Genomic DNA, 72,089 nt, shown 5'->3' with positions numbered 1-72,089 from the left:
TCCCCTAAAAGATTTGTCCAAATCAAGAACATGGCTGCAACAATTTAGTTCCAGAAATCTCCACATTTATAAATATGAGTTCACTTCTTATCTGACCCAGAATTCCCCACAGTCTGAGAACTATCGCTGTGCAAAACTTGGTTTCCAAATTATGTTCTGCAATTCAATCTGTTTATTGTTGAAATCAAATAACAACATAATGCCCAGAATTTCCATCAATGTCACTTGTGTGCCATTTACAAACAGTTGCTGTTCCAATGTTCTAACATAGCTTGCACCTAGCAGCAAGCCCAACATTTTGTGGTGCCTTCTTCAGTTATTATTATGCCGGAATTCTTAGAGAAATGCTGCACTGCAGATAAAATAAACATGGTAAATTGTGCTGATATTTTAGCACTTTCCTCTGTAAGCAAATGTATGAACCCAATGAGTTAAGATGATGTTGCAGAGAGAATATGGGCAAATAAAGTAATATCTGAGTAGGGTTGTATGCGTTCTTCCATGGCTCATGCTTAAATATGTGTTCTTGGCTAGATCTTACCACCCATGTCCTCATAGATCTCATGTGATCACTGTTGAGGGGGCAAATTCACTAAAGGGTGAATTTTCACCAGCGAAAGCTCTGCCACACTTTGCGCCACTTTACCAGATGAAATCTCGTTACCACTACGCTAATTCACTAAAATGTGAAGTTGCTTCTGGGCAGCCGAATGCTGGCGAAGTTTCACTAGCATTAATTCGTCAGCACGAGCATGTCACAGCGAACTTTCGCTTATGTTAGTTTAGGTCAATTTGAGGCGGGTACATACAGGTCGTATAGATGGAAATATTAGAGATGCTGATGCAAATGCTTGAAGTGGCCACTTATTACAAATGTCCAAAGAAGCAAAATAAAGACAAAAGTTATCATCTAATGGCCTAGACACGAGCCCACCCTAAAACAAATGTGGCATGCCCCTCAAATGGTTTGGAAAGAAATGTTAACAAAAAATCTTTAATAGTTAGGACCTTTGAAGGCAATCCTGCTTTAAAAAATGACAAAAACGCCATTGTTTTTTACAACTTTCATGACTTTCCAGGATACAGGATATGATGTCACTGACATAAGATTGAGGAGGATGTAGCTTCATCTTATCAGTTTGCCTGGTCTAAGGTGGCGAAGGAAACTCTGGCGAAAAAGGTAACATTCAGTAAAATTCGCACTTGTGAACTTGCGATCGTTCGCCTGAGCGAAAATTCGCTTGGCGATAGGGAGCGAAACTGTGCTAGCGACGGTCTCTTTCGCTAGCCAATTGTCGTCTACACCTGTTAGTAAATTGGCAATGTCCCTGTGGATAAGATTTCTGGCAAATTTTCGCTAGCGATGGCCACTTCAACCTTTAGTAAATCTGCCCCAAGGAGTCCTTACACTCTTCCAGTTCAAAGACACAGAATAGAAATGTTCCTTGTCGTCACTAACTTGCTGAGTGTGTAGAATTTGCAACCCGTTGATGTGTATCTGCCCTCTCTTCCTCTATCCATGTGATAAGTGCACAGTTGCACACATGGGTCACAGAACAAAAGGAAACAAAGTCTAATAAACAAGCCTGAGAAAATTTCCCCAGAAATGTCCAAAGACACACTCATCGCACACTTACTGGAACACTCAATATATAAAGAAGTTAAAACTTATACCAGGTCGTGATGCCATAATGGATTTTATAAATACAAAAGCAACTACGAAGATGTATCTCCCAATCCTGCTGAAGGGTAGATACCACAGAAAAAGCACAGAGCTGGAATTTTCTTATTAATTGGGAATCCGTGTTAAAACTTGGCAGAAGAATGGTAGGGCCAGCTGCCAGAATGCTAAGCTAAAATTGGCTCCCTGCAGTTGTCTCCTCTACCAATCCAATCATAATGCTGAGAATGAAGGAATTCATAACATAAATACCTTGTATTAAACATATGTTTCAGTGTACTGCTCATGGGTTAGTGAGGTCAGCACACAGTGTCCAGTTTTCAGATATTATTGAAATTTAAGCTGCTTCGTCTTTTTGCTCTGGGGTGTAAAGTCTTCTTTAGCCAAAACTCAGTGGTGATTAACTAGAAGCCCTCCAGTTAACTAACAGTCGGCATCTGCTTTAAAGAAGAAGAAAAGTCAACAATCACTGGGGATGGTGCCATAAGTTATCCCCAAGTGACTGTAATCACTTACCAATACCTCCCAACATTTTAAAAAAACGAGAAGAGAGACAAAAATGTGTGCCGCTCCCATTTATGGCCACACCCCCTAATTACCATGTCCCTTTTACAAAATTTGGCAGGTTATGAAAGTTTGAACACATTTCTGTGAGTTTTAGTACAATGTTTTATGTGTTATAACAGTTTTGCAGACGAAAGTGAATTGCCCTTTAAGCTGCTAGTTTCAGTTCTCCCAAGAGACCTGCTTATCTTAAATAGTTACAATAGTTTCTTTGCTTATCTTTAATTGTTACAAAAGAATACAAGTGAAGCTGCTGATTGTTCTGGGCTCTCTGCCAAAAAGCCTCTTATTTTATTTAAGTTTCAGAAACGTATCTTTTTCTGGCTGTTCAGTGCAGGAGATCAAAGAGAAAGTCGGAACATTTCAGTGAAAAAACCCGGGACTGCGGGCTGAGCAGTCAAAGTCAGGACTGTCCCGTAGAAAAAGGGACAATTGGGAGGTATGCTTACCTCAGTGCTTTAAAACATCTGTGGTAACGAGGGTCGGAATTTTTCTGGCCTACGCGGTGGAAGGCCGATTATGAAAGCCAGTGCTGACCCCTCCCTGTTTTTAAACCACACCAACTTTAAACTACATAGGGTATGTAGAGTAGGGCACACATGGAGCATAGGGAAGGCAGAGTATGGCACACACAGGGAGCATAGGGAAGGCAGGGAGCATACTGCAGGCAGAGTATGGCTCACACTCAGAGCATAGGGCAGGTAAAATATGGCACACAAAGGGAGCATAGGGCAGGCAGAGTATGGTACACACAAGAGCATAGGGCAAGCAGTGTATGGCACACACAGGGAGTATAGGGCAGGCAGTGTATGGCACACACAGGGAGCATAGGGCAGGCAGAGTATGGCACACACACGGAGCATAGGGTATGTAGAGTATGGCACACACGGAGCATAGGAAAGGCAGAGTATGGCACACACAGGGAGCATAGGGTAGGCAGAGTATGGCACACACACGGAAGTGTTCATTTAATATTATATAATTCACCTCTTGTATTGGTTATTGGCTGCTTTGTATTTAAATCTGTATGTTTAATGTATATTCCCATTTATTGTAGAGAACTGTGGATTATGTTGGAGCTTTGTAAATGTGTGATGTTAATAATAATAATAATAATAATTCTCAAAATTGACTTATATAGAAAAAATGTATAAATACGCAAAACTTCTGCAGCTGGTAGTACCACAACTTCCCTAATACAAAACATTCACTACTGTATACAGTATCAGTTATTTCATGTTATTATTATTATTATTAATAATAATAATAATATAGATGCTTTTTTGTAGACTCCCAGCATCATCCTGCCCCTTCACAAAATACTGTATATGATGCTTCTATTTAGAACTCTGGGCTCAATGCTTGATTTTAGGTCTCAGATCTGAGATTTCCTGTGTGCATTATTATTATTATGATTTCCTGACTATGTTGATTGCTGCCTGCCCACTCTGTTTAACCTTTCTGATACTAAATTGTAGGACTTTTGATCTGACAGTCCCCCAATGCTAGAACCTACTTACTCCCTATTACCTGATCCCAAGGTGGCATTTTGTAGCCACAAAAAGTAGCTGCTACTAGTAGCTTTGTGTGTCTTCATCCTTACAGCCATGTAGCTACATAAAACTTATCAGAAGAAGCCTTCTCATACATACTCCATTTGCTAATTATTTGGTTGGTGCAAAAGGTGTAGCATGTGGAAACAGAGTGCAAAAGGCATGGATCAGGAGTCAACATATTCATTCCAGAGCGCTGTACAACAGGAGTTACTTTTACAGACTGCAGGGAAATACTGACAAATCCAAGAGGTAACGAGGTACCTGGCCATTAAAGCTAAATGTCTAAAGGTGAAGGGGTTATGAGACTAAAGAAGTGAAAAGGGGGTAAATTCAGAAGTCAGGAACATGAAAATGAATATAGCACATAGCAGGTGGCAGCAGGTTATAGTGTTTTATTTACTGACGGAGTGAGAGTTAAAGCTAGATGTGGTTAAGCTTCTCCATATTAAAACTGAATTGTTTATATATTGAGAAATGTTTGATTGAATATGGGATGGAATTCCAGAGAAGAGTATGTATGTGATGAACTAATGTGTGAGGTGTTACAGAGTAGATGGGTAGCAGAACATAATGAGTGGTTAGTGCATATTTGGAGACTGCGTGTCCTGGGGCCACCTGGGGGCCACCATCTCAGGGCCCCCTTCCCCAGTACATCCCCCAACTACTGATGCAAGCCCTTCCAGCACCCCAAATGTATTCCTCCTCTCCCGTCCCAGGCAGGATGCGCTTTTGGGCTGGTAGGGCCTGCGGGGACCGGGGCCCACAGTATTTTCTCCTGGTGTTCTGGATACAGAATGGGGCAGAGTTGTGAGCTGCTATGAACATTATGATCAATAAGGTGCATTTTATCCTGAATTGTTTAGGAAGCCAGTGAATTGACTGACAGTTTGGGATGGCAGAAGAAAATCAGTTGGTGCTCTATATCCTCCTCTGATGAAGCACCCAATGGTGCGAAACGCATCAGGAGGGTGTGGCTTGCATGGGGTATGGAGACAATGATGAGACACTGCCATGTGGTATGTAAGAAATGAATGTATTTAACACTGTTTTGAAATGATTTTGGTGAATTTGCACTAATAAATGCCTGAAGTGAGTTAACATGCATTTCTGCTTTGATATCATTGCCTAATGCTAATGGACCTAAGCATGATACTCACTAGATAGCATATAACCATACCATTTATTTATTTGATACAATGATGCTCTATCTGAGCCTGGCAGAAGCACAATAGTCAATAAGAGTCATAAAGAGACAATTAATACATTAGTGCTTGGAATTCTCAAAGAGGCCCATATATGTTACTGATTGGAAATATTATATAAAGGAGACCTGTTTGACGTTTGGAATTGGAGTCTTATTCTTGTAGATGCTATTTATATATTGCCACAAATATGTTATGCTGTTGTCTATCACTTTGACATTATTTCAAGGAAACAAAGTGATATTTCCACTGTTGTTTATTTCCACTGCTACTTTTTAACTGAATGATCACAGATTTGCCCACCACAAAAGGTGATGACGGGCTGCAGACTATTACAGACAATAGCATGTCTCAGCTAAAGCTGGATGTAGTTGAACTTTAGCTTTCAATAGCAGAGGAAGAACTATGGGAAAGCAACAGAGCTGCAAAACTGAAGGTACAAGCAGTAGTAGAGAGAATATAGAAGGGGCAGTGTAATATGAGTGAGCCCTGGTGTGAGATTCTCTAGCAAGTCATTTGAGTTCTAGTCTGACGACAGACAACTCCTGGAGTTTAAGGTTATTATCTAGTACCCTGGGTAACATGGTCTTATTTATTTTGACACAGGTAATAAAAAAGGCAGTTTCAGAATGTCCATTATAAACCTGATGGGCCTTTAGAAAAATGCAGTATACCTTCATGCTTTTACTGGGTGGCTTGACAGCTGCAGTCTGACACCCAGGCACCCACCATGAGGAAGTATTTAAGGGTTCTGTTTATGAAGATGTCGAATGGGCTAGAGTAAGGAGCATTTGGATGTCATTTACAAGGCAAGTCTTCAGCAGTAGACAAGATGGAGTGTTATTAACATGGCAGGATATAGTATTTGAAAGGTTCCTTCCAATTAGGACTGAGGCAATAGGTAGGCATCTGGCACTCACATGTGGGTCATAAAGGCACAGTAGTTAAATCTACGTAGGAGTGAATTGCACAAGGTTCTACTGATGTCTGGTACAATGCATCAGTCACATTACCAATAAGAACACCAACTTATTGAAGCAATTAGTTTCATGGTGTTTTTATTTGTCCCAGGGATTTTATTCACAAGCCTTTAATGTCGACCCTTTCTTGGTTGTAAAAATGTGTTAATGGTTAGTGGCACTTTGGGCACTTTGTATTTAAATTGGAATCCATGTTGAAATTTAAGGAAGATTTATGAAGTAATAATCTGACTCTGGAGTACAGTGAGGGGTTTTCATTGGTTGTGTATTTATACTTTGGGTTCATATTCAGCAAATGAAGCCTTAAATATGGGGGAATTGCTTTGGCGAAGTCATTAGTAAGAATGCACAGAGTTAGGATACAAAAGGTGATTTCAAACCTTAAATCCAAACTGTGGCGGAGCTGTGTATTCTGGTTACAGGGTTCTATTCTGCCTATGGCATAAACCTTTGGCCTGGGCCTCACAGTAGTCTGCTTGGGTACCACTATGTTTTAGATCAGTGATCTCCAACCAGTAGCTTGTGAGCGACATGTTGTTCACCAAGATCTTGGATGTGGCTCCCAGTGGCCTCAAAGCAGGTGCTTATTTTTGAATTCCTGGCTTGGAGGCAAGTTTTAGCCTAAAACCAGATGTACTGCCAAATAGAGCCTCATGTAGGCTGTCAGTCCATATAGGGCTATCAAATAGCCAATCAAAACCCTTATTTGACACCCCAAGGACTTTTTTCACGCTTGTGTTGCTCTCCTACTCTATTTACATTTGAATGTGGCTTACTGGTAAAAAAAAAAGGTTGGGGACCCCTGTTTAAGATGCACATGAACAAGAAGCTATGGGGCACTATGGAGTACTATTGTGTGCTGAGCTGAAGATGTTATTTGTAGTGGTACAGACACAGCTGATAAGAGATCAAAGATGTGAGCACCAAATTGAAAGCTTTAGATGCAACCGAGGTCACTGGCAAAGGTCAGGCTGACTGAATACAAACAAGATCAGAAGACAGGAACAGACTGAATTCGGACAATTCAAATGTGTAGGAAGGAGGATGAAAGGCCTACAAAACTGCAGCATGTAAAATACACAACATTAAAAAGGACAGGAACATCAAGGTACAAATCTGATTTGGCCTATAATGGGAAATCAAGGAGTTATGGAGGGGACTGCTGTGAATGGTATTCTAATAACCAGCCCTTGGTTGTTCATCTTTCAGGTAACTTTTAGTATGATGTAGAGAGTGATAGTCTGAGACAATTTGCAATTGGTTTCCATTTTTTATTATTTGTGGTATTGAGTTATTTAGCTTTTTATTCAGCAGCTCTCCAGTTTCAGCAGTCTGCTTGCTAGGGTCTGAATTATCCTAGCAACCATGAATTGATTTGAATAAGAGACTGGAATATACTGTAATAGGAGATGCCTGAAAAAATGAATAATAAAATGGAGCAACAACAATAAATGTGTAGCTTTACAGAACATTTGATTTCTCCTTATCTAAACTGTTTTTTTGTGTTTCAAAATTGTTATAAAGTATATTTGCACCTGTTAGCTGTTCTGGGCTCTCTGCTAAAAGCCAATTAAGTTAGAAACTTTGTTTCTTTTTCTGGCTGTTCAGTGCAAAGAAAATAGGGACTTTCCAGTACAAATGAGGGACTGCAGGGTTAGCTGTCAAAAGAGGGACTGTCCCTCCGAAAAAGGGACAGTTAGAAGGTATGTAATACCACTTCATACTCCTTTCCATACACACATACAAACTGCAGTGTTTATCCAGGAGTATTCTTATTATGTATTTATATTTTTATAACGTTATTGGTACAGCATATCTTTCACTGGTATCTGTTTTACCCTCTGAATATAAAACTACATGTTGTTAAATAAAATACATGGCTGAACTTGATGAAAATTGTTCTTTGTTTAATCCTTTAAAAAGCACAAATAGGCCAAAATGTTCAAATTTGCTTCCTATATTGAACTTTCAGGATCTCTCTTACAGGAGCCTGTCCCCTGTTGCTTACAATCTAGCTTTGGTGCCTGAGGTGTTGAGAGATGAAGTGACTTGCCTGGAGCCTCAAGGAGTTAACACAGGAGTCAATTGCCTTCATTATTAAACATCCTAACCGGATGACAAGGTCACAGAGTGAATGCTCTCTTGGTAACTAGAATTGACTCCTTGTAGTGTTAAGAGGGAACCTTTTGTTGGAGATGTATGTTCTCTATACTAATTATTGCTCTTCTGAGGGATATGAATGCTCGTCACTTTTCTTTCACATATTGTGACACGTTATATATGTTTTAAAGCAAATAATTGTAAAGGTTCAGTCCATTATCTGAGTGAGGTTGTGTCTCCCTAAACTGCCTATCATGGGCCACATTTACTCAAAGTGGACCTAGATATTTAAATATTCTCCATGTAGTGCTGGCAGCATCTTGAGTAATCCTGGAAGCACAGGACTTGTAAATGGCAAAGGCCAAGTAGGATGACATATTAGAATTATATTCTATGTAGAACTGGGTGGCAATTGCAAGGATTTCTGTGTATATTACAGAAAGTGCAGCCTGGTCTTGCGCCTTAGAATTAGGAAAAAGTCAGATGTGCCATATGTGCAAGGCTTCCAAGGAAATGTCTATCCCTGATAACATTCAGTGTATTATTATATGTAGTGATGAGCACATTTTTTCCCCAGCCATGGATAAGCGGCGAAATTATGCATTTCACCATCTGCAAATTTTTTGTAGTTGAAAAATTAGCAGCGACAATAAACGCCCATTGACTTTAAGGGTAGTCAAATCTCCCCAATACCTTCCCGCCGGCAAGAATACGAAGCTCCCATCGGGATGGCAGACATTTCCAAAGTCACCAGAAGTTGCCTTACGAGAAAACTTCAGGCGACTTCAGTAATCCGAAGCGATTCATGTCATCCCACCAGCGATTCACATTCTTGCCAGCGGGAAGGCATTTCGGGGAGATTAGTCGCCCAAAGATTTGTTGCTGGCCAAATAATTTCCCTGTCTGCCACTACCCTTATGCATTTGGACAAAAAAGTTGTAGAAAAAACTCCCGTTGACTTTAATACATTTGGAGCAAGATAAATTGTCTCACGAAAAATTTTTTTGATGCTCATTGTGTTTCGCAAATTTCTCTAATTCTTTCGCAGCTTTGAGAATTGTTCAGGGACATATTCGCTCATCAGTAATTATATGCCTGTTTACAGAAATAAAAAGCCAAGCCGTGTGAGAGCTGTGAGTATAGTTGGAGCTGTGAGTATAGTTGTACGGGTGCAGACTGTAAGTAGCTGTCGTTGTGGTTCTCTGTCTGCATCATCAGAGTTGTTTCAGGGATGATGGGAAATTTCTGTGGTTGCTGGTGTATTTGCTTATGGGCTTTTTTAAATAAGATTAGCCTTTATATGACTGTATTTTGGGTAAATGCAGAGTGGTGAGCAAGCGTCTTAATATGTGGGAAACACATAGTTTTGTAGTCTGGAATAAATCAGAAGAGTGTGTGATGTACATGAACTTTTATTGGTACAAGTGAGGTGAGGAGTGAGGAATCAAGCTTTCACAGTTGTTGGGACTGTTTGAAGTTCTCCTATTAATTACTCATAACTATTTGCCATTTATTTTGAACATTTTTTGAATTATTAGTGTTCCTATTCTGCTTATTTCCAATCTGAAACTAGTAATGCTACTTGACTGTCGGGGTCAATGATCCCAGAAATTAAAAAATGGATTGTGAGTTCTTATTTTTAATTCCTTTTTATTCTTCTCAAGCCCTCCATTCTGACTTTCAAACTGCTGCCTTAGTTGCCAGGGTAATGAAGAATGCATTCCTAGTGTGGTGGAGAAAAAAAAGTAAATTTTTCAAAAGCCACAAAAAAAAATGGAGAATAACTTCAGATTATTTTAATATAATAAAACTGAAAGGTGAAAGTTATTATTCTCTGTATTGTGCAGTGCATTACAGATATTATTATACATCATTTATATTAGCCCCGGCCCCAGTGGGGATTACAATCTAATCTACCTGTTGAATTTGCAAAAACTATAATCAATTTTATCAGGTTTCAATTAACCTACCAGGACATTTTTGGAGTGGGGGGGGAGCAGAGTACCACGAAGAAACCTGCACAGTCTGACACAGGGAGAACAGAAACTCCTCAGCACAGCAAAGCAGCAATGAAAACCACTGTACCACCATAGATATTTTGTAAGCAAGTGGGTTAGAATTATGGACATGTTTTTTGCTTTTAGTTCTCACTTCAAAAAATGGCTACAACAAAATAACTCTTATTTCATGCATCATGATTTCAGTAGTTCTTTCCTTTAAATTCCTCTATTTTTCAGAGTTTTGGGAATCACAGTCATCTTTATGGCCAGATCTAAGCCTGAGGCCGTATTTAGTGATTCTGGCAGTGCTACAGTTACACGGCTGACTCAATCCCTCCTTTAGAACCAACAGCAGCATCTAAACTACCTGAAATGACCTTATGATAAACAAGAGACAGTCATAGCGGCTGCCAAGGAACAGTACTCCCAGCATTAAATGATTATGCTCCCAGGCAGGACTTTTTCTCACATATATCTCCATAAGCTTTCTGATGTTTTAACAGCATTTTAACAATAGTAATCTCCTATGTCAACGCTCCACATTTGAGTCGCTTAATAATCAAGATTTCACTTATTAAATCTGGCACATTTATTTGCTGCTTAATAAATAAATAGGTGCATTTGCTGTAAATATACCAGGCAAATTGGTGAAAACCCACTGTAAAGTGAAACTGACATGCTCCAGTTTTATTTGCATTTGCTTTAAATGAGAATGAAAGCCATATGTCTATGTTAGGATCACAGTTGTGGCCTCCCTCATTCCTCCCAAATAGCACCCTCCATTAATACTTATCTATTTTGGCCCCATTTGTGCACTTTTGGGGGTTTGTGTCTTTGTGTTGCTCACAATTCTTTTTGCTGTCCCTGAGGAAGGTCATTCCCTAAGTGTCTTCTCTCTCTCTCTCTATATATATATATATATATATATATATATATATATATATATATATATATATATATATATATATATATATATATGTGTGTGTGTATGTGTAAGGGATTCGTTATCCAGAAACCCGTTATCTAGAAAACATATATATATATGCACACACACACGTATTCAAACAGGTTCCAAATTACAGAAAGGCCGTCTCCCATAGACTACATTTTATCCAAATATTCCAAATTTTTAATATTGCTTTCTCTTTTCTCTGTATTAATAAAACAGTACATTGCACTTGATCCAAAAGTAAGATATTGTATTGTAAGATACTATAGTATAATTATTGGAAGCAAAACCAGCCTATTTGGTTTATTTAATGTTTACATGATTTTCTAGTAGATTTAAGGTATGAAGATCCAAATTCCGTTATCCATTATCCGTAAAACCCCAGGCCCCGAGCATTCTGGATAACAGGTCCCATACCTATTTATATATACTGATAGAACAGGCAATATATTTTTAGAGTGAACACAGCCAGGGCCACCATCAGAAATGACATGACCCCGTGCAACAAAAATTTCAGGGCCTCCTAGGCCCCACCTAGGGTTACCACCTCACCCCTTTAAAAACGAACACATATGGAATACACAGCCTGCATGGCTAATTGGTAATTCATTTAGATGCATAATGCATGGCTACTCATAACTCAGTTCAGTCTGCAGCATGCATCTAAATGAATTGCTAATTAGCCATGCAGGCTGTGTATTCCCTATGTGTTCAGTTTTAAAGGGGTGAGGTGGCAACCCTAGCCCCCCACCACCACCACAAGCCCCGCCCTAGAGACCCCACACACACCAAAAGGCCACACAAACATTGGCGCTAAAAACTCATTGGTGGCCCCACTGACAAGTTAAAAAAAAACGTTGGTGGTCAGGGGCCCCATAGAATATTTTTAAAAAACTTTGGTGGCCAGGGGCCAATAGAGTATTAAAATAATACATTGGTGGCCATGGGTTTAATAAAAAAAAACAAAACACATTGGTGTTCAGTGGTAATTACCTAAGGTTCTTCTTCCTTGTCCTCAGCAATGATAGCTTCTACAGTTTTCTTCGGCTCCTTTTGTGGCTTTCGGTCTTTTCACGGCTTTGGCTTTGTTTGTGGCGTCGGATGTTGGATCTTTGGCGCTTCGGATCCTCAGCACTTCGGGCGCTTCTGGACTTTGGGTCCTTCAGCGCTTTAATTCGGCACTGTCAAGGGGGACCCAGCTAATTTGAAAGTGCCAGGCCCCCCTTTAGGCTCAGGCCCGATATGACTGTAGTCCCTGTGCTCCCCTGATGGCAGCCTTGAACACAGCCCAGTATTCTACCTATTTGCTGCTTCTCATAGAGTGACTATAAAATACTCTCCAGGAATTTTCACTGTGCCATTTTTTTTTTAATATAGTCACATATATAGAGTATATACTGTAGTAAGTAACTCAATACAAAATCCAGCCAGACATTCATAACTTGTGGTTGTTGCGACTTGTACTTGACTAATATTCTTACATCTGACAGAAAGTGTTAATTGCCTTCTTCAAAGGAATTGATCTGTCTCATAAATTGTTAGTGCTGACTAATGCTGATTTCTCAGAATGTCAAGCCTGCAAGTGAATACAAATATACTGTTATTTCAGTTCTAAACCTTCTGTAAACAGGGCCATTAGAATATGTATATATAAAATGTAGTGTAGAAATCCCCCTACATCATCTGTTAGCTGATTCAGTGATGAATATATAAAGGAAATGCAACCAAGGTTCAGTGATAGGGCTCACATATTCCAAAGAACTGTCTTAATGGGTGGAGGAAGGGACAACGCCCAATCTAAATAGACTTCTATCTTAGCGTAGCCCTGGGGTACTGTGTAGGATTCAATGATATAAAGGATGAGGCAGAAAAATAAAGTCAAATGCAAGTTAAAATGATTCCTAGGGAGCGGGAGGTTAACGGGCAAAAGACCGCTATGTGTATTTAATGATAATGTACCCTATTGCTTGTGTGTAGATCAGAGGTTTTCAGACCTTTTGGGTTCAAACATGCTTTACTAGCCAACATTTAACAAATTAATACTTACACATGAAAATGTGGGACTTACAATCATCCTTCTGTAGCTACCACATTACCAACAAAAGAACATTCACCTCCACATTTCAGGCATCAGACTGTACCCCTAGGGTTGCCGGTAAAACACCTGCCAAGGCCGGGATTACAAATTTACCGGCAATGTAGCTGCCGGTAAATTTGTAATACCCTTAAAAAGACCCCTCGGCCTGCCACCAATCCCCTGGAAATGTGACTTTTGTTCACCGTCTTGAAATCTCTGTGCTGCGGCCCGCCCCCTTTTACATCATGTCCCGCCCCTTTAGACATCCCACTCCACCCCTTTTTGTTCCCGCCCCCCACCAGCCGGTAAAAAATTTAGGAAAAGGTGGCAACCCTAGGCAGAGCGTGGGGAACAAATGTTTCTAATACATGTTTCCCAACAGAGGAGAACATACAGTAGCGGGCAGGGCCTAACTGGCAATATGGCTGCCCCTGTGGGATCTGTGAGACATGGCGGGAAATCTTTGTGCCTGTGTATAATACATATCTCCTCATCTTGTACACCGGCCAGGCCAGCTGTACCATCTCATAGGGAAAGCTGCATAACACAGGGGAGGCAGAGTGTTATCTTAGGGCAGAGACACACTGTTAGATTTAGGAGATTAGTCGCCAGGTGACAAATCCCCTCTTCTTCGGGGTGACTAATATCCCCGAACTGCCTTTCCGCTGGCTAGAATGAAAATCGCTGGCGGGATGGCACTAGGGTTGCCACCTGGCCAGTAAAAACGATGGTTGATCCCAATGTTATTAATAGGGGAAAAAGATAAATATATATAGGAAGGCCGGTATTTTTTTTTTTGGAAAAGGTGGCAACCCTACCCTCCACAGAAGAATAATGGGCCCCCTAGTAGGGCTAATCCTAGACAAATGTCTAGATACAGGTATGGGACCTGTTATCCAGAATGCTTGGGACCTGGGGGTTTCCTGATAATGGATATTCCTGTAATTTGGATCTTCATATCTTAAGTCTACTAGAAAATCATTTAAACATAAAATAAACCCAATAGGCTGGTTTTGCTTCCAATAAGGATTTATAATATCTTCGTTCGAATCAAGTACAAGGTACTGTTTTATTATTAGCGAAAAAGGAAATCATTCTAAAAATGTGGATTATTTGGATAAAATGGAATCTATGGGAGGCAGGTTTTGCGTAATTCGGAGGTTTCTCTATAATGGGTTTCTGGATAACGGATCCCATAACTGCATTCTCAAAACACTGCTTTAGCTGTGTCTAATGCTGACAGCCACCAGAGCAGGCAATGCCATGGGTAATGAACATTCTGAATTAATCCTAATTCACCACTGCCTACAACGACACAGGCAATTCTCACCACCTAAAAGGCTTCCAGAAAAGTTATTATAAGATTTCTCTTTCTTGATAAATGAAAGATCGTAAAAGAAAAAATAAATAAAAACCCTCTCTCTCTAGCTGTATATTTATTTTATACCCCCAACCTATATGACCCGCTTGTACTTAGTGTCGTGCAAGCCTTTAACGCTACACTGCTTTTGTGACGTTTCTGTGGTTATTGATATTTTCCACTTCCCCAATTCATTCTTTCAGTTCTTCCTTTACATAATTGTAAAGCCATAATCAGTCAGCGCCAGAGAGCGGTGTGGTCTGCAGCAGTGTTACAACAAAGATCCAGATAGTGGTGATTTCTTCATCCGTCCTGCCCTGCATGTTGTTTCTCCCTGACATAAATCTTCCCACGTGAATTAATTGCCCAACTACATGCTGAATTATTCAGAAATGAGCTTGTTTTCTATCCAGTGTCCCAGTTTGTCCGTATTGTTCCTCTTTTGGCTGCAGAAAAGCAGACCTTTTTACTCAATATTTTATAAGCATTGGTTAATGAAAAAATATCCCACTTACTTAAAGGGGTAGTTCATCTTTAAGGGCTCTTACACACAGGCGGTTTTACCTGCGCTCCCCTGCATTGCGATTTCTTCTGTTCACCCTTGTTCGGTGCATACATGCGTCTGTGTGAGTACAGCCCCTTCACAATAATTGAGTGAGTCTACTCCTGCGCTCCCGTGCGGCTGAACGGAAGAAATCGCAACGCAGGTTCGCAGGTAAACAGCCCATCTGAAAGGGCCCTAAATTAATTTTTAGTATGCTGTAGACAGTGATATGTGAAGACACATTTTTTTTTGTAGTGTTTGAATTATTTAGCTTCCACAGTTCTCCGGTATCTAATTTCAGCAGTTATCTGGTTGCTAGCTTTTACCCTAGCAACCAGGCAGTGGTTTGAATGAGAGACTGGAAGATGAATAGGAGACAGACTGAATAGAATGAATAAATAAAAAAAGTAAAATTGTAGCCTCGCAGTGTTATAGTTATTTGGCTGCAGGGGTCAGGGACCAAGGCAGAAGAGGAAGACATGAACTGCACTTTAACAACCTCTCAAAAAGTTAAGTCAAAAGAGCAGAAAATTAGAGATTAGAGACAAGCCTCAGATTAGGTTAAATATTTTAAGATACTAGTTATAAGACGCCTCGGGAGATCTAACTCCTCGCTTACCTCCCGACGCGCCTCTATGTCTGCTCGTGTGCACTGGAGCCCACTGGAGCATTAGGATTCTGATGCTGGCGTCTTGAAACTGGCGTTGTGGCGCTGAGAATCATGGCTTCACTATTCAGTGTCGGTTTGAAACTTTTGCCGCCAATTCTTCTTTATAAGCCTGATCCACCATTTTGTTAGTGCCCAAGCTAGGCCTCAGTTTACTGTTCCTGCTTATTTTGACTCTGATATCCTGGTTTTTGACTCCTGCCTGACCCTTTGACTACGTTTCCTGCCGCATGCCTTCAACCCTTTGCCTAAATCTGACTATGTCTTCTCTAAATCCCTGCCGGTACCTTGCTTTCAGACTTGTTTCTAGTATGCACTTCCTTGTTGGTTTTCCGCAGCAGAAAACCAGGGGCCCAAAAGGGCGTCAGTGAACACCGGGATCCACTGGGTCCACCTGTGCATCTGAAGGTACCCATCACTGTGCAAGGTTCCTGATAACGTGACCGTTACACTAGTAAAGTATCACTGAATGTACTGGCTCAGGAGTCCACATATAAAAGTATTAGCACCATCATTTTTGCTCCATTGTAGGCTTAGTAGAATTAGGTCTCCTATTAATGTTGTGTGTTTTAGTAGCATCTGGTGCGTAAGATTTTGTTTATACTCATGAAAAAATTTGATTATTTAGCAAATGTATAGCTGCTAATGCTATAATCTTTCGGTAGTAAAATAATTATACTTATAATAATTAGATGGTGGCACATGTAAAATTAACCAGCTTTCTCAGGGACATTAGTGTCACCTGTTTAAAGATATAAAATCCATGGTTAATATATATCAACAGAGCCCTGTTGTCGTCATGGTCTCTTGATAACAGATAAACTTGATAAACTGATACATGAGCGAAATGATATGCATATCAGGGTGGCAGTTGAAAGCCATCTCAGTTGTGGCAGTCAACCTCTCCAGCCAGTTGACTAGGACACCAATATGAAGTTTTGAGGAAGTAGCCGGCAAGGGCACCCTCTCTGGGTCCCCCGCCACTGCCTGCTCACCCACCACTTACCCCTCCCCCATCACATGCACCTTAAAGGGGCTGTTCACCCTTTAGTTAACTTTTAGTATGATGTAGAGAGTGATATTCTGAGACAGTTTGCAATTTCAGCAATTTAGTTGCTAGGGTCCAAATGACCCTAGCAACCATGCATTGATTTGAATAAAAGACTGGAATACAAATAGGAGAGGACCTGAATAGAAAGATGAGTAATAAAAAGTAACAATAACAATATAATTGTAGCTTTACAGAGCTGTTTTTCCAGTGACCCCCATTTGAAAGCTGGAAAGAAGAAAAAGGCAAACAATTAAAAAGCTATAGAAAATAAATAATGAAGACCAATTGAAAAGTTGCTTAGAATTGGCCATCCTATAACAAAAACTAAAAGTTAATTTAAAGGTGAACCACCCCTTTAACTTATTTTTTCCCTGATTGGGGGAGGGAAGGCAGCGGGGGTGGGCGACGACAGAGGGATGGGAACAACGGAAGAGGGCAGTCGGGAGAGTGTCGGTGGAGGGCAGGTGAGAATCGTGTCTGGGTTTGTGGAGCCACTGGGTTTTTTCCTGGTGTTCGGTGGGAGAGGGAACTAAAAGTTTACGTAATAAAACTAGTTTAAATAGAAACCCACTGTTATAATTGCTTCCCGACTACACTACTAATTTAAAAGGGTTAATTTTACCCTGAAAATCAAAATGTAATATATATTTCATCTCATGAAAACAACAAATTTTCTCAATATAATCAATTCAAAATGTTTTCCCGTTTCTGAAATCATCAATTTATTGTTCATTTAAACCCAATTGTTCTCTCCTCATTCAGCTTTGTGTCTGAATTGGTCATTTTGAAAGACAGTTGTAACACAGTCTAATCAGAGAGCTCACGCCAATGTATTAGACCTGGCAATCAAAATCTGACTCCTGCTCCTGCTGAGAAGGGTGTGAATGGAAAAGTAAGTGATAACATTATTAGTAACAATAGAAACCTGCTTTCTGAGATGTGAAAGTAAAACATTAAATATACAACAAGCTATAAAAAAGCCCAGCTGCAAATTTTCTACTTATATTATACTAATTCTACCATGAACTCCCCTTCTTTAAAACTGGTAGTAGAATTGAAAATGATTCTTTAAATTGCCTGCCGTATAAACTTATTCTGTATACAAAGCCCAAGGGAGTATATCGCCTACAACACAACTTCAGTACCATTAATGAATGTTTGCAAGGATCGTTTTTTCTTGCAGAATAATTTTTTGTTTCTATTAGCAATAGCCATTGACCAGGGAACCTTTTTTTGGGGCCCTTTGCTTCTGTGACTGCCTTTGTAGACATTACTCTTTGCAGTGACACCCTTTATGGTAACTATGTTTAGTAACGACCGATGTTGCAACTATGGGTGGTGGTGCAAACTCACCCACATATCATTTCTGTTACAATTCACATAAGATCTTAGCACCAACTGAACTATTGATGCCATAACCAAGTGTTTAAAGTGACCTCAAACACCTCTTTTTTATCACCAATGGTCCTTTGTACTAGCACCCTAAAGGAAATTGTGTTTATATCTAATTTAAAGGTCATCCAAACAGTTTCTGCTGAACTGAGTGCAGGGGGGGGATACCTATGCTCCTATAATTGTATATTTTTTTCTGTTTAACCTATGATTAAACTTGGGGGGATGCAGTAGCTATGTATAGTTATATGTTTGCTCTTTCTAGCTGTCTGTATCCATATTCATGCTTCTTTTAAAGGAAAACTATACTTCTTAAACAAATCCAGAGGGAAAATAACAGCTATGGTATAATGGCCCTATAATAAGAGATTAATGAAAGTTTATGGCGTGTCAGATGCATGCAAGTTTAAAAACTGAAATTCCCACAGAACTGTCACAATTATTCAGCTTGGGATCTATTAGAAAAAGGTTTACAGGTATAGGATCCATTATTTGAAAACCTGTTGTCCAGAAAGCTCCTAATAACAGGAAGGCAATCTCCCATAGACTCCACTTTAATCAAATAATTCTGATAAAATGTAATATATATTTTTTTGTAATAATAAAACAGCCCCTTGTACTTTTTCCCAACTTAAGCTGTCCATACATACAAGAAGGAGAATATGGATCAAGGACTACATCAATGAACCAATGCGGTCCTTCATCCGAAGGGTTTTTTTAACCTGCCCTATAAACATATGGCCGACTTTCAGCCAGATATCGATCGGGGAAGACTGTCGGAGGGCCCCATACACTGGCCAAAATTTAGTCTGTCGGCAGTTTATATATGCCTGTCAGAGCTGGGCTAGGCAACCTGGCCGGCTGCGGCGATAAACACATGCTGATAAAATGCAAGGTATGCTGGTGCAGAAGGTAGAACGATCCATTTTTGTTTTTGTATTTTTGTATATGTAACATAATTTAAAGCAGGGGATAGTTTATAGTGTGATTCTATGTGGGTATCTTATGGTTGTTGTTTTTCTGTTTTTCTGCCTTCTATTGTAAAATATAAGGATTATATGTCACAGAGGATTTCCATGACCATATTAAAGCACAAGGCTGAAGGCCGAGTGTGTGTCATGGAACTCCAAGGTGATTATAACTGATGACACCACTAAGCAGGGCCGGATTTACATAGTGGGTGCCCCTAGGCCCATTGCCGTTCGTCGCCCCTGTCCCCTGCTCTTTATTCGTGCAAATTTTTATCATCTGGACTGGAGCAATGGGGATTGGCACACAGAAAATTTAAAAAATGATTGTATCTCCAGTGCATCCTCAGTGTTTTTGAACCAATATGGGTGTGGTTGGGCAGCATGCCGTCCCCCTAAAATCCTGCCACCCTAGGCCCAGGCCTTGGTGGCCTTTCCACAAATCCGGGCCTGCCACTAAGTACCAATTATAAGGATATAATTTACAGGACATTCATGGTTCTTGTGTATTATATTGAGGCTTGTTAATCCTCTGATTTTTCTATTTTTCAGTTGACTGCAGCATAAAAAATGTCGCCTTCTAATGACACAGCAGTTTTCTCTGAAAAGGTTTTGCTTTCATAAGCACTCATTGGATTACCACACACATGCCCAGGCGGGGATACATTTTAGTTCTTTCAATGATTGTAGGACAGGAAAGGCAAAGTCCAGCTGAAATACCTTGTGCAATAAAATTGTGCTAATAAAAGAGACTGCTACTTTAATCCACGTGTCAACAGAGGCAATGCAGACAATGAGTTGTAAAGGAAGAGGATCGGATGAACAGAACATTTATCACTGACAGTGTCACCTCTATACAACAGAAAACATAGCGTCTTCCCCAAAATGTCAGGTTGCCATAACTGATATATACAGCTGGGGAGAAATGACCATTTATCTGCTTCATCGAATATGCTTTGTACTGGCAATGTATATTGTTGCATTATTGTTCCTCACAATCCATTGAGCTCGATACTATAACATACCCTGTTTATGGTCTTACAATTGGACCTGTGTATAATACCTGTGTATATTTACTAAACTCTGAATTTATCTGGTTGGGCTTTTTGGGGCAAAAGCTCGACTTTTTGTGGAAAAACAAACCTCGGATTTTTCAAGATTTATTACACTTAGATGCTGAAAAAAGCCTGAGTTCAAAAATCCGCCATCTCAGACACGTTGAGGTCCTGTATAAGTCAATGGGAGAAGCACCTATCCCAATTTAAAAGTATCGTGGTTTGCGCTGGGTTTAGCCTGAAAATCCCAAAAATTTGGGGTTTTCGGGCAACAACCCAAAAAAAAATTGACAAACTTTATATAAGGTATATAAATAATGTTAAATCGGGCATGGCAGTTTGGCCATGGTGTTTTAAATAAAATAATGAGATAAACTTAGAATTTGGTAAGTAACTTCTTAGTGAAAATGCATTGGCAGACAATTTCATGAAATTACGTGATTTAAATAACATACAATTAACATTTTTGGCAACAGCAAGGTATTTCTGATGTTGAGTCACCTGCAATTTAAAGGGGTTGTTAACCTTTAAATTAACTTATAGTATGATGTAGAGAGTGATATTCTGAGACAATTTAAAGTTGATTTTCATTTTTTATTATTTGTGTTTTTTGAGTTTTTTAGCTTTTTATTCAGCAGCTCTCCAGTTTGCAGTATCAGCAATTTGGTTGCTAGGGTCCAAATTACCATAGCAACCATGCACTGATTTGAATAAGAGATTGGGATATGAATTGAAGAGGTCTATAAAAAGTAGCAATAACAATACATTTGTAGCCTTACTGAACATTTGCTTTTTAGATGGGGTCAGTGACCCTCATTTGAAAGCTGGAAAGGATCAGAAGAAGAAGAAGGCAAATTATTCAAAAACGATAAAAATGAAAAAATGAAGGCCAATTCAAAAGTTGCTTAGAATCCATCCTTTAGCATTCTAAAAGTTAACTTAAAGGTGAACCATCCCTTTGTGTGCTGCAGGACACCCCCTTTGTCATTGCATTTATTGTTTTTTAAACACACATTCCATTAACTATAGTTAATGTGTACTGAGTGAGAATATGAGAAAACATGAATTGCTGGCTACTGGCCCAGAGATACACCCATGCTGCTGGTCAGTTTTAACCATCTGGAGTCAAACATAAAGGCTTAAAAAAAACTAGCAATTACAAGTAAATAATTTTGTAGGAGCAGTTTGTATTTTTTAGTCTAGTACCTCTTTAAAATATCTTGATCTAACCTGTTGCTGAATTGTCCCAACTAGTCATGTTTAGAACTCGTGTACATGTAGAATGTTTACTTTGCTCACATCCATTGGCACCACAAAGACTAGCAGGGACTTTGCTTTGAATTCCCTCTCTGACTAACTCTATAGTTATGTGTCATGTAGTAGCCTGAAGTTATCTTGTCTTGCGAGGCAACTACTACACAATGCATATGTCTTGTCACCAGTGATTGACATTAATGCTGGTAGAAATGTAGTCCATACTGGGGGAGGTTAAGAACAGCAACTAGGGTTCTCATCTGGCTGGTATTTGGCTGACCTAACCGGTAAATCCCCAGTATTATAAACTCACCATCAGGCAGCAATGTACTTACTTAATGTAAATTTAAAAATGCCCTATAAATCTCTCCCTTTCCTTTACCCTCTCTGCTGCCGTTCTTACCTTCTAAACACATGCCCACCCATTTCCCCGCTTCATCCACCATTTTCCCACCCAGTCTGCCTATTTCCCCACACTTTTTCCTGCCCTATCCACCCCCGCCTGTTGTCCCTTCCCCATATATCATAGCCCTACCCCAGTTGACGTCACAGCATGCCACCGTTCCGAAGGCCAGTATAGGTAAGGCAAAAAGGTGGCAACCCTAAGGGCAACAGAACTTCCTATCTGCCAGGGCCAGAAGGCTACTATCCTCTCTGCTTCATCACGAACACTCTCAGCTGAGTGTGTTCACGCTTGAGCCAACACAAGGGTTCCAGGCGTGAAGGAAGAAGAGGATGCTGCTCGTGGTGAGGGGATCAAATTGGCTTGTGGTTTTCAGCAGACTGATTTTGGCCCATCTGGCCGGCCTATCCTTAAAGTGGCCCTGCACAAATCAGCCTTTCTGTTATTCAGCCATCAGCCCCAACTCAAAACCATCAACAGCAGGAAGGTTTCTGGAAGCAGAATTCCCAGAATTTGGTATCCCTATGCACATTATTCCTGGCTTGAAGGATGCTACATTTGCAATTGCTAGATCTAGGGGTTGGCAAGAGAGGCAGCTGTTTAGGAGAGGTGCAAGAGGGTGCAATTCCAGTGGAGTGAATGGACAAACACCTGGTTTGGGGGAGTAAGTTCAAGTGAGTGTATGAAAGAGCAGGGGTGATTCTTACCCCATCTCCTCCCTGAAATGTCTTTTGTGCTACCACTCCCTGCCCCCACACTCCTTTCCAGGGGGTCCAGGGGGGGGTCCACCACGATCCACGATGCTAGTGCAGAGCGCAATTGGGTTCTCTGCACTAGAAGAGACAAATTTCTGGTTTGATAACAGGAAATTCGGCTCTTAAAGTTACCCAGAGTTCCACCCCTGGTAACTGATGGGGTGCTGCCACCTGAGTCATCACCCCTGTGGAGGGACCTTGTGCCACGTAGTGTTTACCTTGAGCGTTAGACTGTATCTTTAGGCCTTCACCTTCCTAACTCATTCAAATAAATACATTACAAAGGGGAAATCTGTGGATTTTTCATCTATTCTGTTTTTATGCCAAGGATTTTCTCAGACTGGAGTACAAGGAACACAGTAGAGGACAAGTGGCTGCCACTCTGCAGTCCTTCTGCATTTACCATAAAATTCTAAACCACAAGCATCTTCAAATTGGTTTTCTTGGATACCTACAAAAACTATTGGGGTATATGTTATGAGGATGACTGCAGGCAAAAGTTGGCTGTCCGTTGCTGTCTATGGGGCTCTAAGAATATATAACATATGAACAGGGGTGATCACAACCACGTCTCAATCAGTTCAATCTAAGTGTCAAAGGACACTGAAGACAGGATCGATGCATGTTTGGTGTTTACTGAGCACTTTTGCAAATGGCAGAATAACTGACAATTTAAGCACGATTGCTTAGTACAACGTTTGTACAGGATCAGATCTGGCCTTTCATTGGGATGTTTTGTCGCTGTTTTGACATTTTTGCTAAATTTATGGGATGGGACATAAACTTGGGGCAGGGTTATAGCAAGTCCTTTTTAACTGCACATTGGCCCGTCAGGCAGTTCAAATCGTTTGGTTTACCTATCCCCAGGAATAACACCATGTACCATGCAATCTATATGAATTTGCTCTCTCACAATCCAAATTAGATTTCTAGTCAGCTAAAAACTTTTATCTTTAATCACATTCGATCCTTAATTGGCCATGTTTCCTCTGCTACCCAAATTACACCAACTGGTAGAGTAATATATATATCTGATTTGCCCTGACTACAGGTAAAGGCAAAACATGTCAGTGGCTATGAAAACATCATAGCCAATGTTATATCTCTTTTCCAGGTGTCAGAATTAGCAGGACAGGTGACCCAATGATAGATTATGATCTGAATTACCTTTGAGATATTATATTTTAGAGCTGAATAGAGTTCTGCATAACTTTCTATCTCAAATGACACGGGCTAATATACTAATATAAATAATATTGGTGCAGTAAATCACAGCAACTGATTACAAGTATGTTATTAAACCAGTCCTACGGTCTTCCTAATTAGAAGCTTAGGGAAATGGCACTCTTTTAAATTTTCAGCAAACTGGGTCAATGTGCCTCAGTGCAGTAACCCATAGCAGCCAATCAGAGATTTGATTTCAATATTCTACGGATAAAAGCTAATCGGTTGCTATTGTCAACTGCACTGCCACATATTTGTTCAGTGTAATTGTGATCAAGTGTTTTAGGGTTATGGCACACTGTGTTTACTACCCAGGAGGAGAAAAGGCCGGTACAGGCCAAAACTGTCCCATGTGTGCATTGACAGTAGGAGAAGCCAGCAGAGAAAACATACAGTGGGACTGCTTAGACTGCTACTGTACAGTATTTAGATGCTCAGCATTCGTCTGCATCAATTAAATAGCATTTGTCAATTATTTTGTTTCTAGGAACAACTAATGACCAATTTATAATGCCATTTTTTGCACTTTGCCAACGGCATCAGGCATTGTGTAAATATCCACAGGCAGTTGAGTTTCTGAAATGGACATGCGGAATGTGCTTTGAAAATACCGTCTGCAGAAAGAATCCAAGGAGAACAGAAAACAGCACCTCCATTTTATTACAGCAAATGCAGTTAGCTCTAGAAAATATGTGCTCTGTTTGTTTATGACTTAAAGTTATCTCAATTGCTCTTTTTATTGATGTACTTTCCGGAGTCAGTGAAGCTATTGCTGAAACTAGTATAGCTCAGGTGTCATTAGCTCATAACAGACTAAGAAGGCTCTTTAGTAGATAAGAGACTTACATTGTGAGTATTCATGAGCGAAACTGCCCCGTCTCACTTTTTTAGAAAAAATTAACAAAATGGCGAAATGTTGCCTAATTCATTGGAGTTAATGGCCATTTTTTCACTTCTCTTTTTCTTACACCTAATGCATTGATGTTAATAAGGATTTTTTCTCATGTTTTTTCTTGAATCAAATGCATGGAAGTCAATTGAGTTTATTTCTCAGTTTGTTTTTTTTCTTGTGGCAAATGCAAAACTCTGAAGGAAATCTTCTAAACTCTAAATGTTCTCAGTGTACCCTGCCTACACATAATAGAAGAGATGGGAGAATAATTTTGGGTAGTATTTTCAAATACTTTAGATCTTATTCCATTGCATTCAGCCCAACTGGTCTGTCCATTTCATACAGACAGAGGGCCCCAAATTAGTCAAAATATTTGGACTTAGCAGCTGTAATTTAGAAATGCTTATAATATAATTAAAAAGCTGCAAACTTTCTACACCCAATTCTTTAATTATATGTGTGTGTCCAGCATAACTGTGACAAATTTTACAGACTTCAATTAAATCTATTTTTGTAAATGATTTGTTGAAGGCAAGTCGTGCACAATTGCCAGCTGATATGCACCAACAGGAGAAACACACGTCTCAAATAGCCTACTATTATGTGTTTGTATAAATCACATTGACGTTATTACTACACTTACTGTATTATAAGATGTTTACACATAAGGATAGGATGATTGTTCCACAAAGCTCAGCGAGGGTTAAAAGCAGCCATAACACATTCCCATATGCCTCCCATCAGCTTGGCTATGACTAAACATTTAAACGCTCATGCAACTTCCTAAGCTCTCTCTAGGGCTAAAGATCTTATTCATTTGGACGTACAACAAGTTATCTCAGGCCTCGAGTATCCTATTCCGAAGCTCTCTGTGGGATTAGGCTGACTACTCACGCCTTTCTTCTTTAAGTCATGGATCAACAGTGTCAGTATTATACAACCCCAAATACACGAGAGGTGTCTTAAAGGAGAACTAAAGCTTAACCAAAGAAATAGGCCAGAAATGTTGTACATTATGTTTTGTGCTTCTGTAGCAGCCCAAGGCAACCACAGCCCATTAGCAATAAAGATCTGTGTCTCCAAAGATGCCCCAGTAGCTCCCCAACTTCTTTTCTGCTGATTCACTGCACATGCTCTGTGCTGCGAGTGAGCATGTGAGTGTCACAGACACTTTCCAAGATGGTGACCCCATGTGACAAGTTTGAAGTCCTGGATCATTGCTGCTATTGAGAAGCTGAAATTTTAGGCTGATGCAATAAGTGCAGTATATAAAATATGGCATTTTAGCCATATTAATTTTTAGGGTTTAGTTCTTTAAAGTGAGTGGGTCACTCATCAATATTTAACATTCATATAGCAATTTGCAAGGTCTTTTTTGGCTTCTGTAATTTAGTATTTTATGTTTTTGGTGAGTTTTCCTGGAACACAATTTCTTGAATTTAGGCAGGTGGTGCAACAGAGGGCACAGCTTCACAAAAAGGAATTCTGGGCAATGCAATTGGTCCTGAACCTACATACACTTTGCTTTCTGAAAGCCTTAGTATAGAAATGTTTTTTGTTTTCCTGCCAATGGATCTTTTAGACATGTTTGATTTTTCACCATTTCCATCGGTAAGTCCAGCCAGAGAGCAAATGCATTAGAAAGCATACTGTTAGGTTATTCTAGATCAGGGGTCACCCAACCTTTTTTTTCACCATTTCCATCGGCAAGTCCTTCCAGAGAGCAAATGCATTAGAAAACATACTGTAAGGTTATTCTAGATCAGGGGTCACCCAACCTTTTTTACTTGTGAGCCATATACAAATGTAAAGAGTTGGGGAGCAATACAAGCATGAAAAAATTCCTGGGGTACAAAGGGCTGTCATTGGCTATTTGGTAGCCCTATGTGGACTGGCAGCCTACAGGAGTTTCTGTTTGGCAGTATAACTGTTTTTTATACAATAAGCCTGGAATTAAAAAAAATAAGCACCTGCTTTGAGGTCACTGAGAGCAACATCCAAGGGGTTGGTGAGTAACATGTTGCTCGTGAGCCAGTGGTTGGGGATCACTTTTCTAGATCAATAAAAGGGAAACGTAATTTAACCATACAATGGGCAAGTCAATAGCTTATGAGCCATGAAACCAGACAGATATTGATCAGACCAGTTTGAAAATTCCTTAGGGGGAGGACTGCCTGGGTGCATGAATACAGTCGTTTCCTAACAACAAACTGGGTAAATATCTTATAGTCAGATTAATAAAATATGCCTCATGCACCTGTCTCCAACCCTTGCAACTAAATCCAACTGTGGAGCTGATGGACATCTCTCTCCAATGTAATTGGCACATGTGCGAAGATTGTAAACAACCAGACAGATACAGGTTTCAGTAGGAATATCTTTTTCATGAATGTGTATTGGATAGTTGCTTAGAATTGCATCCTCTCTCATTATACAAAAAATGTTTCCCTTCAAAAAGTCTCAATTTTGAATTAAATACTTAAACAACTGATGGCATAGTCAGACGAAGGCTATTGCAGCCATTACATACAGTATATAGTGAACAACTGTAGTACTAGATGACGACTGGCACATTTCAAGATACATAAAGTGGATGCAAGCATGGTTACTTTGTGTGTATATGTCTCTTTAAAGGAACCATAAAGCACAAATGAAATAATGACTAATCCTTTCTTGTAATATTTACTGCTCCTAATTGCCTGCAATGTAATTATTTTGCATAGAAACCCTGTAATGTGGTCATGGCCCGGAGCCTGGTTTATACAAACTACAAAGCTCATACTTTACGCAACACAACATCCTGAGGCAGCGCTTACACAAACTTCGCCATAGGATGTAATGATAGATAAATGGTGCAGTTAATAGCATGCCATTTGTAGCTCACACACGCACCAAGGCCTCAAACATACATAGAGGCAACAGCGCAGTCAGACACTGGTCTTGAAAAGCAGCCGCCCGGCTTATGATTAAGTGCATTTGTGCACGACATGTATAAGGCAATTTGTATAGTTATATGTTTTTGTAATAAAGATTTTTTTTCTTTTATTCATATGCATGTCCTTGGATTTGTGATTGCCTGCTGCATGTTTGCTATATATTGCCTCCTGGAGCTGTAGGTTTGGGACATGTGCACCCAGACCCTATGTTCTACTAGTGAGCTTAGCCTACTCTTTGGCTGCTGCACTATATATATAATATTTATATATATATATAATATCAAAACAGGGGGGTTGTGGGAGCACTCTAAAGGCTTTAAAGTATATATAAGTATAATAAATGCTATTGCATATGTACCCAAAACAGGGGTTATTTTGTTACAAAGTTATGATCATAAAATTGATAAGCCACCATACCACGTCAAGGTAAACCCCGAATGGCGGTCCCTAACTTGTTTTATATTTTATGTGCATTTTAGCATTACCTGTAATCAATGTCCGTTGAACGCTGAAGAAGTTTTTAGCCTTCACCGATAACTCGATCAATTCGACTTTTCCCCCCCGAACGCATTCAGATTTTTTTCATAAATAAGCAAACTGACATTGGGCTAGACATTTTGTCAATTTCCCAGCTGCCCCCAGTCATTGGACTTGTGCCTACACTTTAGGAGAGAAATGCTTTCTGGCAGGCTTCTGTTTTTCCTTCTCAATGTAACTAAATGTGTTTCAGTGGGACATGGGTTTTTACTATTGAGTGTTGTTCTTAGAACTACCAGGCAGCTGTTATCTTGTGTTAGGGAGCTGCTATCTGGTTACCTTCCCATTGTTCTTTTGTTTGGCTGCTGGGGGGAAAAGGGGAGGGGGTGATATCACTCCAACTTGCAGTACAGCAGTAAAGAGTGATTGAAGTTTATCAGAGCACAAGTCACATGACTTGGGGGAGCTGGGAAATTGACAATATGTCTAGCCCCATGTCAGATTTCAAAATTGAATATAAAAAAAATCTGTTTGCTCTTTTGAGAAATGGATTTCAGTGCAGAATTCTGCTGGAGCAGCACTATTAACTGATTCATTTGAACATTTTTTTTCCCCATGACAGTATCCCTTTAAGCGGATCCCCCATGGGCGTAAACTTCTTAAGCCCTTCCACAAAACTATTACTTTGTCATAATGCCCTTACCAAAAAACCAGAAGGGTTGTAATCTAAGTAGAGGAACATGGTTAGCATATAGCTGTAAGTAAACTTTCCATAATAAGGATATATAATCTGCACGGAGACATGAAAAAATACTAACCCCTATAAATCTCTAAATCCCCTATATTCTATAAAAACTTTTGAAAACAGGGGCCCTTTAAGTACCACAGATCACTGGCACAGAAGTACCACAGATCACTGGCACAGAAGTACCAGCATACCAATGGGTAGCTTCTTTATTTCTGGGTCTAATTCTATAGGAAAAATGCATGGTGCAAGAAGGAGGCTTTGTTTAGCAAGGGGTATATAGAGGGTCTCATTAGCAGTATCTATTACTTCACTGTAGTAAACTTTAGCAATCAGATCTCAGCTTTTCTTGTGCTTTTATTGTTACTGCAGTTGACCGATCACAGCAAATTGCTGAGCAAAGCAATTGTACTCTGGAGCCATTGAAAACAGTATTAGTGAATACCCCTCCCCCCATACCTAATTATAATGTCGCAGGGCTAGTGCAGAGGCTCACTTATCATTATTAAGGGTTGCCAGCAGAGCCATTGAAATAATGTCTGGGAATTCCCACCCAACCCAATGACATTTGTGACTCAATGGAGTAAACATGGTAACTGTGGCCCCACATTAAGCAGCACAAACAACAAAGAAGTCAGCGAATCCAAAAGTTTCTTTATATAAAATCTTGGTGCTGAATCTTGTGACTAAGTCCATTTTAGACCTTGCTTTATACTGTATGAAATCATTAAAGTGTTGGTTTTATTTGACTCTGCATGTACCGTATATACTCGAGTATAAGCCGTCCCGAGTATAAGCCGAGGTACCTAATTTTACCTCCAAAAACTGGGAAAGGTTATTGACTCGAGTATAAGCCAAGGGTGAGAAATGCAGCAGCTTCTGGTAAGTTTCAATCTCGTTTTTGGATGACTATTCTTAGGCGCCGGCTACTATTCTAAGGCGCCGGCGACCGTTTTTGCGCTTGTATAAGCCGAGGTAGAGTTTTTCAGCATATTTTGGGGGCTGAAAAACTCGGCTTATACTCGAGTATATACGGTAGTATGTGTAATATATATTGTCAAACATAACAGAATTGCTACTGTATATCTCATTTCCTTTTCAATTTCTAAAATCAAGGGATCTGCAAATACAAATGTTTTCCGTGCCTGCAAGATCATCTAAAATACATGGAAAATATGAGGATATTAAAAGTAACCTCAGAGTTCCATGCCTTGTGCTTTTATATGGTCATGGAACTCCTCTGTCACTTAGAATATCCTTATATTTTACAATAGGGGGTATTATATAATAAAGGCCTGTAATATGGGATATTAGGCCTGTGGCAAATGTTCATGTTCACCTATCACTGCTTCTAACACTAATTAAAAGGGTTCTTCACCTTTAAATTAACTTTTAATACAGGTATGGGATCCGTTATCTGGAAACCCATTAACCAAAAAGCTCCAAATTACATTAAAGTTGTCTCCAATAGACTCCACAGCGATTTCCCTTTTCTCTGTAATAATAAAACAGTAGCTTCTACTTGATCCAAGCTAAGATATAATTAATCCTTATTGGAAGCAAAACCAGCCTATTGGGTTAATGTAATTCTTACATGATTTTCTAGTAGACTACTTAAGGTACAAAGATACAAATTACTGTAAGATCCATTATCCAGAAAACCTCAGGTCCCAAGCATTCTGGATAATAGATCCCATACCTGTATGATGTAAAGTGATATTCTAGGGTAATTTGGAATTTTTTTTTTGAGTATTTAGCATTATTATTATTATTTATTCAGCAGCAGTCTGCAGTTTTGGCAATCATGTTGCTAAGGTCTAAATTACCATAGCAACCATGCACTGATTTGAATAAGAAACTGGGATATGAATAGGGGTGGGCCTGAATGGAAAGACAAGTGATAAGTAGCAATAAAAATACATTTGTAGCTTTACAGCACATTTCTTTACAAGATGGGGGTCAGTGACCCCAATATAAAAGCTGGAAAGAGTCATTAGTAAAAAGGGAAATAATTAAAAATGGCTAAGAAGCCATTTCAAAATCTGATAGATTCAGATAGTTGTAATTGTCATCCCACCCTTCTGGCTAATTTCCTTGCCTGTAAGAATTTATTTATAACTCAATGGCCTGTCCACAGTTTACAGTCACTGCAGCTGGTTGGTATGTTCACATATTATTACATGTGAAAGACTCATTTAATATAGCAACAGCACAAGCCTGTAAAACAAATGCAGCCATTATAAAGAAGTGCAGCACTTTGGTGGCAACACAACATTTTAATGATCAGATGTGCAGCTCTGTAACAATGTAAAGTCTGACAGTTTTGGGAGGAACAGCTAAATCATATGGGGAAAGGGAAACCAGCACATACAGAGAAAACATTTTAATGATTTGTCAATGAATCATTTTTATTAAAGGTACAGTAAATATGAGGGTACATATGAAGTTAGGGCTGACCAGTTGGAAGTTGAAGGGCCAGATACAGGCCTATGGGAAATATTTATAGCCTTCAGCCTGTCGAAGAGCTCCACTGACTTCTCTGTTTAACATTATCCTTAGGGGGCCTGCCCCAGAGATTGTGAAGCGTTTCTTTAAGAGAACTGAATATCCCTTGTTTGTGCATGTCTGCTGCCATCCCATCAATTCTGAGCATAGTTTGTCACAGCTGTGGAGATTTCCTTTGGATGTTGGAATGTGGTTCTTGCGGTTGGAGATGCTGTGGGGCCCTTCTGTACAGTAACATTTGTCCTGCACATGGTGCTTGTGGTGCCTGCCAATGAGCCGCTGACTGGCATATTGTACTGTGTCAAAGGAGATCTGTAATAGTTACATGTACACATGGGAGAAATTGACATGCAAGGACAGACATTCCTCCCACGCTGGCAGCCCATAACTTGCTATCAAGGAATGAAGGAGTGTTCCATTGGGTGGCCTTAACCCCTTTACTGCCAACTCTACAAAAGAAAGGCATGCAAAGAGGGGCTACAGAGTAGCAAAGGAGCAGCCAAGTCTCAATATTTAAGTATCCCTGAAACCAGAACACACACACACACACACACACACACACACACACACACACACACACACACAGCAGTAAAACGGGAACCATAAAGTTGATTTAAAACCGGTCCATGATTAATAAGCCCCACAAGAGGACATTCTCATTTCTGTTACAAATAGCACATGCTTTACCTCTGTCCCTGATGGCACATAATATTTTATAGATCTTAAGGCATTTTTGTGAACAAACTATGGTAGCGCCAATCACATCAGTGGAAATATGAAAAGGTTAAGAACACTCCCAATGTGCACAGCTAGCTGAGAAACAAGCTTGGAACTGCTATAAGCCCTGGTATTCCTAACAGCTGCTAAGCTACAACTCCCAACAGCAAGAGGGAAGTCATCAGCAGCTGGAAGACCCACTGGCTGGGCAACCACACCCCAAGGCTGTTGGATTTTTTTCTTTTTTTATTAGCTATCATGTCATGATATAAATTTCTAAAGCAGACAATGGTTTTTGAATACCTTTGCTCAGAATAACACTGCATAGGCTGCTGCCCCAAAACTATCTGGCTATTAGGATAAATAGGGGATGAAGGGGAAAACCTGGCTACCAAACATGGAACATGAGCAAGTTTGTGTCAAAATTATCCCCTCTGTAATTGTATTAGGGCTGCATTTTTAATTACATTTTTTTCCCTTAAACCAGTTCTGAATATTATAACATGTAGATCTCCCAAATCCTTTAGAGTGTATGTACCAGAGGCCTGGAGTTGATCTAGAAATAGGGTAGCTTGGGATTTTGGGAACAGTGAGATGTATTCTTCCATTCTTGTTTCCGCAAAGCTTCACTTTTCACAATGAGATTTTGATATTTCTCCTGAGTTACATTTAGCCTGAGAGAGTTCAGTACACAAAGCTTTATTTAAAGTTGATTCATGCCATAGCCTTCTGCACGCAGGCTTCACGTGTGCATTAAGAGAGAACGTGAACTTTACTTGCAGTGAACCAGAATAAACCTTTTATAACGTAAAGGGGCTTCCTGCTGGCAGGAATATGGCTCAAACATCCTTTTGAACACTGAAAGTCATTGAAACAAACAGAAAAATTTTTTTCCATAGAAAAACCTGGCGTTTGGCATCTTTTGCTGTGCCAAACATTTTAATGAAAAACAAATGCCGAAGCTATAAAGTTGTACAGTTAAGTCTAACAAAAAAGTCAACACAAAGCTTTCACTTTTCTCCAGAAATAGAACAATAAATAAATAACTTAACTTCTTATATAAAGAAAGGGGGGAGGGATATTAAAGAGGGCTGGCCTCCTCTTCTAAATTTCTGTTAAGTCCAGGAATGAATTTCAAGAGTCTTTTTCGAAAACTTTTGTGCTTTTTCCTGGGCAGAGAAACAAAGTTACTCTGTTCCTTTGGTTTGTTGTCCCAGTTTGTAATGGGTCCCGGACATTTCACACTGGAGCTGCGCGTCAGCGTTGACTTATAAGGCTTGCCATTGCTGTTAGTTTTGCCTGGAAGGCTGTTTATTTCATCTGTGGAGTCTGAGCCGAAGTAGCAAGTCTGATATACTGCATCTTCATTGTCCTCCGTTGTGCTAAGGCAACTTGCACTGCTACACATACTTCCAGCGGCCAATGACCCAGTAAGAGGGTCTTTGCTGCACGTGTTGACCGTCCCATAGATATAAGATCTCACAGATTCAAGGGTGTCGTACACACTCGGGTCTTTCACAACTATGCCTAAAAAAATTTAAGAACAATTATTAGAGGAAGTTACTGGTCATACACAACACGTAGTCAAAGTCTATCTATAAGGCTTGTACTATTTTCACAATATAAGATTAGCTACTGGGCCAATTTACGAGGTACAACTTTGTAACAATTATGATAAGATGAAAAATGAAATCAAAGGTTCAATTCTTTACTTATTAGTGAATTAAGCAGAGGTAGGATTCACGACAACAGAGGAGCCTTCGTTAGGGTCAGCTTTCTAATTAAACTGCTGCTCTGCCTGAGCAAAAGCAGCTGAATTAGTAAACTGATACGGAGCACCAAGCAAGATGGATTTATAGTTGGTCTTTGAGCTAGCTGCCAGGCTTCCCCAGATTAATACCCTTAAGGAACAGATCTGCAAGTCAGGTTTTGCAACATTTTTCATTTTAGGACAAGCCCACAGCCCACGAAAGAAGAATCTGTTCTAAGATCAATTATGTTAGGAAAAAAGTAAAAATACACCGTATAAGAATGTGAAAGTGTTGTGAGAATTTGAAATGAAAGTGAATATTAGTCATAAAGACATCTGAAATATAATCATAGCGGTCATGCAGTGTGTAATTAGGAGAATGGTGCTCTTACCGTGCAGCAGTCTCTGCTCTTGCACCATGAGTGAGCGGTATTCTTCCCACTTCTCATACAAGGTTTGCTACAAGGACAAAGATTGTTACAAAATGCAAGTTTAGACAAATTAAAAGGCAAGGGTTATAGTCTGCTTACTTTCCCTTGAGAGCCCTATAGCAGACATTAGCATTAGGGATGCACCAAATCCACTATTTGGGATGCGGCCGAATCACTGAATCCTTCGTGAAAGATCCGGCTGAATACAAATCTTAACTTGCATATGCAAATTAGAGACGGGAAAGGAAAAAGTGGAAAAATAATGTTTTACTTCCTTGTTTTGAGATGTCATGCTATTTCCCTTCCCACACCTAATTTACATATGCAAATTATGATTCAGATTCAGTTTGTTCACTCACAAGAATTCTGGATTCGGTGCATCCCTAATTAGCATACGGTTTGCATGGAGCATCAGATTTATGCATTAGTTGGAGCTGCCATGTGGTTTGTTAAAGCAACACCAACCGTGCAGTTTATTATTATAAATGCAATGGTGCAGGTTAGGATTGTTCTGTGCCCACAAAAAAAACTAAAAAAAAAAAAACTATCACCACACATGGAAGGTACTAGTGAAGTAGTAACACCACTTACCTTTAAATATTGTATTCGAGCCTCCAGCTCAGCCCTTCTGATTGCGGATCCATAAACAGTCTCCAGCCTGCCAATGCAGAGGGAATGAACGTTATTTGAGAACATGTTAAAGAGCCGTAATTCACTCAGTGCGCAGCTTTCATTCCTCCCAGTATAAATCAGGCTACTGGGAAGGCTGACAATAGTCTAATGAAACACTATAATTAAGACATACTTTATATAAAGAAAGAGGGGGCAGGGCTCCTGCACTTTTTAGTTTGATAGACATTTCTGCCTGACAAAACATCTGAATATGTAACCAAGCAACGCGCCACAGGGATAACAGATTGAGTGACTTTTCAAATGCCAGTATACACAATAGTGGGTGTATGTATGTATGTATGTATGTATGTATGTATGTATGTATGTATGTATGTATGTATGTATGTATATATATACACATACACACACACACCCACCCACTATTGTGTATACTGGCATTTGAAAAGACATACATACATACATATATACATACATACATACATTACATAACAAAAAGAAAAAAACAGCCTATATTTATATGTACAATCTAAAGCATAATTGATGTCAAACAGTAAGCAAGGACCAACTCTCTGCAAGAAACCGCCAAACACTTTGGACTCAAATGACTCAAATTCTGCAATGAAGTTTATTGAGCAAACGTAATCTTAAAACACATCAAAAGGAATACATTCAGTTTAACATAGATACAGTATATATATATTATAGGATGGCCATGCCCAAAGAGCATTTTCCCACGCCCAAAAATGCTACTATATTCGGCCTATTTTTCGATAGTTCCTCTCCTAGTAATGTCATTGTATTCGTAGCACATGGTATCAAGGCAAACAAAGATCTGAAGAGCATTTCATATAACCTACTTGTTTGTGTGAATTTGCCAGACAAGAGAAGGGGTGCAGAGCAGAAGGAATGAAGCAGTGAAGTATCCCAGACATCAGCCCCACACTTAAATACAGGTGAGAGCTGCTACAGTTGAAAATCAAACCCCCTCCCTTGACCGCACACAAAATGACAACAAACACATAAGCACCAGTCACCATAACAACCTGCCCAGCAGTCACGGCCCACCTTTGCTAATAAAGCAGCCTGGGCTGCGTCACTTGATTACAGTCAAGCAATTCTTTCCAGGCCTATTATTTAGACAACAGAGGAGGGCAATGACAAAGAAAACAAAGACGTGTGCGGTTATATAAAGAGGACACGTCTATTGTGTTTATTTGGGACCTCTGTGACCACCCAGGTGCATCTCAGCTAAAAAAAAAAGAGCGGGAATATTAATGGATCCTGTTGCTAAGGTTACAGAAAAGGGTAGTTTGCCGCTCATATCAGTCTCATTTGGCTCCAAAACTGTGTATAAAGAACAATAGCACGGTTTCTAATTCTGCTTCTAATAGCTGGGACCTTCCTTCCTAAAAACTGTGTACAAAACCATATAATAAAATACTCCTTTAACTGCTTTTCAAAATGCAAAAAGCCTGCAATTGTGATTCCCACACAGAATGTACCACATAATGTCCCAAACTCCCTGTACAACTTCAGTGTATCCCATAATGCATGATTAGTCAAAGTTACACAAAATCCACCCTTTACTTACTGAAAAACCCATTTGTACCCCACAAACTTCAATCAAACTTAACACCACAAATCATTGCTCTTCTTGTGCCCTTTGCCATCACTAAAGAAATATTGTCTATGATAAAGATCACCTTTAATGATCATTTATTAGAAAAATCTAGGACACATTTAGAAAAGTTTGTTCTTAAAGATACAGGTATAAGATCCAATATCCGGAAACCCGTAATACGAATCGCGGTATGCCGGTCTCCCATAGACTCCATTTTATCTAAATAATCCAAATTTTAAAAAAAGGATTTCCTTTTTCTCTGTAATACTAACACAGTACCATGTACTTGATCCCAACTAAGATATAATTAATCCTTATTGGAAGCAAAACCAGCCTGTCGGGTTTATTAATGCTTAAAGGATTTTCTAGTGGACAAATTAAGAAGATCCAAATTACAGAAAGATCCGTTACCAAGAAAACCCCAGGTCCGCAACATTCTGGATAACAGGTCCCATACCTGTATAGCAAACCAATTTACTTTAGCTAGAGGTAAGATCTAAAAAAAAAAAAAAAAAAAAAAAAAAAATGGAACTAAAGACAGCAGATGGTAAATGGAAAATACCCAGGGTGACATTTACCTTATTGTGTTTCCAGAAGCCTTGATCATCTCTACGATATCTCGGTGCCTGACTCCATCCATGTTGAGGCCATTTACTCCGGCAATTATATCACCTGTATAAATAAGAACAAACATGGTTAGGGCCATACCGTTAGAATCAAGCATCTCATTGCCTTTACATGTCTGCATCTCAGTACAGCAACATAATGTGGTTCAGTAGTTTACATAGTCAGATGTATGGAGTGCTCTAAGAACATAATGGGGAGCTAAAGTCTTTAGGCTTTTATCTTCGGTTTTCCCCTGACCTGCCACAACCTATCTGGAGTGCCTATTTTATATAAAGTAACTCTATGGTTTTTCATATCTATTGAAATGTCTAGCTCTTCCTGAATCAGTGTTTTACTTTGACAAATAAAGGGCCAAAACTTAGCCAACACCATTATACTACTATACCGATATTAAAATGAGGTCCCGGCAAATCAAGAACACAAAGGTCCGAACAGCCCCCCGAACACTGTCCCCAAATGCACCCCTATATGTGGGACTGAAGACAGTTGCCCATTCTTGGACCCCCCTGCCAAGACACCTCTGTGGGAATAAGGCACAGAGCTTGTTAGAACTGCCCCTGCTTCCTTGTCCTTGACCATTTCCTCTCAAACAAAAACATGACAGCAAAGGCCTGAAGGAACACTGCATAAAAATGTCTTGGATTTTCCTGAACTTTGCAGAAATTTGGCACATGTGTACAGGAGAGAGAGAACAGGAGTTCATTCCCAGCCCATCATGGAACAGACACAATGGGAGGCCCTCTTCCAAGCCCTGAGCTTAAGTGACTCATTTCCTGCACAGAACATGTTGTATAATGCAGAGAAGCAACGGGACTTAACCAAACACAGAAGAAAAACATCCCCACTAACATGCGTTTCACATTAACACACCGCTGTTCAAAGAAACGGAGAGGTTGGACAAACAAACACTAGTTATGGAGGGCAAATAACTTGCTTAACAAAATAGGATTGCAGAAAGATTTCAGAAACCTTTGATCAGATCACAGAGGAAAAATAACTTGAAAACCCAGGATTAAATCAGAGCCACAACACAATCAGGACATCTTCATGGACACAAGCCCCCCAAGTGCACATATAAGATTTATCTGTACAGTGGTATCATAGAATGCCGACTGTAACAACTGGAGCATCACAGGTATAAGTGTCCTACCCTAGGGCTGAATTCTCAGATACCTGATCACTGCCATCAGGTAACTGTGTACCATCATTCTGTTGGCTCTTCTATAAAGACCCCTCTCTTGCTGGGTAAAAAAAGTGACTTGAGTTTTTAAATTGGCTTAGTGTAATGATTCATTGGTAAAATAAAACACATTCCGATTCTGTGGAATAGAGGAATATACTTGCTCTTGAAACAAAACCCCAGGCTACGGTATCAGTCGTCAGTACAGCAATGCGAGTGAAGTTAAATGCCTGGGTACCTCCATATAAAAGGGTGCTGTGTATTCAAGCAGCCAACCATTTTTCAACAACAGATCTGTAAATTCTGGATGATTTATCCAGAGGTTACAGATATGGGAGGCCTAGGCAGAGTAAGGTAGCATTTGGCAACATTTTACAGGAATCTTAAACGATCCCTCTACAGGAAAGCAAATTAGAGGTTATAAATATTGAATATGAAAAGCAGAAACCATCAGATTTCCCGGTCACCTGCATGAATAACTCACTTTTCCACTATGTATGATTAATTTCTAAATGAATAACTACAAAATTTGTCATGAATTCTGAAGCTTATTATTTTTAAAGGTTTTATATAGCTTTTCTATGCTTACAAGGTACATACCAACTCTGCAAGGTGCTAAACTCAGAACTACTGCATGGTAAAACTAAGAGAGCTATGGGCACACAGGCTATTGTCAGCGGCTGTGGTCAGTCTGAGTAATTTTGCAGAGACCCCTGCTTCATTGATTTGAATCTGATCAGCCTGTGTGCGCTAACACACAACCTGAGATCAGCCCAAATACGTAGGCTGAAAACATAGTATAGATAGTATATTTTTCTTTTAAAAGGTACAGAGGGACTGGGGGGGGGGGGGTCATATCACTCCAACTTGCAGTACAGCAGTAAAGAGTGGCTGAAGTTTAGCACAGCACACGTCACATGAATGGGAGCAGCTGGGAAGCTGAAAATGTCTAGCCCCATGTCAGATTACAATATTAAATATATAAAAATCTGTTTGCTCTTTTGAGAAAAGGATTTCAGTGCAGAATTCTGCTAGAGCAGCACTATTAACGGAGGCGTTTTGACATTTTTTTTTTCCCCATGACAGTATCCCTTTAAGAGAGCAATAAAATAAGGTCCTTTAGTATTAGGCCAGTGTTTCTATATAGCAGATCTTCAAATGACACTACAAAGCCACTTCAGTACCAAACTGTAACACAATCTACAATATTTACTGCCTCCCTTAGGGTAATGGTAACATGTATGTACAAATGCAGTCACTGGACTAACAAGCTGTGCATCAGACAGAATGTACACAACTGGCCACATGGCACCGCTGATATAAACCATGCTCATGGCTTTGATGGTTTTGTGGCCTCTGTGCATTTAAGTTGCACTACCGGAAATCTTCACGAAACAGGAAAAGCAGGTTTTTTGCTTTCCAAATAAAAACCACATTTTTTTTTACACTTCTTACTAATACATCAAGGTTAGTAAAAAATTATCAGGAAATTCCAAAATGAGCAGCATAATGACATTATGATTGCACCCCTTTGGGCAGACAGACTGTCAGCATTATTAACAAGAAGTTTTATGGAAAGTAACGTACCAACTTTGAGACCACACAGCTGAGCGGGACTTCCATCCTGCACCCGGCATACAAAGGTAAACATTTCCACAGCATTCTTGTCTTGGTGGTGCAGTCCATATGTCTAGAGAGAGGAAAGTGAGATTACATTTAAACAAAGAATTGTTAGGCGGAAAGTAAGACTCAGGAAGATAAAACTTTGTGTACTTTGGGTTTAATTTATATCCCCCCCCCCATTTAAATGCAATCCTCTAATTTAAAGGGATACTGTAGTGCAGTGATCCCCAGCCAGTAGCTCGTGAGCAACATGTTGCTCTCCAACCCCTTGGATGTTGCTCCCAGTGGCCTTAAAGAAGGTGCTTATTTTTGAATTCCAGGCTTGGAGGCAAGTTTTGGTTGCTTAAAAACCAGATGTACTGCCAAACAGACCCACCTGTAGGCTGCCAGTCCACAAAGGGGCTACCATTAGCCATTCACAACCCTTATTTGGCACCACCCAGGAACATTTTTTGTTCTTGTGTTGCTCCCCAACTCTTTTTAAATCTCAATGTTGCTCACTGGTGAAAAAGGTTGGGGACCCCTGCTGTAGTGGAAACATTTTTCCCCCCCCCCAAAACAGTTAATAGTGCTGCTCCAGCAGAATTCTGCACTGAAATCCATTTCAGTTGGTGTGATATCACCCCCTCCCTTCACCCCCCAGCAGCCTAACAACAACAACTGCCTGGTAGATCTAAGAACAGCACTCAATAGTAAAAAGCCAAGTCCCACTGAGACACATTCATTCAGTTACATTGAGTATGAGAAACAACGGCCTGCCAGAAAGCAGTTCCATCCTTAAGTGCTGGCTCTTTCTGAAAGCACATGACCAGGCAAAATGACCTGAGATGACTGCCTACACAGTAGTGATGTGCGCGTCTGGCTTTTCTGGCCTGCAACCCCACCACCCATGCCCGACTTCCGGGTCTCTTTTATAGACCCACGTCGCCCGCCGATGACGTAAAAAAATTGGTGGGGCAAGAGGTGCGCGTTTATAAAAACTCAAAATGGAAGTCGGAAGCCGCCATTTGGAAGGTGCGGGTGGTGAGAGCAGTAAGAAGAGCTCAACCCGCACCCACCAGCGACTCGGAAAAAATAGTGTGCGAGGTCAACCCAAACTCATCCCGACCAGCGGATATTAGGTCAACCCGCACATCATATCTACACAGCAATATTAAAAAAAAAACAAAAAAAAAAAAAACACACACTTGCTGGTTCAAGAATGCAATTTTATATTGTATCGTAAATTATTTGCAGTGTAAACAGTGTAATTTAGAAATAAAAACGATGTCATAAAACTCATGACAGAATCCCTTTGAACCAAGCATTATATCAAGCTATGCAGAGAGAGCAAACTACGGTATGATATCTAGGGTCAGTCCGTAAAGGCAGAAGAATGCAGATGGCGCCAGTAAGGAAATATTCCTCCTCATCAAAGGAGCTAACCCACTGGGGGGGTCTGTGATTGTTTTGTTTATACCCACAGCAGCTCTGCCACTGCTTCAGACAGTCATTAAAGGAAAACTAAACCCTAAAAATGAATATGGCTAAAATGCCATATTTTATATAATAAACTTATCGCACCAGCCTAAAGTTTCAGCTTCTCAATAGCAGCAATGATCCAGGACTTGAAACTAGTCACAGGGGGTCACCATCTTGGAAAGTGTCTGACACTTTCATGCTTAGTGGGCTCTGAGCAGCTGTTGAGAAGCTAAGCTTAGGGGTCATCACAAATTATCAAGCATATATCGTCTGTAATATAAGCTGATGCTACAGGGCTGATTATTAAATTATCATTCTAGATGCACTGGTTTCTGTGCTGCTATGTAGTAATTATCTGTATTAATTACTAATCAGCCTTATACTGTGACATTTCTATTCTACTGTATGTGTACTGTATATTGTGAGTGGGTCCCTAAGCCAAGTAAGTGACAGCAGCACAGAGCATGTGCAGTGAATCAGTAGAAGAAGATGGGGAGCTACTAGGGCATCTTTGGGGACACAGATCTTTACTGCAAAGGACTGTGGTTGCCTTAGGCTGGTATAGAAGCCCAAAACGTAATGTACAACATTGGATTGTGATGCAATATGCACAGATATGGTCTCTACCTAAAGACTATTTGGCAACATATACATGTACTCTTTTTGCAATGTACGATACTTCACTTCCTTGCATATCCTAACAGGACCATTGGTCCTCCAGACAAAAAAAAAAAAGTAATGTAAGTGTAACACCTATTTGGGCCATACAGGGTTAATTCCCCAGCTAGCGCACTAGAGCATGGGTTACACGTGACCGGAAAAGAATGGGCACCAGGAGGTTCTTATGGTACAAACAGGAACGGTTTATTAGTCAATTGACAATGTCACCAGGTTTACTCACATCACAGTGAATCAGAGGAAAAGTGCACAGGCACATCTCATGCAGGTTTACACGTGGTGACACTCCCTTAGGACAGACTTGGCAGGTATCCCACTTCACCTCTGCAAACATATTCCGGTAGTGGTCTCTGGATCAACCTCAGGGCAATCATTCTCTCCTGATTCCCTCTCCACTGGGATCCCTATACTACAGGCAATATGGCCTGGGAGAGATACCTCCAAACTATCACTCCTATGTTGGAGCTCAGAACTGCTCTTTTTAGCTCAACCCTGACTATCTTACACTCCTAGAGTGTACTAGTACTGGGAGCTCACCTGCCACTTTCTATTCCTCATTCATGGGGTTGCCTGGTCCCCGACTTGGACACATGCCTTTCTGGGCCTTGCTGTACCCAACTCCCCTGGGCACACCCAGCTGGATCACCATCTACAGGCGGAAGAGGCCACTCCTTACACACACTATAGTGCAGTGTGGCAGGAGCTGTCATACCTTTACTGGCAGATCACACTAAGAAAAAATGTGGGGGCCTTAAAGCTGCAGGGCAGATTAACCCGTAGGGGCCCCTACATAAGCATTAAATATACCCAATAGGCTAGTTTTCAGCTTTAAATGGCTGCCCCCATGGCTACAAAGCAGCTTGTTTATATAAAGTATGGTCGTGTTTTTGAAGCAAACACAGCAGTTGTATCAGTGCAGCACAACAGTACATTATATTTTCATTACTCATTACTCATTACTTTAAGATACTTTTTCATTTTTTGGTGTTACTATTCCTCTAAGTCTACTAGAAAATCGTGCAAATATGAAATAAACCCAATAGGCTTGTTTTGCTTCCTTTAGTGATTAATCATATCTTAGTTTGGATCAAGTACAAGCTACTGTTTTATTATTACAGAGAAAAAGCATATCATTTGGATTATTTGGATAAAATGGAGTCTATGGAAGTTGGCCTTTCTATAATTCAGAGCTTTCTGGATAACAGGTTTCCGGATAACGGATACTATACCTGTATAAATAAATGCAACTAAGTAATAGAGATCTGCTCAACTGGAGTGAGAAATGGAAGTTACCACATTTATAACATTTTCGGGGTGGCATTTGGACTCTAAATCAAGTGACAACAAAGGGACATGGTTGGTAAGTCTGAGAACCTTTACGCAACAGACCCAAAGTGCCCAACCCTTTTTTTCACATGCATCTAGTTCCAGTAAGTGCTGTAACAAGCACAAAATGTAACTTTTTAAAGGTAACCTTTTTTTTTTTAGCAAAAAAAAAATTGGGCCAGAAAGCCACACGAGTTTTACGCGCATATATATTTAGAACAAGACAAACTTAAATATTCATTTAGAGGTTAACAAAAGCCAAAACCTAACAGACGGCTCAGCAGTGCTGCTATGAAAAGAGCAACACTCAGTAAATAGTTACTATCAGCCACATATCTGGCCACTTCCTAACAACTGTCACATGAAGCTGCATTAAGGGAACATGCAACAGATGCTCCACTTTCCTTCTGTTTGCTTAGCAAATATTCAATCCCTCTGATTCCTTCATGAACTAAATAACAAAATGTATTGACTGCAGCTGCAAAGCATAAATGCCAGGAGGGTGTTAACCTGCTCAATATTCAGGATGCAGCCACGTGTATTGCTTCGATCTGAAGCCAACTGGAAACCTTCCTGCAGTTCAAGAACAAAACCTTACTTAAAATAATACACTCTTTTGTAATAAGCAGTATCCCAGTCCTGAAAAGAACAACTGGCAACAGACTCTTGGTACACTATTACCAAAACATCTCCTTTAATAGTGAGAAAACATACTCCTCTGACCAGTCTTCCCACCAGTCACATTTGCATGCTATGCTTTTTCAGTAGGCAGTCCAAATAGACAGGACCCCAGTAAGAAAGGCGGAAGTTTGGCATTTCAGACTGGATGCCAATCTGACTTTAAACAGTCAAGAATAGGAGTCTGCAAACTGTTTAGACCATATGAACAATCTCCCTTTAGCCATGTGATGGAAATAAATATGCACCTTAGTTTTTTTTTCTTTTAGGAATGTCACTACTTTGTGTGCCCAATACATTTCCCAGATGAAAGGCTTTACTCTGTGCCAAACTGTATAGAGTTAAATTCACAATCTCATGTGATTCACTATACTGGCACAGTGTAAACTGCTGCTTTGCCAAGGTCTACTCATGGAGTGAGATTATTTGTGGAACTGACAGTTGTCCTTCACTAGCTGATTCACTTGTGCAAAAAATAATGGCTTAAATCTGGCAAGGTTACTTTTCACCTAGGAAACTGCAGACAGGTGATAGCATAAGGAAGACTATACACAGAATTGTTAATGCCAACATCTATTATTCAGCTGCACTGTTTAACCCTCTTAATGGGAGTTAAAGATGTCCCCAACAGGCAAGTACTAGTGGCCTTCATATTCTCTACTGCCCAGTTTTACATATAGTATATGTCTGTCAATGTGCAACGGACCAGCAAGACTAAACTTCAGGGTTACTCTCACAAAACATCTGAAGAGCAACATGGGTTAATGGTTGAATTCTCTTAAAACACCACTTCCTATGAACGTTTTGTTGACCATTTCCTTTTAAGAGATCTAGATAACGCCATAGTCAGACTTGGCTTCTTTTCAAACACAGCTATTTGCTTCCCGGTTCTGCCTATGAAATGAATCCCTGGCAAAGCACAGAATATTAACACAAGGGGAAGAAGAGGTTTGTTTTGGAGTTGACAGAAACCACTACATGTGATCTGTTCAGCAGTTATCCTTGCACTGATAGCACGTAAGCATAAGCAAAAATTGGGCAAGTACTTACTGCACAAGTCGCACAACCAAGTTTGTTAATGGTTAGGATTTAGGTAAGAGTAAATTAATTTCACTTTAGCTGCCCTTCTCCCCTTACTTGTATGAAGCTATTGTTATGCTGAAGTTATCCCTGCTCAGGACTGTTTTTCACCAATATTTTATACTAACCAGTACAAACAAATGTAACCAAAAAAACATGACCCAGAGAACAGGAGTTTAAAGCAGGGCAAACCAAACTTAAAATTCCACACAACTCACCTGAATTTCAAATCCAAAGGACTCCGAGTCTTCTTTTTGCAAGGTAAGTATTTTCCTAGAAACAAAAGTTAGGACAATTATATTATGCATTAAACACCAGCTATTTCTGTATTTAATCACACAGTTATACAAATCCTGGCACAGCATTGACTTATCAGAATCCCCCTAACCCAAGGGAAAAGCTGGAACAGATTTCAGTACCCTGCACTGCTCTATCTGTAACCAAGATAAGATACAAGGTGCATTGTTTGCACTGAGCCCCATGGACACCACAGGGGCCAATTATACGTGTGACATGTACAGGTGGAAAAGGTACAAACACGTGCCACTAATTATGGTTAGCAGAAAGCATGTACAAGCAAGACATGTTCCTGGCAAGATTGTAGTTTCCCAACTACCAGCATGCCTAATAGGGATGCACCGAATCCAGGATTCGGCCTCTCAGCAGGATTCGGCTGAATCCTTCTGCCTGGCCGAACCGAATCCTAATTTGCATATGCAAATTACTAGTGGGAAGGGAAATCGTGTGACTTTTTGTCACAAAACAAGGAAGTAAAAACCGGTTCCCCTTCACACCCCTAATTTGCATTTGCAAATTAGGTTTTGGATTCGGTTCGGTATTCGGCCGAATCCAAAATAGTGGATTCGGTGCATCCCTAATGCCGAACGAGTACTTTGTCTAATGAGAAAAGATATGGCTGTGCTAAGGGCCCCAAGAAAAAATAAGGACTGATTTTCTTTAAACACCTAGAGTTATATGTATTTCTATTGTTAAAAACATACACCCATATGTAATAAAGGGCCTTAAGTTCATGTTATTAGCCAAGCAAATCAAACTCCTAACTTTTTTGTAAAGGGGCGCATATCTTTATGCCATATGCCAACATCTGTGACATTAATGAGGTTATGTAATTAAAGACACTAAGTTTGCCCAGGAGTAGTAACTGATAGCTGGTTAACAGTCCATAGCCCATTCCAAGGTGCTCAAATGATGCACATGGTGAAGGGTGGTGCTTATTTACCTTTGGTACTCCGGTGACTGGCTGACGTTCTTCCAGCCTGCTGAAGAGCCCTACAGTAAAACAATAAGAATGAGACAACTGTGTAAAACAGTGATCTTGCACTTTTACATTTACTCAAAGTATTAATACCTAAATATTTACCACAAATAAATGTTATTTCTATCAAGTAGTTCACACTGTCACTATTCCGAAGAAGACTAGCAAAACAGGTCTCTAAACGTGTGTATTTAGTTAAACATATTTGTATATGCGGTCAGCAAGGTGGGAAAAACTATTTTAGGCTCCGTGTCACTTCCTCCACAAATCTATAAGGTGATTTATGGGGATCCAGTTGAAACATTAGGTTTGGTGTCGCATAAATCCTTTTGGGGGTGTTCGAAAAAAAAAAAAAAAAAAAAAAAAAATTATATATATATATATATATATATATATATATATATATATATATATATATATATATATATATATATATATATATATATATATATATATATATATATATATATATATATATATATATATATATATATATATATTTTTTTTTTTTACAAAATAATGGAAATGCCATGTCTGTACTACTGTACTCTGAAACAATGGGCAGCTATTTGTTTATACAACTCTCTCCAAAACAATAGCATCAAAAGGGACATGAGAATCAGGAGTAGTGGGCAGCTAGCTAAGACACAGACACAATAAAGACAATCACTAATGTAATTTTGAATTAGACATAAAAATAGTATGCCAAATACAAGCATCTAACCTGTTGAGCAGGGGGATTCACACAGTTTTGTTAGGTAATCTATCCTACATATTTTGCCTATTCTTCTAACATATATTCATCAACAATAAACCCTCACACCATCATAATCACCATTTGTATGTAAAAAAAGAGAAAAACAACAGCCTCTCAAGTGACTGACTACGCAACTCTTTGTTGGCCAACAATGTTACTCGTTATTCTCAGAGTTTTGGTTCACAGCAGCTCTTAGTCTGGCTTCACGGAGAAGTTGAAAATAACCTTTCCTTTCAAAGTAGAACCAACTGAAAGTAAAGATCCATAACTGGTCTAGCAACCTCTGGTCTGAACAACAACTTCAGGACTCTCACTTGGTCGATGAAAACATTGTTAGGGCAGCCCGGCCTTTTCTTTAAACACTTAAAACATCAAATTCCTTGAGGAGCACGTCAGATAATCTGAAACAGTTTACTGAATTATAAATGTTTTTAAATTTCCTATTCCTTTTACTAATGTAATGCCTTTCCAACACTAGAAATTTGCTACTATATTGGATTACATTGTTCCTTATGCAAATACTAGGCATTTGCATTGTAAGAATTCGTGCCACCCGCTTAGTTGACAATTTGAATATTTAAAAACCCAATGAACGTCAAATATGGAAAGTACGTCATATATTAGAAGCACAGGGTAACAAGGACCTTTCAGATTTGCATTGATTATGCATTCGGAAGACTAGCAATGGCGCATAAGCCACATTTTCCTACGTTATATCGCTAACCCAGCACACAACACCATGAGGAGGGCCCTTTCTCTTACACTGCCCTTTATTATAAAAAGCCTCTTTTACATTGGAGCAGCGTATATTTGCAACTTGCAATTAATTTCTGCACACAATGTCTCCCATTGTACAATTCAGGGGTCGAAGCAAACCAGGAGTCAGATACTTGGGAAAATGAAGAGAGTGACCCATTATAAGTTGAGAAATTTTTAATGAATAGAAATTGCTGATGTAGGCGTTTGAGTAGGGGCTGGGGAGAACGTTTCTCTGCAGTAAACATTAAAATATTTGAAATGTCTGTAATGAATATAAAGGCAATTGTGACAACAAAAAAACTCTTGTTGCCATGAACTAAGTATATGCCTGAATTATCTGAACTAAAACCAACAGTTATAGATAGCAGATAACAATCAGATAAAGCCTGTGTGAGCTGTAAGCCCACATTTTCTTATGGGTGATGAAACACAGGGAACTGTCACCCTATGGAAAACCTCTCCTGCAGCAGAAAATACCTTCTGTTTTTCAGTCTTCCAAGAACCCGTTGTTGAGTTCGGTATTTGAAGAGGCCCAATTTTGGTAAATGGTGAGTCATTACTAATCCCAACACTGCTAAAGAAGTCAGTCATAAATCATTGCATAATATATTGTATGTGGTAAGTTATTTGATGAGCAAGCTTGAGAATCTGAATTTTTATGCCCTCTTAGAAGGTTTAATTTCATACTCTGTTTGTTTATAAGGGAACACACACAGCCATCTGTGTTTTCAGTTGATCATCAGGCTATAGTACCATACTCGATTCACACTGTTCACAATTGGAAGAAATCACCAGAAATTCATAAGGTTTTTTTTTGCAGGTATTGCATTCAAGAAATTCTAGAACCTTGTTGCTGCTGTAAACATCCCATTGTTGGATCCCAGTTCCATAAGGGGCATAAGTACACCCAAGCACAAGAGTCTATACATTTCAGGCAGTGTAGCATATTAGCGCAGCTTTATCCACCATTTCTGAGTTTTTTTTGGAGCCAGTAATGGGCTGGGGACAATGATGAAATGTGTTGACTGCGGTTACAAATGTGCACCAGGCCTAACACTAGTTGCAACTTACTACCTGCAACCAAGCTGCTTCTATCGGTGAACAAAACCTTTTTTATTACAATAGGATATACATGGTTACAAAAACATAGCAACTTGTTGAAGAGAAGTGGTTTTCTAAACCAAGATATGGTTGACAGGCTTTCAAACTTACTAACAGTATATACAGTAAAGAAGGGTTGTTGGGTAGAGGATAAGAGATAATCCTTGCATATAATAACCACCTTTAGCTCATCAGGACATTGTTTCTACGGCTGCCCATTAGAGACAAAGTATGTTTTGATTTTCAAGACCAGTCTAACAGGTCCAGTGTACAGAAGGAATCAGCCATGGTGAAAAAAAATTAAAATGTGTCAACATATTCTGTCCACCCAAGACAGAGTATGTGAGATATTTCAGGTTGACTAGCGTAATTAAAAGTTAATTTGAGCACATAATTAAATCCTCTCTACCACTGGTGCAAAGAAAATCTGATTTGTGGCACATGCTAATAATTAATCAGTTCCTTGATGCGGTCCTCAATCCGACTGCCCATTTGCTCCTCGTAATGATCCGAACGGTGGGCCCTAGGATCCACAATCGGATCACCCCGATATTGCTCAGGAAGAAATCTCCATATGTATGGCCAGCTTTAGAGAGGGTAGTAATGGCTAGCATGCAATTTATGTTTCAGATAGAGATATATTTATTTATATTGAAACCAGAGGGCTACATGATCTTGCGTGAGAATTAAAGTAAACATGTTTACAAAGAAATAAATTACAAATGTGGCCATATGGAGAACGGGCACATGCTCTATATTTTATGATCCTTCAAAGTGATAGCCATAAATGTACAACTGTAATAAATTCCTTATAACTGCCAGAGACACATGCAAACACAATGAAACGCAGCAGCCACTTTCCGATTTACAATCCCATGTCAATTTGTGGGATTACTTGTTCCTTTAAACAAGTTTAAACTCCTCTCTAATGACATCAAAAGCAATATCTAATTGTTCCCAAATTCATAAACCATCTGCTGCTCAGAGGATAGGGCTCCAAAGAAGCTGCAACAAAGCTAATTAAATGAAGGAGATTTAGAGGCAGGGTGTGACCCGTAATGCACTGACTCTTCAGTGGGTGACAAAAAAAAAACTCAATATAAAACAGAGAAGGCAGCACTGGCGCAGCAGACAGGAGTAATGGCTTTATTAGCAAAACAATCGGATTAAAACAACTTTAATACATAGGGTAAAAAATAACATGAACAAATGTAACAGCCCTTAAAAGCAAATAGGGAGTGGGAAAAGAGATTAGCATCTGATTAGATAAACTCTTTAAATGAGGGAAAGCTTGTTAGCAAGCATCCAAAGAACATATTCTCCTCTGAACAAGCATAAACTATATGTGCCATAATAAGCCTAAGGGCAGAGACACACTGTCAGATTCATGGACATTAGTCACCTGGCGACAAATCTCTTCTTCGGGGCAATTAATCTCCCCAAACTGCCTTCCCGCCAGCTAGAATGGAAATTGCCGGTGGGATGGCACTCGGATCGCTTTGTCTATCGAAGTTGCTCTAAGTTGCCTCACAAGAAAACGTCGGAAAACAAATCGCTCAGAGTGCCATCCCGCCAGCTTTCGGGGAGATTAGTCGCCCCAAAGAAGAGGAGATTTGTCGCCGAATCTGACAGTGTGTCTCTGCCCTAAAGGGGATTAAACTTTTTGTTTTTTAATTTTGCATAATGAAACAAAATGTAATTCTAAGCAATGCTACATTATGCATTCAGTAAAAGTTTACATTTTTTGGTAAAAATAATCGTCTGCACTGCTAGTTTTGGCTCTTGAAACAATGAAGGTCAGCTCTCTTCTAGCCAAGATTGCACTTTGAACAATGCATGCTTGCATGGTGAATTCCCTCTAAAGACATACATGATCTGATATTGTACAAATAAATAGGCAAATTTCACCAGTGATTGCTTTGTGAGCAGGCACAAGCAGTTTATGATGTGGCAGATGACTACAAAGTACATACAAGCATCAACAGAGCCCTTACTTAGATACAAGTTATACGTGCCCTATATAAACAGCAGTTATGGGCGATCCCATTAGGATCAATGGAACATTTGCCTTCCTTTTTGGTCCTGTATATTATTAATCCTCTTAGATTGTAAGATTCTCAGTGCATGGATGTCTTTTCTACTGTGTCTCCTACCACATGACACATATTTTCTACACATGTATTCATTATTTTTAATGATTGCTAAATTGTACATCACTGCAAACCCTTTCAGCACTTTATAAATATACATTTGCCTGTGTTTGTAGAGACGCTTGGGTGTGAATCTGTTTATCCTGCAAATTAGACAAACCAGGAATAGCTGACTGACCACATTCGGACTTCCCTTGAAGGCAAATAGATGTAGGTGCTATCAGGTACCTTGAAGAGCAGGACATTGGTGGTGTAGAAAGCTGGCCACATCCTGTACAATATCTAGAAGCTGGTTTACTCACCTTAATGTTTGCTTTATGCTTTGTATGTAGATGCTCAGTAACATACTGCAGCCTGGAAATGCACATTAATAGCCAAGGGCGTGTGTAATAACTTAGGAATGTCACTGCCAAAGGCTCAATATATACAGTTTTGATAAAGCATGTAAAAATGTGTTCATATTCCTCTACCACACAACACACCACTCTAATCATCTCTCAAGTGTCAGAAAGGACGTATGTACAGAGATCTCTTATTTGGAAAATGTGTTTTCTTTCAGTCATAGAAATGAAGGCCAATGGACAAGGACAATTATATCTCTCCTTTCACACTTCACTAATAAAGCCGAGCCAGTCTTCTTAATTAACCATGGAGTCACCTTATGCAAGACTTAGCACTAATCTGTAAATACTTGACAAACTGGCAATCTGGGCAGCTAAGTGGCAAATGAGATTCAATGTTGATAAATGTAAAGTCATGCACCTGGGATATAAAAATATCCAAGCCACTTATACCCTTAATGGGACTGCACTAGGCAAAAACATTATGGAAAAGGACCTTGGAGTCCTTGTAGATGATAAACTTGGCTGTAGCAAGCAATGCCAGTCGGCAGCATCAAGGGCAAATAAGGTCTTGAGCTGTATTAAAAGGGGCATAGAGTCAAGGGAGGAGGGGGTCATTCTTCCACTGTATAGAGCACTTGTAAGGGCCCCATCTAGAATATGCCGTACAGTTTTGCTCTCCATCACACAAACAGGACATTATTGTATTAGAGAGGGTACAGAGAAGGGCAACTAAGCTGGTAAAAGGTATAGAAAATCTTAGCTATGAGGAAAGACTGGCCAAATTGGGGTTGTTCATGCTGGAAAAGAGGCGCTTAACCCTTTGCCTGCCAAGCACGTACGGCGTACGTGCTGGCAGGCAAATGCTCAGGCTGCCAAGAACGTACATTGTACGTTCTTTAGCAGCTGAGCGCTCTCTCTGCTTCGGCGGCTTTTGCCGCCTCCGCAGAGAGTGGGGAGAGAAGACAGCCCCCTAGGCAACGAGGCTGGGGGGCTGTCAAGTCGGATCTGCGACTCGATTGTCGCAGATCCGACTTCAAAGTAGCAGACGCATCGCATGGAGCGTCTGCTACTACACTCACCTTCTTCCTGCCTGCAGAGCCGCCCACGCACTTCCTGCTGCGCAGCAACTCTGCAGACACGCTGCCAGGACTCCTCCAAAGAAGACAGCGATTCTCCTGCTCCAAAAACGGTAAGTGCACGTTTTTTTACACACTTACCTGCACCTACACATACTTACAGTACATTTATGCATTTTAGTAAAGATTGGAATTTTTTTAAATTTTTTTTTTTTAATTTTAGCACACTTGGTCCCTTTTGTACAGTTATTTACACTTATTTACACTTATTTACATGTATTTGCACACTCAGATAACTTTTATTAGTGCACAAATATGTATACACAAACAGGTGTTTTTTTTTTTTTTTACGAATTCATTATACTGTTATCTTTTGTTTTTTTTGCCTAAAAACGTGTTATTTTGGCAGCGTGACTATTGGATAATCGATTTCGGCCACTAATTACGCTGTCAGAACAATTATTTTGTTATTTCATTGATTTACGCTATTTTTGTGGTTTTATTGCAATTTTATCCCTGCATTATTGTTCCCTATGTATCTTTAGTATCGTTTTGCTGTTTGGTGCTTTGGTATAGAAAGATAGATTTTACTTAGTTTGATCCGCCAAAATATGTGCTTTCCAAAAATATATGGGTTTCTGGGGGTCTTTTTACAGTTTGGGGGTCTTACGGCACATAACGTACAGTTAGGGTTCTCTTTTCTGCAGCTTAGTTGGCTAGCGTGAAAATTCATAGTTACGTTTTTCATTTGGGGTCCATACACAACACATACTTTGGTAAATCTATACATATTGGGCATCAAACTATTTATTAGACCTCTGACGTCCATATTTAGAGAGATTTTTCTTTGTACGTAAAACATTGTGTCCGATAAATGCGGCAAACTGCAACATTTTTAGGCGATTTTCAGAAATGTTGTAAAAACCTATATGTTTAGAAAAGCTTTGCAGTTTGGTAGTTTCGTGTAGAAAGACGTCGTTATCTTTGTTGGAATCGGCAGAATGTGTACTTTCCAAAAATGTATGGTTTTGGGGGGTCATTGCTGTTAGGAGGGTCTTGAGGCAAATAATATGAAGTCAAGGGTCTATGTTCACAGAAGGCGAATGGGCAGCGGAGAAAACTCATATTCACTATTTTTATTTGGGGTCCGCACATGCCAGCTGCCTTGGTATATCTATGCATATTGGGCATCAAACTGTTCAGTAGACCCTTGGCATCAATATTTATGGTGTTTTACAATTGTATGTAAGAAATTGGGTGAGATAAATGCGGCCAATTGCAATATTTTTAGGCGATTTTCAGAAATGTAAAAACAGTTGCTTTTATCGCCAAATTTAGGAAAGGCTTGCGACTTGGTACTTTGGAGTACAAAGACATGCATACCCAATTTGGATTCGCAGGAATGTGTACTTTCCAAAAATATATGGTTTTATGGGGTGAACGCACTTTTTTCTACCTTTGCCCCCCCCAAAACAATGTAAATGTGTTGATTTTGCAGTACCTGAAATGACAGACCATATGGGGGTCTTTGTTTTGGGGCCCCTATACGCCACGTGCTTGGGTACACCTATACATATTGGGCATCAAACTGTTCAGAGGACCCCAGGCTTTCATATTTGGGGTGATTTGTCTTGATACCTAAAAGTATGTGGGTAATACAATGCTGCAGGGTCGAAATTTTGAAGTCATTTTTGGAAATGTCCCCCAAATCACCAAATTTAGGAATGGTTTGCGGCTTGGTACTTTGGAGTACAAAGACATGCATACCCAATTTAGATCCGTGGGAATGTGTACTTTCCGAAAATATATGGTTTTCTGGGGTGAACTTACTTTTTTCTACATTTTCCCCCCTCAAAACAATGTAAATGTGTTGATTTTGCAGTACCTGAAATGACAGACCATATGGGGGTCTTCGTTTTGGGGCCCCTATACGCCACGTGCTTGGGTACACCTATACATATTGGGCATCAAACTGTTCAGAGGACCCCAGGCTTTCATATTTGGGGTGATTTGTCTTGATACCTAAAAGTATGTGGGTAATACGATGCTGCAGGGTCGAAATTTTGAAGTCATTTTTGGAAATGTCCCCAAAATCACCAAATTTAGGAATGGTTTGCGGCTTGGTACTTTGGAGTACAAAGACATGCATACCCAATTTAGATCCGTGGGAATGTGTACTTTCCGAAAATATATGGTTTTCTGGGGTGAACTTACTTTTTTCTACATTTGCCCCCCTCAAAACAATGTAAATGTGTTGATTTTGCAGTACCTGAAATGACAGACCATATGGGGGTCTTCGTTTTGGGGCCCCTATACGCCACGTGCTTGGGTACACCTATACATATTGGGCATCAAACTGTTCAGAGGACCCCAGGCTTTCATATTTGGGGTGATTTGTCTTGATACCTAAAAGTATGTGGGTAATACGATGCTGCAGGGTCGAAATTTTGAAGTCATTTTTGGAAATGTCCCCAAAATCACCAAATTTAGGAATAGTTTGCGGCTTGGTACTTTGTAGTAGAAAGACATGCATACCCAATTTAGATTCGTGGGAATGTGTACTTTCCGAAAATATATGGTTTTCTGGGGTGAACTTACTTTTTGCTACCTTTGCCCCCCCCAAAACGATGTAAATGTGTTGATTTTGCAGTACCTGAAATGACAGAACATACAAGGGGGGGTCTTCCTTTTAGGGCCCCTATATGCCACGTGCTTGGGTACACCTATACATATTGGGCATCAAACTGTTCAGAGGACCCTAGGCTTTCATATTTGGGATGATTTCTCTTGATACCTAAAAGTATGTGGGTAATACGATGCTGCAGAGTAGATATTTTGAGGTGATTTTTGGAAATGTCACCTAAATCACCAAATTTAGGAATGATTTGCGGCTTGGTACTTTGGCGTAGAAAGACATGCATACCCAATTTGGATTCGTTGGAATGTGTACTTTCCGAAAATATATGGTTTTCTGGGGTGAACTTACTGTTTTCTACTTTTGCCCCCCCCAAATCGATGTAAATGTGTTGATTTTGCAGTACCTGAAATGACAGACTATATGGGGGTCTTCATTTTAGGGCCCCTATATGCCACATGCTTGGGTACACCTATACATATTGGGCATCAAACTGTTCAGAGGACCCTAGGCTTTCATATTTGGGGTGATTTGTCTTGATACCTAAAAGTATGTGTGTAATACGATGCTGCAGGGTAGATATTTTGAGGTGATTTTTGGAAATGTCACCTAAATCACCAAATTTAGGAATGATTTGCGGCTTGGTACTTTGGCGTAGAAAGACATGCATACCCAATTTGGATTCGTTGGAATGTGTACTTTCCGAAAATATATGGTTTTCTGGGGTGAACTTACTGTTTTCTACTTTTGCCCCCCCCAAATCGATGTAAATGTGTTGATTTTGCAGTACCTGAAATGACAGACTATATGGGGGTCTTCATTTTAGGGCCCCTATATGCCACATGCTTGGGTGCACCTATACATATTGGGCATCAAACTGTTCAGAGGACCCTAGGCTTTCATATTTGGGGTGATTTGTCTTGATACCTAAAAGTATGTGTGTAATAAGATGCTGCAGGGTAGATATTTTGAGGTGATTTTTGGAAATGTCACCTAAATCACCAAATTTAGGAATGATTTGCGGCTTGGTACTTTGGCGTAGAAAGACATGCATACCCAATTTGGATTCGTTGGAATGTGTACTTTCCGAAAATATATGGTTTTCTGGGGTGAACTTACTGTTTTCTACTTTTGCCCCCCCAAATCGATGTAAATGTGTTGATTTTGCAGTACCTGAAATGACAGACTATATGGGGGTCTTCCTTTTGGGGCCCCTGTATGCCACGTGCTTGGGTACACCTATACATATCGGGCATCAAACTGTTCAGAGGACCCTAGGCTTTCATATTTGGGGTGATTTGTCTTGATACCTAAAAGTATGTGGGTAATACGATGCTGCAGGGTAGATATTTTGAGGTGATTTTTGGAAATGTCACCTAAAGCACCAAATTTAGGAATGGTTTGCGGCTTGGTACTTTGGCGTAGAAAGACATGCATACCCAATTTGGATTCGTTGGAATGTGTACTTTCCGAAAATATATGGTTTTCTGGGGTGAACTTACTGTTTTCTACTTTTGCCCCCCCAAAACAATGTAAATGTGTTGATTTTGCAGTACCTGAAATGTCAGACTATATGGGGGTCTTCCTTTTAGGGCCCCTATATGCCACATGCTTGGGTACACCTATACATATTGGGCATCAAACTGTTCAGAGGACCCCAGGCTTTCATATTTGGGGTGATTTGTCTTGATACCTAAAAGTATGTGGGTAATACGATGCTGCAGGGTCGAAATTTTGAAGTCATTTTTGGAAATGTCCCCAAAATCACCAAATTTAGGAATGGTTTGCGGCTTGGTACTTTGGAGTACAAAGACATGCATACCCAATTTAGATCCGTGGGAATGTGTACTTTCCGAAAATATATGGTTTTCTGGGGTGAACTTACTTTTTTCTACATTTGCCCCCCTCAAAACAATGTAAATGTGTTGATTTTGCAGTACCTGAAATGACAGACCATATGGGGGTCTTCGTTTTGGGGCCCCTATACGCCACGTGCTTGGGTACACCTATACATATTGGGCATCAAACTGTTCAGAGGACCCCAGGCTTTCATATTTGGGGTGATTTGTCTTGATACCTAAAAGTATGTGGGTAATACGATGCTGCAGGGTCGAAATTTTGAAGTCATTTTTGGAAATGTCCCCAAAATCACCAAATTTAGGAATGATTTGCGGCTTGGTACTTTGGCGTAGAAAGACATGCATACCCAATTTAGATTCAGGGGAATGTGTACTTTCCGAAAATATATGGTTTTCTGGGGTGAACGTACTGTTTTCTACCTTTGCCGCCCCCCAAAACGATGTAAATGTGTTGATTTTGCAGTATCTGAAATTACAGAACAAACGGGGGGTCTTCCTTTTGGGGCCTCCTATGCCACGTGCTTGGGTACATCTATTCATATTGGGCATCAAACTGTTCAGTGGACCCAGGATTTTATATTTGGGGTGTTTTACATTGATACCTAATGATGTGTGGGAGATATGTTGCTGTAGAGTGGAAGCTTTGAGGTCATTTTTCAAAAAATTCACCAATTTCTATAAAACACTATAACTTTAGGAAACAATTGCAACTTGGTGGTTTGGAGTACAAAGATATTTCTACCCATTTTTGATTCACCAGAATCTGTTCTTTCTAGTAATGGGTAGTTTTCTTGGGTAAACCTACCGTTAGTGGAATGTTTGGCCTTGAAATCAAAAGTATGCCGTTTGGGGAGTGTTGCTTTGGAAATTTGGTTGTGTACTGCTTGTAGATTTTGAGCTATACAAGTGAGAAATCTCCATAAAACTATATATATTTGGTATTGTCGCGTTCAGGAGACATAGACCTTTCTAAATCAGCTGTGTTCTCGTACGTAAAATGAATGATGTTTCTGATATATGTGATTGTTCTTCGTGCAACATGATTTTTTTCATTTTATTTGACACTTAGAATCCAATATTTTTTTAGAGAAGTAGAATTACACCAAAATTCTTGCATATTGTGAAAGTTCAGGTTGTCCTGAAAAAAACAATATATTGTTTTCCTGGGTTAACTAAAAGACCACCCCAGGAAAGGCCCTTAAAGTGAAAGAGTGCAAAATATCTAAAAACTGCTTGGCAGTAGATGTTCGCATCTAGGACAAAACGGCTGGCAGGGAAAGGGTTAAGGGGTGATAACTATGTGTAAATATATAAGGGGATCATATAATAATCTCTCTAATGCTTTATTTACCAGTAGGTCTTTCCAGGTGACACAAGGTCACCCATTCCGATTCGAAGAAAAGAGGTTCCGCCTAAATATTCGGAAGGGATTTTTTACAGTGAGAGCTGTGAAGATGTGGGATTCTCTCCCTGAATCAGTTGTACTGGCTGATACATTAGAAGGGGTACATTAAAGGAGAAGGAAAGGTTAAAACTAAGTAAGCCTTATCAGAAAGGTCTATATAAATTCACCAGTAAACCCCAAAAGTAGTGTTGCTCTGAGTCCCCTGTCAAAAGAAACACTGCATTTCTTTCCTTCTATTGTGTAGACATGGGCTTATGTATCAGACTTCCTGAATTCATCTTAAACCTTATTGCCCTGGGCAAGAGCATGCTCAGTTTGCTCCTCTTCCCCCTCCCCCTCCCTTCTCTACTGTAATCTGAGCTCAGAGCAGGGAGAGACTCAGGCAGGAAGTGATGTCACACCACGTTAATACTGCAGCTCCTATTCTAAACAAACAGAGTTTATAGAGCTTTTTACTCAGGTATGGTAAAACATTCTACAGAATAAATATATCATTCTAGCTTGCACTATTGCAGCTAATCTATTGGCAATAAAATGCCTCCGTATCTTTCCTTCTCCTTTAAGAAGGGTTGGATGGCTTTTTAGCAAGTGAGGAAATACAGGGTTCTGGAAGATAGCTCATTGATCCAGGGACTAGTCCGATTGCCATTTTGGAGTCAGGAAGGAATTTTTTCCCCTCTGAGGCAAATTGGAGAGGCTTCGTGGTTTTTTTTTGCCTTCCTCTGGATCAACTGGCAAATAGGCAGGTTAAAAAAAGTAAAAAAGGTTGAACTTGACTGACGTGTGTCTTTTTTCAACCTAACTTACTATGTTACTTCCTATTGCCGCTTACATATACATATGAACACTACCCCTTTAAATATTGTTGCCCTCCAGCTGTTTGATGAACTCCTGGCAGAACTGCACTGACAGCCAAATGAGGTATTGAGAGTGCAGCCGACTGCATGTGTCTTTTCTGTGCACTGTATCAATTTGTGGGGCAATGGTCATTATGTTGCCTCTGGCTGATAGGGAAGCATCCACATAAACATGGTAAGAGAGAAAACACATATGTGTAACATTACTGTTTTACAAAAGAAGAAGTACACTACATTCTAAAAGCAAATTCTTGTTTCGCAAACCAGATACAAAACATATAACGGGAAGTTCAGAGATTATAAAAATAATTTTCCATTACTGTAACTAAAGGCCACAATCATAAAGGGAAGACTACAATTCCCCAATATCATTTCTGAAACTCAACATTTATATCACAGCAGGGTTTTGCACCCATATTTTTTTTATTTTTAGTTGCATGACAGAGATAGGAAAGCTTAAACAAGGCCATGGCAAGAACTCTACTGAAGTTTGTAAGATAGGTTTATTTACAATTTTATGAAAACTGATTTAGATATAGAACCAATTCGTAATACAACACAAAACATTTCACAATAAAAATGTAAAGGAATTAAAAGTATAAAAATAAAAAAACTGGATAAATAGATAGGCTGTGCAAAATACAACATGTTTCTAATATACAGAAGTGTCACTAGAGGGGGATGGGCCCTGGTGCGTGACGCGAAGCTGGGCCCCACCCCCTCCGTACGGCCGCATTTTCAGTGGCGCATGGGGGGGGGCTGAGGGGGTGCGCACCCCCTGCTCCCCCAGTAGTTCCGCCACTGCTAATATAGTTAGCCAAAAATGTAATGTATAAAGGCTGGAGTGACTGAATGTCTAACAGAACAGAACACTTCTTCCTGCTTTTCAGCTCTCCTGGTTTCCACTGACTGGTTATCCTGGTGACCAAGCAGAAACCAATCAGTGACTTGAAGGGGGGGCACATGGGCCATAACTGTTGCCTTTGAATATGAGCTGAATGCCGAGAATCAATTGCAAACTCACTGAGCAGTTATGTCCCATGTGGCTTCAAGTCGCTGACTAACTCAGAGTTAGAGAGCTGAAAAGCAGGAAGTTGGATTCTGGCTGTTATATTAGACATACAGTCACTGCTGCCTTTATACATTACATTTTTTCCTAATTATAATAGAAACATTTTTTATTTTGCACAGCCTATTTACCCAGTTTTTATTTTTACACTGAACTGTTCCTTTAAGGGTAAGGGCACCCATTAACTTCCTTATTCTGACTACTGTTATTTTTAGCAATGTGATAGTGACACTTCTAGAGAAGGTTGTGTTTGATTTGATAGGTTGACCCTTCTGCTTCTCAGCTACCCTGATCCCTGTAACAAGGTGGATGACACAACAACAGGAAAGAGCCTTTGGAACCAAGCTCAGGTGCTACATATCCCTTAATCCTTGAGAAAACAGTCAACCAAAATACTGGTTTCGACTTGACCTGTTACAAATCATTCAGTCTCCAAACAATCGGGTGTTACTCCTGTGAGCAACACAAACTGCAGGAGGACCAAAGGAAACAAGTCACCAAATAGTGGTACTTGCTACTTAACAACATTGCTGTTTATAATAAGCTTCTTGGAGACCAAACAAAATGTCAACACAACAGAAGGTGGGGTAAATTGACAAAGCAGTCATAATTTTACTCTACAATATTAAACCATATGAAAATCAGAATTCTGCTTTCATCAGACTTACTAACAAGTCGAACGAATTGGCGAAAAATTTGCCAAAATGCATTGTAGTCTATGGCTGACAATTTCTTTGACGTGCGATTTTTTTTTTTCCACCCATTGGAGTCTATGGGCATCATTTTTGAGGCAAAACATGGTGAAAGTTTTTGCTCATCACCATTAGACAGTCATCCCAACACACACACCCTAAATGGATTCACAAATATTTTATTTTTTATAGTCCAGATTAAGGCCAGCAATGAAGCATTGTGACCAGAATAGTCACAGAGGTATTATGTTTTTACCTGATCCGAGAGAGAACTATGCAAATAATAATTAGCCTCTAGTTTGATAATAAACACAGGAGATCTGTACTTTACTCAAACAGAAACTCGGTCTTCCAGTTTCATGTTTGCCAAACTGCTGACTATTTGCATAACTGACAGTATCTTACCTAAGCAACCAGCTCTTTCGCCATCCAATGGGAGACTTTTGGTACTGTTTGCTTCAAAATGATATGCCAGATATTGATAATATTTTTATATAGCCAGTTTGATAACCTAAAAGTGGTCAGGCAGTTAAGAAGGGCAGCTTCACAGGTTAGTTTGTGAGTTTTGATTAACATCATTTTGCAGCAGGGATCAACAATGCAATATGGTCACCTTACTGGTGGCAATGGAAAGCTAAATAGCCTCTAATTCAGTCCTATTCTTAATCTGCATCATAAACCATCTGGATTAAATGCATCAAGTCAAAGGAAATTAATACCAAGCATAATGTTTGGTTTAAACTTCTCAATCAATCCAGCCTTTATCATTATCAATATAGGAGCCTGTTGCCGTGTGTTATAGGAGAATAAACCATATATACTCAATAAGAAACAAATACTGGCCCCTCTACATAAACATGTCAATTGAGGACAAACCTTAGCAAAATCCCTATCCTGACAAAGAATAGTAAATATATCCGCAAGGGTGTACAATCTTCACAAAGGGATGGAACTATCACTGCATATATGAACCACGTAGATAGCTCCTACTAATAAACTGCAGCGTCGGGTGAGTGGGGACAGGGGAGGGGCAGGGATAACTTACTGGTAATTAAGTAATAGCATTTTCCCTCATTAAAACCCAAGATATCTCACCTCAGTATCAAGTGCCAAAACAGACCGATAAGTACAGCCCTGCATCATTTGTGAATATCAGCTAAAACGTTCATATATGCCCTATGGAACAAACTCCTTGAAGCAAATTCAAAGCAATATGTGACCCTCCAGAACTAAAACTTTCAAAACCCCACAAACAGCTGTCGGTTGTCAGTGGGATGTTGGGAGTTGTAGACCAAAGAACCCCAGATGGACCAAGTGACTTGTGCCCCATGAAAGGTATGTTGGGAGTTGTCAACCAAAGAATCCTAGATGGACAGAATGACTTGTGCTTGTCTACCATATCTTGTGCTCCATGAAAACAGAAGTGTTCTTGTTGCAAAGTATTCCAGGTTACGGCCAATAGCATACTAGGCATTTTGTCACTGCCAGGTTTTGCAGATGCCAAAATGCCATGGTCACAGTGCCACTAAAGTCTTCACAAACAACCATTTTTAAATGACTATAATACTCATTTGGTCACGTTTGCTTGCCACAGTAAACAGTTTTGCACGTTAGTTTGCCATTGCAGGGAGCAATCAAAACAATCACAATTTGCATATTACAGGGGCGCTAAAATTGAAAAAAAAAAAAAAAAACGGGCAGGAGGTAAGCGACCATTATCACTAATTGAGTTAGTCACTACAGTTCTCAAATAATTCAATTACTTTTAAAAGTCAAATTCGGCAGATAAGACATTTCCCTATCAGTTCCATCAGATGAGAGCATACATCTGCTCAGACACGTACACTAAACGCCCCTGTGGTTAATGGGGTTTTACTCTTAGCAGGAACCGGTCAGGAAATGTGCTCATACGGAAAGTAAAGAATATGTAGACGCAGGCTTACTTCTCTGTGAAGTGTCTGATCAGTCATTAAGGCACCTGACCAAACATGCACTATATATATCTCTATATATTCGGCCCCTCCTGGTGCTGATCCTTCATCACTCTGCATCAAACATAATTATCGTGCACCTCTGTCTCATAAACACACATATATAGATAGAGAACTTCTGGACATGGGATAGATTATATATATAGAGATATATAGAGATATATATAGATATAGAGAGAGAGAGAGAGAGAGAGAGAGAGAGAGAGAGAGAGAGAGAGAGAGAGAGAGAGAGAGAGAGAGAGAGAGAGAGAGAGAGAGAGAGAGAGAGAGAGAGAGAGAGAGAGAGAGAGAGAGAGAGATTCCGCACAACCCATTATATTAAAATGCCATCGGCCCTGTGATGTCAGGTAATGGACAAGATAGACTCAATCGGGAAACAGCTACTTCCTAATATTTCTCTATATCAAGAGAACTTGAACTGTCAAGATGTTATAAACTTAAGTAGCCCCATTATTGCCCACCTCACAGGGCATTATGTGTCACCAGAAAAAAAAGTCTTATCTATAAAAATGCATCCAAACCCAGAGCTCCCAAACCCAAGCATTACGCTTGCAGAAGCCGCTGTACATAGAACACCTTATTATGTAGAGGTTAAACATGAATCAATGTGAGGGATATTGTACAAGGATGTGAAAGGGAAAAGATGCACAAGGAGTTAACATTCTATTATTTGTTTAAAGGTGCTGGATATGAGTGGACATCTGCACAATAATATTATATTTCTCCGCTACAGATGCAGTAAAAGAGATCCTGTTAGTCCCTGTGGTGCTTCCATTATCAGCACTCATAATGGATGGTATCCATAGAACACCAAGGTGTAATAAGCACTAGGGGTAATGTTACACTGATGTGATGTGAGGACGCCTCCGTTGACGCAAGCAACGTGGCAACTTTAACCTCATGAATAAAAACGGTAAACATAAGGAAAGGTTCTGTGCAGAAATAAAATGGTACTTAACAGAAAACAGTCATTTTATATGTGAGACAATCAGAAAGGTCTATTTTGAGTCAAAAGGCAAAGAGAATGTCATAGTGGGGGGGTGGCCATTATTTCTTATAATAGTGTAATGTGAGTGGGTCATGTGACACCAGTAAGCCCCATATGTAAGGCTAGAATTCTACGGTAGATAAGTAGATTTTCCCTGGAACATTAGGAAGTAAGTGGAGTGAATAAGAACACAAGCTGGGGAGCCAGGAGGTCCAGCACTACATCACACTGTCTCACTCACATCCACAGGAGAACGAGACAATGGCCCTTTAAATTGTTCCTTAACAATGAGCCGCTCACATCCCCCAGACTGGACCACAAGCGCCGCTCTTTAACCCTTTATGACAGGAGAGGAAAACATTCCCAAGAAATAAAGAAAGTGGAAGTGTTTCTCCACTACACGTCAATGGCCGGGTAACCCCAACCCACTTATCAGCAGGTCCCCCCCAGCAGCGCTAGTGAATGGAACTCTCTAGGACTTTACCTTCTTAGTCCTGGGCAGGGTTCCCCCCGACACCGCCAGAGCCTTGTACATATCAGCCTGTTTGTAGCTGCTGAGGGCGCTGTAAGGATCCAGCTTGTCTCTGTACACCGGCCGGTCTGGGGGAGATACATATTCCTCCTTGTGATGCAGCTTCCTCAGGCGCCTGAAAGTCATCGCGCTCCCACCACCATAGACACACTCCACTCGCTCCTCTAATTATAGCGCAGCGGCTGTGTGCTCAGAGGTATATATCAGCTCAGGGGCGGAGCTAGGACACGAGCCACACCCCCTCCCCAGCACATGGCAGCCGTGTTCATTAGCCGCGGGGTTTATTGTACCCGGCACAAGTTACATACGGCTGTACTGCATTATTATTATTCCCTCCTCAGGCTTCATTTGCACATTGTCCCTTTGGTCTGGCATATGGCTACCCCTATCGGACTATTGGAAAATCTCTGACGATTCTTCTATTGTAAATTTCCTGCCCGCGCTGATTTAAATTGACCTCATAAATAACCTGAAATGGAGGGAGTTTGAGCAATTTGTGCCCTCTGAGGTACTAATTGTCTAATAAATGCAGTTCAGGATTGTACAGGCATGTGCAGAGTAGGGTAGTGTTGGAAAGAAAACGATTTTACTATCTTTTTTGCTCCGCACCTTCTAATACGTCGTCATTGCCCCAAAAGGAAAAATTGAAAAAATGAATTATACAGAAGAGCTACCAGAAGAGTTATATTGTGTGGCACCATCCATAAACCAGACTTGTAGGAGCCCATTTACTAAGGGTCGAAGTGAATTTTCGAATTAAAAAACTTAGAATTTCACAGTCATTTCTGGGTACTTCGACCATAGGCCAAATTCGACTTCGATTCGAATTGAAAATACTTCACAAATTCCACCGTACGAAAATCAAAGAACTGTCTCTTTAAAAAACGTAGACACTTCGCCACCTTAAACCTGCCGAATTGCTATGTTAGCCTATGGGGACCTCCTAGAACCTATAGCCAACATTTGACTAATTTTTGAGAAGTCAAAAGATTTTTTTTTGTAAAATCGTACAATTCGAAATATCAGACGATTCGAATTACGATTGAAGCACGATCGTACCATTTTAAAAATCCTTCGAATTCGAATGTCGGACTACCCTATTCGATGGTCGAATTTCTACGTTTTTTTCACTTCGAAATTTGACCCATGATAAATCTGCCCCGTAGTGTAGTGAAAAAGGAAAGGAGAAATGGTGAATAAGTCACATTAACTTTCCTCTACTTTGAATTATTCACCATTTCTCCTTTCCTTTTTCATACACTACAAGTATGGTTTATGGATGGTGCAACACAATATAACTCTTCTAGTAGATCTTCTGTATAGTGTTGGAAAGAGGTGATTGGTTTTATCTTTTAGGACGTTTTGGTGCAGCTGCATTTTGTACAGAGATGGCTTAAAATGGTACTGTAAGTGCAGAGACACACGTGGAGATTCGGGGAGATTTAGTTGAAAGGCCTTCCCGCCAGCTAGAATCTAAATCGACGGCGGGTGGCACTCGGAGGGCTTCCTTCCTCGTGAGGCAACTTCAGGCGACTTCGGGAAAACAAAGCGCTCCATATGCCATCCCGCCGGCGATTCTAGCTGGCGGGAAGGCAGTTCGGGTAGATTTGTCGCCAGGCGACTAAATCTCCCCGAACCTCCATGTGTGTCTCTGCCCTAACTAGGGTTGCCAGCTGGCCGGTATTTTACCATACTGACCGGTAAAAATGATGGCTGATCCCAATGGTATTAATAGAGAAAAAGATAAATATATAGAAAGGCCGGTATTTTTTTCCAGAAAAGGTGGCAACCCTAGCCCTAACATGTAGGGCCCCATCATTACACTGCCAGTACAGACACAGAGCTGCTTTGGAGATCTGATTGTACTGGATCCCCACTTAGGGACTTGTTTACTAACATTGGAGATAAATGTCCCATAGCAACCAGTCAGCAATTCGATTTGAACAGTCACCAACAAGATAAGGTGGCCAATACACGCACAGATATTATCGATATTCGGTGATGTATGGTGGGAGACAAGGTGACCAATATCAGCAAAGATTTGGATATCGGTCGTTTAATTGATCGGCCGAGGCGAAAATTTTTAACCGGATGCCTTTGAAGGCGTCCAAAAATCGACGAGGGGATATTGCTGAATCGTCAGATGAAGGTAAAATTCTATTGGTTCTACCTGTATATCTGACGATTCAGCTCTTAACGTTAGTAATGAAAATGATTGGTCACAGGAAAGATTGTAGCTGTAATGTGTATATATATACTGTATATCTGAGCCGGGCCAGGCTCCCTCGGCAAATTGACACACTGGTCTGGCGGACAGTCGGGCAGAGAGGGAACTGGATTAGGGGTATGAGGCAGAGAAGGTAAGTGCCAGGCGCCCCCCAGCTATGCACCCTAGGCACATGCCTACTTTGCCTACCCCTAGTTCCGGCCCTGATATATATATATATATATATATATATATATATATATATATATATATATATATGGCATGTTTGTATACTCTTGAGAAAGATTCCTGTGAGGGATCGAAACGTCGAGTTAAATAAAAAGTTTTTCTTTATTTTGCCTGAAAATCCTGTGAGTGCCGCCATTCTTCACCTATACATTTACCCTGCTGGCTCGGGCACCCAGGTACTCCATCCTGTAAATGGTGTGCACCTTTGGGACTGTAAGTGTGTGTGTGTGGTAGAATATGAAAGCAAAACAGCAGGAAAATAAAATGAATTGAGAGGACACATTTCTTAGTGGTCTATCGCTGTAGAGCAGGAAAAGCAGGCATAAGCTTTTTGTGGCAACTGCCTTCATCAAAGTAGTATGCTGCAGAAAAATTGTACCCAGGTCTGAACTGAGATTCACAATAGGCCCTGAAATTTCAGGTATACAGCCTCCACATAGGCCCAATAAATAGTTACTGTTTATGGCTTCCCTAGCAATTGCCAGAATCTACCGTTTGCCAGTACCCAAAGAAACCCAACACACCAACACTGGTGTTAATTAATTAAGTAAGTGGTGATTACGTCTGAAGAGATTATAATGACATTATATCAGTGTTGCCAAGCCTGCAGTCCATTCATTGTGGTTGAAATACAACTCCCATTACCCAGTCTCCAAATTGCATGGGGACCCTTTGCATAATCTGGATTTAATTCTGCATATGCCAGAACTAAGCACACAATTTTTAAGAGAATAACTGGAAAACAACATGAAATAACAAATAGTCTTGCTCAATAAAGACAATGAAAATGAAATAGAGACGGCCTAAAAAATAATGGCACAGTTAACAGGATGTTCCTACCCCTCAGAGCTCACAGTCTATGACTTCACTAAAAGAGGGTGTAATATTTAGAATACATGTGCAATTAGTCAAATTTGACGTGTGGCTCCTTTCCTAGGACAATCAGAAAGGCACACGAGGATTTTATAGGGGTTATTAAGCTGCCTCATCAACGGCCTGCTAGCAGGAGATCTGACCCATCAATAGAAGTAGACCATGTGGATGGTCAAATTGCACTTGTGTGAGAAAAGTTCCATACAATGTATGTGATGTATTTGTGAGTGACTGAATTGCTCTGGCAGATTTTTTAATGTAAATGAGCCTGTCACCTGTGTCGGGAGCCACAACAGGACACCTCCCGTGTAGCTCTTTATTTATCATATGTATCAGCGGCCATCAGTAAACATTTATAGTAGCCCTGCTCTCACACAGAGGATCCAGTCCACAAACTGGTGTGAACTTACAATAAATAAGTAAATAGCTGACTTGCATGTAGAGTTGCCTGGGCATGTCACAAACAAACTGCAGGGTGTTCATATTTCACCATGGGGGAAACATTGGGTTTGGTGGCAGAAAATGTTGGCAATAAGGAGCTTTTTTAATATATATACAAAAGTTCAAGCTTCCCTTGAAAATGCCTTTAGGAGACCTGTCCTTGGCTGAATGGTTGTTTAACAAGATAGAGCTATATGTTATGCTTGGCTGTATATCTGAATTGTCAGATTTATATGCTTGAAGGGGGAATAAACAGTGCAGCCGCAGGCAGGTGAAGCAGTTATAGAGACTCGCAGTGCACTCTTGTGCTGCCACCAATGTTCCCTCTAAAGCTGGCCATACATATGGAGATCCACTCATTGCCAAACAAGCAGATCTCTCCCAGATATGCCCACCTGGAGGTGGGTGATATTGGGCTGATCCGATCATGGGCCCTAGGGCCGAATGAACGTGTCACAACGAGGAGAATATGGGCAGCCGGGCACGCTACCAGAATGGCCCACAAAATCCGGTAGCCCTCTGGTTCACTGTGTATGTTGCTCCACAATGAGGAGGGCAATATCGGGATGATCCAATCGTGGGTCTTAGGGCCCAATGATTGGATCAATACATTATAATGTAATGTCTACGAGTCTATATCTACGATTCTCGTGCGCATGCACAAATTTTGAGGCCAGCGCACACAACAAATTGTGGTGTGCACAAAGAATTTTGAGTATTCATTCTGACCTGAGCACACCGTTTTTAAAAACTGCACACAAACGTTTTAAATGTGCGCCCAAACTATTTTTTTATGCATGTAATGGAGAAGTAATTAAAGGCTGCCACTTTTACCCCCCCAGTGTACTATACAGATACAGTAGGGGTCGTTTATGATTAGCATGGCAGTGTGCGTAGTGCAAAAAAGGGGCAATCTGCCATTTTCTTTGCACACTTCCTTCCTTGTTTGAAGAATTGCTTTGTTCAGCAGTGCTATATTCAATAGGAATGGGGAGACACCCCCTGCCCCTAATTTGCACATCATTCAATTTATGAATTGGTGACAGACACATGCCACAATAGGGCCCCGTACGTACCGCCTACCCTATCCTGCACTCTGCACCATGCACCAAATTTTATATCCAGTATGAGGTGCAAAAGTGTTCAATTCATGAGCATTAAGCAGTAAGTACTACAAATGGCATACCCAACGGCATCATTTACTATGCCCCCAAGCAAGAGTCCTAAGGGCCAGAAGTGCACTCAGAGGCCAGTAAGAGTCCTAATTGATATATTGTTCTAGTAAATGTTTGCAAAACAGATAATTGGGGGGTAGGGGTCAGCAATTTCTAGTTATTCCAATAGCACAAATGGTTTACTGTGAAGAGCAGCACTGTGCATACATTTTACAATACAATGCTGTGAACAGAATTGTTGGTTCTATTACTATAAGAATTTCCGCAATTGTATACTTTAGTTTTGATCATTACTTTAGTTTTGAACATTATTTCACTGATTAACAAACTGTAAAATGAAGTTGATTGTAATAGGACAGACGGGGATAGATGTTTGATAGATAGAAAAAAAAGATGGTAAATAGATATATCTACATATTTGTGTGTGAATGTGAATTCATATTCATGGGAATTTGTCAGGACATGCAAACAACAATCAACACTCCCATGGGGGCACCCCAATGTCCATATTTAATATGGAAAGACTGGTGTTTCTGTACCAGAAATGGTTGTATTTCCTATACACAGTACCTGTGCTTAAAGCTCTAAGACATGTCTTTAAGCCCCTCTAAGCACACAGGGCACCTTAAACATGGCTCCAGCTGGGTATATATACTAAATTCGTTTTTAGATGTGTGTTTAGATTTGAAATACAATTCAAACCCTTCTTACATGTCTAAATACACAGTGCTCCCCACTGAAGCTATTCTGATCCACCTCCCACCCAAACTCAGACAGTGCTCCATACACAGTAAATAACAAATCATTGTGCTTAGTTCCAGGGCTTTTTTTATGGCCTTGGTGGGCCCTGGGCAAAGATGAGGGCCCCCTCAACTTGGCACATGCAGTGCAGCAAAACTTTGCCTATGCACACTTTGTGGCTACACCCCTATATAGCACACCCATTTTCCGAAACATAACCCAGACGTACTTGGAGTGTTGTGAGAACATGAAAAGCGTAAGACTGTAATCCATGTTTGTACTTTAATAAATACCTGCTTTTTAACTATAACTGCCTGGAGCACTGCTCCTTGAGTGCTGCCTCTGCAAACAATACCGGGATACCGTGATATCTGCTCCCCTACGCTGAAGGTTCAGGGCAGAGCACCTAGACCTCCTCATATATGTGATGAGTCTCTAAAAAAATGTTTTTTATGCTATTTATGCTAGGATAATACTACAGAAAATGCTAATAAGCATATTAAACCCACGTCTGCCAATATAATACCAAAGTGCCAGTATAATTACTATAGAAAACTGATAATCAATCAGCATGTTAACCCCAGATGTCACCCCATATGTCACACCTGTGAAAAATGCGTTCCGCATTTGCCTCTTTATTAAAGCGGCCCGGCTCAGTTCTAGAAGTCTAGAAGAGTACAATGATATGCAGTTTGTTGTGGCTGATTCATTAGTGTGCATTTGAAGCCTTCAAAGGGGTTATGTTGGTTAAAACATTGTAGAAATATTGCACTTCTTATTCATTGCAGGCAAAGAGGAACAGAGAAAATAGCCTTAGAAATCACTAAGCCATAAAACTCACAGGTACTTCAACATCTAGAGGGATATAGATATCAAAGTCCTTAAATACCTGCACTCAGATGTGTTTGCTTGCAGGGTGCATGGTCAATTCTAGATATATAGTCAACTTGGAATAAACGATTCCTGGACCAGCACTACCCTTCGTGATGATATCTCTTTACACACACATTGTTTACACACACACACACACATGTTCAAAAACTCCAACGTTTTGGTCCTCTTTCGGGACCTTTTTCAAGGATGTATATACTATTTATATATCTATATATATATATATATATATATTGGTCCAACCAGATCGCACTCCATATTTAAAACATAGCTTTTATTAGCTTGTTAAAATGTATCACAAAATGGCATTCTTCACAACATAGTAGCAGCGTCATTTGTATCAAGACACTTATCTGTTAAAAGTCCAGCATAAACGCTATATCCATCCACACTCACGCGACGTTTCGGGACACATCCGTTCCCTTTCTCAAGCGTATGTATCGTGTAGTAGCGTGTAGGACTCCATTGCACACACTTTCTGCTTCCTCGTTCCCCGCCTAACGAGGAAGCAGAAAGTGTGTGCAATGGAGTCCTACACGCTACTACACGATACATACGCTTGAGAAAGGGAACGGATGTGTCCCGAAACGTCGCGTGAGTGTGGATGGATAAAGCGTTTATGCTGGACTTTTAACAGATAAGTGTCTTGATACAAATGACGCTGCTACTATGTTGTGAAGAATGCCATTTTGTGATACATTTTAACAAGCTAATAAAAGCTATGTTTTAAATATGGAGTGCGATCTGGTTGGACCAATATAACTAAGAAGCGGAATTACTCACTGCTATTGGGATCAGCACCCTTGACTTTGATATACATTGGGATTAGTGCATCATAAACGTTGGAATTGTATATATATATATACATGACCTCTTTCTT

General features: G+C 40.0%; 1 protein-coding gene and 1 long non-coding RNA gene across 2 annotated transcripts; one reads left to right on the top strand and one right to left on the bottom strand.

Moving 5' to 3' along the window:
• The first annotated feature begins 17,124 nt into the window (after positions 1 to 17,124).
• Positions 17,125 to 20,625, top strand: LOC108708539. Its single transcript, XR_001934487.2, has 4 exons — positions 17,125 to 17,195; positions 17,494 to 17,623; positions 18,760 to 19,018; positions 19,644 to 20,625. It is a non-coding gene; the product is annotated as an uncharacterized LOC108708539 (long non-coding RNA).
• Positions 20,626 to 32,295: 11,670 nt separating this feature from the next.
• tamalin.L (trafficking regulator and scaffold protein tamalin L homeolog) lies at positions 32,296 to 64,794 on the bottom strand. The gene is given in 8 exon segments (NM_001085984.1): positions 32,296 to 33,581; positions 34,197 to 34,263; positions 34,827 to 34,893; positions 37,068 to 37,161; positions 39,884 to 39,986; positions 45,361 to 45,415; positions 46,383 to 46,432; positions 64,586 to 64,794. Coding segments are annotated over 8 exon segments (1,056 nt in total). The 5' UTR covers positions 64,760 to 64,794; the 3' UTR covers positions 32,296 to 33,135.
• Between the last annotated feature and the right edge of the window lie 7,295 nt (positions 64,795 to 72,089).

This window comes from Xenopus laevis, chromosome 2L, assembly GCF_017654675.1.
Source record: "Xenopus laevis strain J_2021 chromosome 2L, Xenopus_laevis_v10.1, whole genome shotgun sequence".
In the NCBI taxonomy this organism is placed as follows: Eukaryota; Metazoa; Chordata; class Amphibia; order Anura; family Pipidae; genus Xenopus; species Xenopus laevis.
This window is presented reverse-complemented; position numbering and strand designations above follow the sequence as displayed.